At 49.6% G+C, this 61,264-nt stretch overlaps 4 protein-coding genes, 1 long non-coding RNA gene and 2 pseudogenes across 8 annotated transcripts; 4 read left to right on the forward strand and 3 right to left on the reverse strand.

The window, feature by feature from the left end:
* The first annotated feature begins 20,865 nt into the window (after nt 1-20,865).
* LOC106987596 (olfactory receptor 10V1-like) lies at nt 20,866-21,828 on the forward strand. The gene has a single exon (XM_015085889.1). The coding sequence runs from the start codon at nt 20,866-20,868 to the stop codon at nt 21,826-21,828; it is 963 nt and encodes a 320-aa protein (XP_014941375.1).
* A 9,560-nt stretch (nt 21,829-31,388) lies between these two features.
* Nucleotides 31,389-35,084, reverse strand: LOC128313770 (sodium- and chloride-dependent creatine transporter 1-like). Its single transcript, XM_053213941.1, has 9 exons — nt 34,796-35,084; nt 33,803-33,937; nt 33,613-33,716; nt 33,400-33,524; nt 32,689-32,801; nt 32,413-32,577; nt 32,234-32,336; nt 32,041-32,141; nt 31,389-31,952 (listed from the first exon to the last, which is right to left on the reverse strand). Exons 1-9 carry the CDS (start codon nt 35,081-35,083, stop codon nt 31,509-31,511), a joined length of 1,578 nt encoding a protein of 525 aa, XP_053069916.1. The 5' UTR covers nt 35,084; the 3' UTR covers nt 31,389-31,508.
* A 642-nt stretch (nt 35,085-35,726) lies between these two features.
* LOC113598145 (cancer/testis antigen 1-like) lies at nt 35,727-37,007 on the forward strand. The gene is made up of 3 exons (XM_027055351.2): nt 35,727-36,022; nt 36,364-36,492; nt 36,708-37,007. Exons 1-3 carry the CDS (start codon nt 35,727-35,729, stop codon nt 36,844-36,846), a joined length of 564 nt encoding a protein of 187 aa, XP_026911152.2. The 3' UTR covers nt 36,847-37,007.
* A 1,994-nt stretch (nt 37,008-39,001) lies between these two features.
* Nucleotides 39,002-41,351, reverse strand: LOC128313765 (integrin-linked protein kinase-like; annotated as a pseudogene).
* Nucleotides 39,358-49,391, reverse strand: LOC113592420 (olfactory receptor 3A3-like; annotated as a pseudogene).
* On the forward strand, nt 48,250-51,519 carry LOC128313768 (uncharacterized). Of its 3 annotated transcripts, XR_008294819.1 has the most exons (5): nt 48,250-48,629; nt 48,919-49,169; nt 49,629-49,702; nt 49,839-50,019; nt 50,563-51,519. XR_008294819.1 is itself a non-coding variant. In XM_053213939.1 (4 exons), exons 2-4 carry the CDS (start codon nt 49,048-49,050, stop codon nt 50,878-50,880), a joined length of 621 nt encoding a protein of 206 aa, XP_053069914.1. In that variant the 5' UTR covers nt 48,268-48,629; nt 48,919-49,047; the 3' UTR covers nt 50,881-51,519. The 3 variants fall into 3 exon arrangements, 2 of the variants coding, with proteins under 2 accessions (XP_053069914.1, XP_053069915.1); XM_053213939.1 differs by lacking the exon at nt 49,629-49,702 and having other exon boundaries at nt 48,268-48,629; XM_053213940.1 differs by lacking the exon at nt 49,629-49,702 and having other exon boundaries at nt 48,268-49,169.
* Nucleotides 51,520-54,717: 3,198 nt separating this feature from the next.
* On the forward strand, nt 54,718-55,703 carry LOC128313766 (uncharacterized). Of its 2 annotated transcripts, none has more exons than XR_008294815.1 (3): nt 54,718-54,739; nt 55,027-55,155; nt 55,371-55,703. It is a non-coding gene; the product is annotated as an uncharacterized LOC128313766 (long non-coding RNA). The 2 variants fall into 2 exon arrangements; XR_008294816.1 differs by having other exon boundaries at nt 54,719-54,739; nt 55,030-55,155.
* The last annotated feature ends 5,561 nt before the right edge of the window (nt 55,704-61,264 follow it).

The raw sequence follows: 61,264 nt of genomic DNA on the forward strand, positions 1-61,264 counted from the left end.
GCAGGCACTGGGAAGAATATTGCTTTACAATATGTCTCATACCTATCCCTTCTTCCCTATTCTCATGGTTTTAGAGTCTGAGAATTCATTACCTCACAGAAATGCTCACTATTAGCAACCTCATGGACACAGTCCCTGCCCTCAAGGAGGTCTATAGTCTGATGGGAGTGACAGAAAAGAAAACAGACAATGACAACATAATGTGACATGTAGTATATTAGGGGAAGTTCAAGGCCTTACCAAAGCACCCAGGAAGGGTACCTAACCAATTCTGACCAGGGAAAAAGTTATACCTTAGCTGGGTGTGAGGAATGAGTAGAAATTAGCCTGTCAGTTCCTTTTACAGCCAGAAAGGAGGAGGACAGAGAGAAGAAACAAAGGTGAATACATCAATCTCCACTCATCATCATTGGAGTGAGAAAATCCAACCATCCCATTCTCAAATGAGGAAGGTTAGACAGAGGGAAACATCAAAATGGAAAAAGGGCTAACTGAATTCATGACTAACCCACCTCACTCACCACATACATGCACGTGGTTAGAGCAGCACTTTTCAAAGTAGGCTCTGTGGGCCAGCAGCATGAGCATCCTCTGGGACTTGGAAAAGATGCAGATTCTCAGTTCCCACCCCAGCCCTACTATGTTAAAAACTCTGGGGGTGGAGCCCAGTAGTTTGTGTTTCAATGAGCCCTGCAGATGGTTCTGATGCCTCCAAAGTTTGAGAACCAATGGCTTTCAATACAACTTACTCATTTCCTGGTGGCTTTCAACTTTTGTCCCCAAGGAAGAATGAGAGAAGAAAGAAACATAAGTTTTCAGATTTTTAATAACTGTAAGATCTCAATGTCAGAATGAGAGAAAAAAATTGTTCATCCCAGTCCTAGAGAAATCAGCCTGTTCTCTCACCCTCTCCTATACCCCTACGGTCTTCCAAAAGCCAGGTTTCATCAAGGAAAGGAGCAGCGTCTCTGTTGTGTGACTCTAGCTCTTCGTATTCCTCACCTTCACTTCCCACATGAAGGGGCTCGTGTCTTGATGGCACTGAATTCTACAAACACTGAGAAGTTTTGCAGGCAGTTTCCATCTTTGCCCCTGGGATCCAGAATACCACCCGAACAAAGCAGGAGCTCCCAGGGAAGGTGGGGAAGTGAATTAACTTTCCTTTCAGGCAGTCTAGGATGAATTGTCATATTCATTTGCTGTGCTCCAGTCACAAAGCAGACAAATAAGAGTCTAGTTCTGGTTGGGACCTCAAAGGCCAGGCCCAATGTTCTGTTTACTACATCAGTGGACTTCAAACATCTTTGCTGATTTCCCTTCAAAAAATTTTGTGAAACTATGTCACATGCACACACTTTTAAACTAGCATTTGAAATTTTTCATAAGTTTAAATAGTTGTGAAGATATGATTTCTGGCATACTGTAAATATTCATAACTTAAAACCACCCCTGCCTGAACATTCCTCGGGAAAGCCTTATCTATGCTCAGCAGTGTGGACACCTGGCTGTGAGGAGCATACACTAAGACCACAAAATCTTTCAGAAACCACCAATGGGGCTCGTTCTATAGCAAGCTCCTGGTGAAGAGTGCCCTGATGCCCCTGGTGTTCTGTGTGCATGTCCTAGGGCAGAGGACAAGCCAGTCATTCTGGAAGGGCCAATTCTAACCTCATGCAGCTGCACTGGTGTGAGTGGACTGAGCCTTTTTTTTTCCCAGGGACTCCATGTGGAGGGTTAAGGAAAGTAGCCTCTTTGCACTCAAAATATCCTATCCCATCAAGACTTTGGCAACATCATCATCATCTCCAAGGAGAAAGACCCCACTGATAGAGGGTGTGCATTTCCAAAAGTGGGATTCCAGGCCTGATTTCAACAATACTTTGCACAATTATGATGTATTCACTTACCTAAAGCATTGATTTCTAGTTTAGCTGGGGGATAGAAAGAACTATTGTCTCTGCCCAGTGAGTGCTTTCCTTCAGAGGCCAACAGTCAATGAGTAGTGATTTGAGGAGCTCAATAGACTAAGAATCCAAGAGCTATAGGGAGCCTGGGTGGCTCAGTCAGTTAAGCATCTGACTTCAGCTCTGGTCATTATCTCATGACTCTTGAGTTTGACCCCTGTGTTGGGCTCTGTGCTAACAGCTCAGAGCCTGGAGCCTGCTTTGGATTCTGTGTCTCCCTCTCTCTCTGCCCTTCCCTCACTCACACTCTTTTTCTCTCTCAAAAAAAATTTTTTTAAAAGAATCCAAGTCAATAAATTACTTCCTGGTAGCTTTTTCAGGGACTGGATGCTTGATAGGTAATCCCCTTGTGCTTCTGAAAAGCAGGAAGTTTAGTAGAAAATGAACATGTGGGCAGACATAAGTACTTTCTCTTTCCCAGGGTTGTAGGCTAAATTTCACTCTTTTTTATGTAACTATCAACCTTTCCTAACTAGTTGTTCCTCAGATTCCAAGGTCCAATTGAGGCAGGTGCAAAGGACATCCCCATAGGCACAAGCTTGCCAGGGACTTTGGAGTACTCTGAATCTGAATTACCCTACAGCCTTCAGTTGCTACCCCATTGCTTACAGTTCAGGGATGCAGTTAAGTCAAGATAGGTAATAAGAAAGTCCAGTCCTCTTGCTACAGACACACAAAGGCCAACCATACTTGGTACACTTCTAGCTAGACTCACACTCTAGGAAGAGAAATACATGTCCCAGAGTCACATGGTTCCCAATATGGCTCAGGAAAGTAAGCCAGACTTTCCAATCTGCTGTCAGGTTGGGGAGAGGAGACCTAATTTGAAGGTTACCTTTGCTGGCCTTATCAAGCAGAGAGAGGCAGGAAATACAAAAGTATCTTGGCAAGAGAACCTCAGAGGAAACAATTAGAGATGTATGCCAACCACATTAATAAAGTTGTAAATAGCCTCTATGGGAAGTTATAATTGTAAACGTGGTCTGAGTGGAGCAAACAGACTGACTCTTTGAGCCAAAGAATGACAACAAAATAATAAGTTCATTCTGCAACCCCAAAGCCCAACACAAGGGACTTCTGCACTCCTGGTCCAAAGCTGCATTTCAGGAATGGGTGATTCTTGTACAGACCCTAGAATTATTAGGCTGACAGACATCATTTAACTATGCAGCTCTTCTGTTCCAGTGTAAGGCAAGCTTGTGCCTTATTATTATAGAATAATAAGGGTCCAAACACCAACACTTGAAGTTGACAAGAATAGAGCATTCATCTACTTAGCATGGAAACTGAGGACTAGGCTTGACCACCAGAATCCCAAGCTCAACTCCACCCTTCCTGGCTGTGTGATTGGGAGTGCGCTGTATGATATTTAATCCCCCTCAGCTTTAGAATTTTCCTCTTTGATGTGGAGCAAATAATAGTAGTTACCTCACTTCATTGTTTGGGAGAATAACTGAGAGAAGACATGTGTAACTAGTCTGTAAGTGGAGGTGTCCCTTCAGGAAAAAGACCAACCTCCTCCCATCCCAGAAGTGGGGTATCACCCCTAGGGGTCCCAGCAGGGCGTTCACATCAGAACACAATGGACTGACACATAAAGCATCAGTGGTCTGGGCCAATGCAACTCATCTGTTTTTCCCCCAGTACAGAGGTGGAGACAGGCCTCAGACATGTTCCCAAGGGGTAGAGAGGTGGCTGAGTATGAGCCCAAACTGAACAGCCCTTGTGCACAGGAGTCAGAAATGACACCATGGCTACTGGGGACCAGATGGGATGATGTACAAGAGCCAAGTCATAACACAAAGGGCCAAGGAACCCTCCTTTCCAACCTGGAAAGCCTCTCTTCAGTTGAGTTCTTGAACATGTTTAGTTTTCTTGGGTGCATGGTGGAAATAGAGCTGGGTCAACAAAAAGAATCTTTCCACTGAAGTTGAGACAAGATGCTGGAAATCAGGTGATAGTGTAAAGCCAGTAGTCAAGGATACTGGCACTCAAAAGGTTTTTGATTAATTATATTTCAGTAGATTACCTAAAATTAAATGGAAATTATCAACTCTAAGTACAAAGTGGCATTGCTAAATATCCATGTAGGCTTGGGAAGATTTCTTCATGGAAACTTGAACATAAAATTGCTGAGGAATTCTTGAGAAATACATTTGTAAGTATTCACATAGTAATTATCATGTAAATGTTGATTTTTGTTTTAAAATTATGATTTTACTATACTGAGAAGATGAGGAAGAGGAAGATGTGTATGTGCAGGGTGGTTGCAAGGGGGAGTAGTGAAACAGAGTTATATTATTAACTTGCAGCATAGTAAATTGGTAGATAATGTGAAAGCTGAAAGTCAAGGAGCAGCAATATAATAATATAGTAATATATAATACAATAATAGCGATATTTAGTTGTTGTGCCTGAGAAAAGGAAAATGAGGGGAAGTGGTACTGGAGGCTGTGGAATTATTTGACTTATGATATTACACCTGTGTATAACTTAGATTTTTTTAACTAAAATAAAAACTAAAACAAAAGGGGAATCCCACAGAACAAGTCATAAGTACATTACAGGACTAAAGAATTAAACTGAGGACCAAGACCATACCACTGCAGGACAAATAAGCAAAAACTAATATCCCTTTTTCAGGGGAGCCTAATGACTTCCCTGTGTAAACTTGCCCACTCAGGCCCACCTCACAGGCATCCCTGACCCTCTTTGCTTTCATAGCATGAATCACCTGATAACACTGAATCACTTACTTATTGCTATTTTCCTTCTCTTTCTTCCCCACTAGGATGCCAGCTGTGCAAGAGCAGGCATCTCTTCCGGTTTGGTTCACTGTTAGGTCCTAAACACCAAAAACAGTGACTGGCATAGAGTAGGCACTCAATAAGCATTTGTTGAATTAATATATTAACAAACTATAACACTTGAGTCTCCTGGGTGGCCCAGTCAGTTAAGCATCCAACTTCGACTCAAGTCAAAATAAATCTTGCAGTCCATGAGTTCGAGCCCTGCATTGGGCTCTGTGCTGACAGCTCAGAGCCTGGAGCCTGCTTGGGATTCTGTATCTTCCTCGCTCTCTGCCCCTCCCCCACGCATGCTCTGTCTCTCTCTCAAAAATAAATAACGTTAAAAAAATTTTTTTGAATACTAACCCTTTATCTGATATGTCGTTTGCAAATATCTTCTCCTATTCCATTGGCCGCCTTTTAGTTTTGCTGATTGTTTCCTTTGATGTGCAGAAGCTTTTTATTTGGATGAGGTGCCAATAGTTCATTTTTGCTTTTGTTTCCCTTGCCTCTGGAGACGTGTTGAGTAAGAAGTTGCTGTGGCCAAGGTCAAAGAGGTTTTTGCCTGCTTTTTCCTCGAGGATTTTGATGGCTTCCTGTCTAACTTTGAGGTCTTTCAACCATTTTGAGTTTATTTTTGTGTCTAGTGTAAGAAAGTGGTCCAGGTTCATTCTTCTGCATGTCGCTGTCCAGTTTTCCCAGCACCACTTGCTGAAGAGGATTTTTATTCCATTGATATTCTTTCCTGCTTTGTCAAAGATGAGTTGGCCATATGTTTGTAATCTGTAAAGAACTTATCAAACTCAACACCCAAAAAACAAATAATCCAGTGAAGAAATGGGCAAAATACATGAATAGACACTTCTCCAAAGAAGACATCCAGATGGCCAACTGACACATGAAAAGATGCTCAACATCACTCATCATCAGGGAAATACAAATCAAAACCACACCTGTCAGAATGGCTAACATTAACAACTCAGGCAACAACAGATGTTGGCGAGGATGCAGAGAAGGATCTCTTTTGCACTGCTGGTGGGAATGCAAACTGGTGCAGCCACTCTGGAAAACAGTATGAAGGTGCCTCAAAAAATTAAAAATAGAACTACCCTATGACCCAACAATCGCACTACTAGGTATTCATCCGAGGGATACAGGTGTGCTGTTTCGAAGGGGCACATGCACCTCAATGTTTATAGCAGCACTATCAACAATAGCCAAAGCATGGAAAGAGCCTAAATGTCCATCGATGGATGAATGGATAAAGAAGACGTGGTATATATATATACAATGGAGTATTACTCGGCAATCAAAAAGAATGAAATCTTGCCATTTGCAACTACGTGGATGGAACTGGAGGGTATTATGCTAAGCGAAACTAGTCAGTCAGAGAAAGACAAATATCATATGACTTCACTCATATGGGGACTTTAAGATACAAAACAGATGAACATAAGGGAAGAAAAGCAAAAACAATATAAAAAAACAGGGAGGGGGAAAAACATAAGAGACTCTTAAATATGGAGAACAAACAGAGGGTTACTGGAGGGGTTGTGGGAGGGGGGATGGGCTAAATGAGTAAGGAGCATTAAGAAATCTACTCCTGAAATCATTGTTGCACTATATGCTAACTAACATGGACGTAAATTTTTAAAATTAATTAAATAAAAAAATGTTTAAATACCCATCATGCCATGGGTATTAAGATTGTAAGTTCAGGTGCACAATTTTAAATGCCCTCCTTAAAAATTGTACCAATTACATTCTCTTTGATGGTGGTAGCCATTTCCACACATCGTGGCCAGCCCTGACTGTTATCATGTTTTAAATCTCTGACTATTGTTTATTGATGAATTTCAGAAGAAGCTAACAAACTGAACTTTAATTTTTCACGTAAATTGTGAGTATTTACGGGTGGTCCTGCTTGGGAGTAAAGAAAGAAACATAAATTCTGAAATTGTACTGGAAAACAATTGCTTGCTACAATCAAAATGAAATAGTTCATTTCACAAACAAAAAAAAAATTTAACTATAAAATTCTACTGAAGTACATCATCAAAGAAGACCTAAGTATATAGCATTCTATACCATTTTTAGTATAAAAGATACAATGCTATAGATAGTGGCTCTTGCTATTTTAATGAGTAAACTCATTCCAATCTCGATTTAAAATATCAACATAATGATACTAATGTCAAATGCAAAAATTTACATGGACAATAGGCAGGAATATATGGCCAAAGATATGCAATTAGGTGGAATAAGTCCTAGGAAATATGAATTAAATAATAACTAAATACAACACAAATACTTTGGTACTGAAGAGGAAATAGGAGAGTTGATCAATGAAACAGAATTTTAAAAATCCATATGAAAATTTAGTATATGATAAAGGAGAAATTCAACAGACAATAAAGGCAACACTCAAATGAAATTTTAGACAATTGTCTTTCCACTTTACACACACACACACACACACATACATATGCACACATACAAAGATGGACCCCTATTTCATGCCTTATATCAAAGTAAATCCCAGGTGGATCAAAGAGTAAATATATAAAAATGACACACTAAAGCTACTAGAAACATAAACAGGTGGATATTTTATCTTCTGAGAGTGTTGAAAATGTGTGTGAGTTCAGAAACCAGAGGAGAACAATAATAAATTGGCTATATAAAATTTGAAATGTATGTGTATACACTTGAAACTAATGTAACATTATATGTCAACTATACTTCAGATAGTTAGATAAATAAATAAATAAATTCAGTTAAAATAAAATCTTAGATTTGAATATTTTAAAGCTGCATATATTTTTATAGTTAAAACATTCTGTGTTTAAGAAATGTATAAGATAAAAAGATTTCCTATACACAAAAAAAGTTATGTATAGCAAAAGACAAATGGGAAAATATATCAATTTGAAGGAGCTAATTTTGTTAACATACATTTTTTATTGTATGTATTCCAGTATAGTTAACATAGAGTGTTATATTACTTTCAGGTGTACAATATAGTGATTCAACACTTCCATACAACACCCACTGCTCATCACAACAAGTGCACTCCTTAATCCCCATCACCTATCTCACCCTTCCCCTCACCCACCTCCCCTCTGGTAACCATCACTCTTCTCCATAGTTGAGAGTCTAGTTTTTGGTTTGCCTCTCTCTCTTTTCTTTCCCCTTTGCTCATTTTTTTTCTTAAATTCCACCTATGAGTGAAATCATATGGTATTTTTCTTTCTCTGATTTATTTATTTTCCTGACATTATACTAGCTAGCTCCATCCACATTGTTGCAAATGGCAAAATTTCATTGTTTTTTGTGGATGAATAATATTCCATTGTATATATATACCACATCTTCTTTATCCACTTATCTATCGATGGACACTTGGGATGCTTCCATAACTTGGCTTTTGTAAATAATGCTGCAATAAATATAAGGGTGCATGTATCTTTTTTAAATTAATGTTTTCGTATTTTTCATGTAAATACCCAGTAGTGGAATTACTGGATCATATTGTAAATCTATTTTTAATTTTTTGAGGAATCTCCATACTGTTTTCCACAGTGGCTGCACCAGTTTTCATTTCCACCAATGGTGCAAGAGGGTTCCTTTTTCTCTGCATCCTTGCCAACATGTTGTTTCTTGTGTTTTTTATTTTAGCCATGCTGACAGGTGTGGAGATGGTATCGCATTGTGGTTTTGATTTGCATTTCCCTGATGATGAATGATGTTGAGCATCGTTTCATGTGTCAGTTGGACATCAGGATGTCTTCTTTGGAAAAGTGTCTGTTTATGTCTTTTGCCCATTTCTTCACTGGATTATTTGTTTTTTGGGTGTTGAGTTGTGTAAATTCTTTATAGATTTTGGATACTAACCTTTTATCAGATATGTCATTTGCAAATATCTTCTCCCATTCAGTACTTCGTCTTTTATGTTAACACAGATTTTTAAAGACAAAGCCAACAACCCAATATAAAAATAGGCCATGAATATGAACAAGGAGGTCTTAAGAAAAATACAAAGGTAGGGGCATCTGGGTGGCTCAGTCATTTAAGCGTTCGACTTCAGCTCAGGTCATGATCCCCGAGCCCCGCATTGGGTTCTATGCTGACAGCTCAGAGCCTGGAGCCTGCTTCAGATGCTGTCTCCCTTTCTCTCTGCCCCTCCCTCACTCGTGCTGTCTCCCTCAAAAATAAATAAATGTTAAAAAAATAAAAATGTAAAGGTATATAAACAGAGGAGAATATGCTCAGCATCACTAATAACTTTTTAAAGACAAATTAAACAAAGATATTTTTTGCCCATCAGATTGGCAAAAATTTAAATAATTTGCATCAGTTTGAGTGAGGATATGAGGCTAAAGGTACTGTCATATGCTGTTGATGATGGTGTATATTGGAGCAGCATTTTTGATTTAAAATGTGCACACCAAGCTTAACCGTGGGGACACAGGGAGGGTCCACGTGGGCAGGGGAACAAGTACTTGAAGGAAAGAAAAAGACAGGAAGCTCTGTCTGCATCTCAGGTGAGGGGCTTGTGTTGGTCTTGCCCTGTGTACTGCAGAGAAAACAAGTCAAGATTGTGGAATGGCCTGAGCTGCAGGGAACCTGAAGATGCTCTAGCTTCTCTCTCAAACCCACGGTCAACGTCTGTCTTGTTTGGAAATTCTTTCCTGGAGAAAGATGTTCATATATGGAAGACACCATTCTTTAATCTCAAGGCCATCTTACTGATGAACATAAGGGAAGGGAAGCAAAAAGAAGATCAAAACAGAGAGGGAAACAAACCACAAGAGACTCTTAAGTACAGAGAACAAACTGAGGGTTGCTGGAGGGGTATTGGTGGGTGCATGGGTTAGATGGGTGATGGGCATTAAGGAGGGCTCTTGTTGGGATGAGCACTGGATGTTATATGTAAATGGTGAATCACAAAATTCTACTCCTGAAATCAATACTATACTATATGTTAACTAACTTGGATTTAAATTTTAAAAATTAATTTAAAAAGATCTCAAGGCCATCTTAGGACCTTTCGTTCAGTAACTGAATATTGCACCTGATTGCAGAAACTCCTAGAGACACTAGGGGCACAGTTCCTGCTAGGTGGAGACAGAAGAACAATCAATAAATGCTCATTTTAGAATTGAGAGCTCATGGTCTAGAGAAGGATCATGGAAAAAGTAAGTGGAAGAAAGATATATGTTTCCTGGTCAACCTTAAGTGGGTAATTTCCTTATTCCTGAGCTGCTTTTCCATGCCATGACCCTCTCTTCTTGTTTCTCCTGACAGTGACCTAGGATGTGACCTGGCCTGAAGGTGTGGTGGAAACGAGGCAGCTCTCACCACTAGATGATACCATACTGGAAGGTGCCAACAAGGACTCAGACAGACCAAGGTGTCTGTTGACTGATGTGTCTTAGGGTCAATGTCATTCACATGAGCTTGTTGCTTCACCTGAGCTGGCCGACATCTGGATTCCAAACCTCTCCTCCTACCATTCTCATTGCCTGTTCTTCCTTCTGACCTGCTGGTGGAGATTTGAGACAGAGCCCTGAGGATGTTTTACAGCAAGAAGGTTTTGAAGTTATCCCACACCTAGACTGTCACCTGTAAATTTGGCAGCTTTTGGTAGCCGTGTTTGCCGCCATTCAGATAAGAGATCCAGAAGAAACTTGTCTTTAGAGAGAAAAGAAGAATGAAGCAGATCCACAAGGATGAAAAGTGGAGAGAGGGAGTTCTGATGATGTTCGAGCCTCTGGTTTCAGTTTGCTCCTGAGGCCCAGCCACAGTCCTGTCCTGGATTTCTGGGAGACAACTGCCCAACCCCTAACTTGATATTCTTATAATAAATTCCCACGGCTTCCTGGGCTAGTTGTAGTTGGTTTCTGCTAGCTTTGACAAGTGAAATCCTAACTGGTGCATCAGTTTGTTCATCTTTCAGAAGGAGATCCACGTCTACCGGAATTGGGAATTAAGGGGGCTCCATCAGACACTATGTTCCAATTGTTCAGGCAGGGTGAAGAAAGATGGCAGAAGTTTAGACTCTGTGTGGTTCTATTTTGCCAGCTAAGAGATCTGGTTGAATGTGAAGAGTAGTGAGGGAGGTTAGGCTGGAGGCCAAGACAATGGCAGCACAGTTTCTTTTATGACGTTGATGTGGCGACCAGAAGGCAGATTGGGCACATGTCCCCTCAGAAAGCCACTCCATGGTGGTGCCCAGCTCTTTCCCTGACATTGCCAAATGCAATCACTATTAGTATTAGGTTGGAATAAAGATTCCCATAAGCTTCTTCTCAGAAAGTTGGGCTTACAGAAGTTCTGTTGGGGCCAGATTTGTCCCCTTCCTCCAGCTGCCACATATCCCAACCTTACCTCCAGGCCTGGCCCTTCTCAGTTAGTGGATGTGATCCCCCAAGGTGCTGTGCTGACTCTGCCTTTAAAATGCTCTTGTGCACTCTACACAAGAACTACTGAAAGTGAGATTCACAAAACAGTGATGGTCCATGCAGTAAGTTCAATAATGTCCCTCCAAAATTCATGTCCACTTAGAATCTATGGCCTAAGAAACATAGTCTGCAAGTTGATGATGGTCTGCAAACTGTTCCTGGCCTGTGAAAAGGACAGAAAGCAAGTATATATGCAAACAAGGTGAGTTTATGTGTGTTGAATATAATAATAAAAAATATGGGCTTGTATTTCATATGTCTTTTTTGGTTAATTTCACTAATAAATTCTACTATATTTTACAAAAGTATCAATCCATTTTGGATTGGAAATAGTATTTTAAAAGAAAGAAAAAGAAAGGTCCTTCACAAAAGGAAGAAAGAAAGAAAGAAAGAAAGAAAGAAAGAAAGAAAGAAAGAAAGAAAGAAAAACACTACTTTAGGGGTGCCTGGGTGGCTCAGTTGGTTAAGCGTCCGACTTCAGCTCAGGTCGTGATCTTGCAGTTTGTGAGTTCGAGCCCCACATCCAGCTCTGCGGTGGTGGTGCAGAGCCTGCTTGGGATTCTCTCTCTCTCTCTCTCTCTCTCTCTCTCTCTCTCTCTCTTTCTGTGTGTGTGTGTGTGTATATGTGTGTCTGTCTCTCTCTGTGCCCCTTCCCCACTTGCTCTCTCTGTCTCTGTGTGTGTGTGTGTCTCTCAAAATAAAATAAAATAAAATAAGCACTACTCTAAACAACAGCTAATAAAAGGCTGCTGCTATTTGCTGCTGAACCCTCTCCCCCTTATGATGTGTATTTCATTTGTCATTTCAGGAGATATCTGGAATGAGGATTCCATGCCCTCAAGGTACTATTTTACTCAAAACTTATCATTGTTTTTGTATTTGTTGTGTCAAAGCTAAAACATCTTTATTAACTATTCTGATACAGAAGTAATACAATTTCTAGATTCTGGGAAGGTGGCAGCAGTGGCAATAACATCATTTTTTAAATTTCACATCCCTCTTCTACCCCCCCAAAAAATGAGACAAAGAGAGAGAATAAGATAGCAAAGTCTAAAGTCCGAGACAAGTCTACAACAAAACTAGATGACAAAGGACCCCCATGAATTCTAAAATGTGTACTAGCTGAAACCTACTGCTTCAAATGTACTGTTTCAAATGTACCTACTCTCAGATAATTCCAACTATGGAATTCTTTGTGGTCACCTAAATACAAGGTGAGAAAATAAAGAGAACCTATCAATCTGTGGCTAACCTTTGCAAAACAAGAAGAGACTGTTTAGGAGAAAATAATCAGCCACATCGTTTTGTCACACTCTTTTTTTTTTATTTTATAATAGTATCTTTTATTTAAATATCCTAAAAATATTTTATGAATTTTATACATAGGAATTACCCCTTCTACCTTTGAGATGCAACGTTTGTGTAAACCATTTATCCTGACCTTAACTTTTTCCTCCTTTTTGTGTCTAACTGTAACTATAACTGCTGTACAATAAGTCTTGATTATCTGGGCTGTGATAAGTGAGCTCTAGGACAAAAAATTAAAATTTTATTTACTTAGACTACAGAGAAGTTTGTTATGTTGCAAACTTGGTCGACGAGGGAAAGATGACATTTTTAATAAATTGTAATATATATCTATTGGATATTCATACAGAATAAAATTAGTGTCTGTACCTTGAACCACGGGAATCTGCCCCAAAACCCAAGAGCACATTTTATACACTGTATGTTAGCCAATTTGACAATAAATTATATAAAAAATAAATTAAAAATTCCTAAAAAAAATACACCAAAAGTGAACCCAGATAGACTTTAGATACACATATTAAAAGCAAAAGAAGAATCTTCTTAAGATAAAAACTTAGGGGAATATCATCAAGTTCTTTTGGTGGACAAAAATTTCTTTTTTTTAATTTTATTTTTTAAAATTTACATCCAAATTAGTTAGCATATAGTACAACAATGATTTCAGGAGTAGATTCCTTAATGCTCCTTACCCATTTAGCCCATCCCCCCTCCCACAACCCCTCCAGTAACCCTCTGTTTGTTCTCCATATTTATGAGTCTCTTATGTTTTTCCCCCTCCCTGTTTTTTTATATTATTTTTGCTTCTCTTCCCTTATGTTCATCTGTTTTGTATCTTAAAGTCCCCATATGAGTGAAGTCATATGATGTTTGTCTTTCTCTGATTGACTAGTTTCGCTTAGCATAATACCCTCCAGTTCCATCCACGTAGTTGCAAATGGCAAGATTTCATTCTTTTTGATTGCCGAGTAATACTCCATTGTATATATATATACCACATCTTCTTTATCCATTCATCCATCGATGGACATTTAGGCTCTTTCCATGCTTTGGCTATTGTTGATAGTGCTGCTATAAACATTGGGGTGCATGTGTCCCTTCGAAACAGCACACCTGTATCCCTTGGATAAATACCTAGTAGTGCGATTGTTGGGTAGTAGGGTAGTTCTAATTTCAGTTTTTTGAGGCACCTCCATACTGTTTTCCAGAGTGGCTGCACCAGTTTGCATTCCCATGTTTTGTCACATCCTAACGGAATACATGCATCAGTTCCATGAAGAAGAGCTCTAGTGCCCCAGGTGTGAGGGCACAGGGTGTGGCTTCCTCATGATCTGCAGGCAGGCATGGGACCCACGGACAGTATGGTGAAGAAGGGGACTGGAGTTCACTCTGGGGACCAGAAGCTAAGAAACCAAAAGAATTCTCAGGCACCCCGTGAGGACTGCATTCCTGCCCACTTGGTACCACAATTTCTAAGAAAATTAAACACAAATATTAGCACTTAAGTTGAGAATTTGGAGAAGTAAAGAAAGGCCAGAGTTCTGAATCAGCTGAGAGATACTACAAAAGTTCCATCAGGTGGGGAAGCAAAACACAATCTTTATACTGGTAAAAGCTGGCTGGTGGGTACAGCCTGTCTATAGGGACTGACTGGGCTTGCTAATTCCCTATACTTCCCTCCCAGTCTAGACTTGAAACAATGCACTGGGGGAAGGTTTGGGGTCTGAAGAGCAGATTCGCATTTCCAGTATCACTGCCTCCCACTCAGCTGGGTGGAAAGAGAGGAGAAAAAGACCAAATTTCCCACACTCAGAACCTTTGTCAAATTAACCACTCAAGGAAGAAGTGTAGACCTATGGATGCCCGCCAACAGCATATTTCACTGCATCTGCATGTGGCATCTCCTTCCTTGAGGAAACCACAGGAGAAAAGAGTTATCCTCCGCAACTCACACACACATGACATTTCACAGATTTTTTTAAATCTCTTTACCCATTGGGCGTAACTATTAATGAAGTCTATGTTGTACCCACAGCCAAAAGTTTACGCCTTACTTTATTTTCTCATTCAAATTATTTCTAGTCACCATTGTGTAATATCTTGTAATATCAGAGGTTTTACAAGATCAAATGGCAACCATAAGATACTCTAATAATAAAAGCCCAACATACAAGATATCCCAGACATAAACCCATAATGAATTTTCTGGGAAGACAAGACAATTCAAAATTGTCCTTGCAGGTTTAAATTTAAAGACATTACAGAAAAGCCCAAAATAAAAGCATTTCAAACTTATGAGCTAAAGTTGAAACAACTGAAGTCCCAAACCATGCTCTCCAACCTCCCTTCTGCTCACACTCTGAGGTTCTGGATGATTAATGGGGAGTTCTGCAGTCTGGGCCATGATTCACAGGAATGGGTTCTGTTCATTCAGGGTGTCAGAAATTAGATTATTTCAGTGCTAACTCACCCAGGATGTTCCTATTACACAGTCTAAACAGTTAATAGGATCACACAAATATCCACTCTTGGCCCTGTACCTACCAAATTTGGAAGTCAAGCCAATGTCCAGGTCCAGCAGAATGATGCTGTCAGAATTCAGTGCTGTGTTGCCCCAAATCCTATCAGATTCTGTGATGTCTAACTGGAGGGAAATGCAGGAATTGTGGGTAATTTTGAGTGGTGGGGTAGCTGAGCTATCACTGCTTTAGAACATCTAGGAATCTGCAGAGGTAGCAACTCCAGTACTTACGTGTCATTTGAAGTGCCTTTCCTTCAAAGTGTTCAATTCAGGTTTAAACTTACTTTCCATTCCTCCCTGGGTAATCATGGTACTAAAGCAAGCATGCACACTACCTGGTGAAAGAGCAGGTACTGTCAGCCCTGAGCCGAAGTGCTGTGTCCGCTGACCCTGCCAAAGATTTGTTGTGGCCTTGACCTCTGTCTCCAGGCCAAGTTGCTCTCTCAGGCTTCCGTTGGTTTCCACTGAGCCAGCTTAGCTCAGAAAGGCTCAGTGATTTTGCTTACCAGGTCCCTCTCTTGCCCTTTACAACACATGCAGGGCAAGATCATGTCAAGGAGGTGTTCGCAAAGCCTCATACATGGCTTTTATCTCCATTAGAAAGAAGAAGAGCTTTTGTATTAGAAACTGTGGCCATAGGGGTGCCTGGGTGGCTCAGTCGGTTGAGTGTCTGACTCTTGATTTTAGTTTAGGTCATGATCCTGGGGTCGTGAGATTGAGCCCCACATCAGGCTGCACACTGGGCATGTAGCCTGCTTGAGATTCTCTGTCTCTCCCTCTGCCCCTCTGCCCCTCTGCCCCTCTCCCCAACACATGCTCGCTCGCTCGCTCTCTCTCTCTCAAATAAAAAAAAAAAAAAAAAAAAGGAACTGTGGCCAAGAAGAGAGACGAACCAGAGAGGAGGAAGAGGAAGGTAGAGGGGCTGGAAAAGCATCACACACCCATCTTGGAGTGTTGGGAGCCCCTCTGAGAGGAGGATCACAGGCAGAAACCATTGGGATGATGGAGGGAGGTTGATTCTAAGCACAAATAAGGCTTTATGGGGGTCCTGTTTCCTGTTTCATGCTGTGGCAAAATGCTTCTCCTTACTGCTGCCCAGAACCCAGCCCTGTGCTCCCTCCAAGGAATGGAAGATTCTGAGACATGGCAATGGCTTTGGCCTGGGCCCTGGTATTCCTAAAAGGGCAGTGATGGTAAGGAGACTTTCTGAGCAAGTCAGTAGGCAATGGAAGTGAACAAAAGGAAGAGCTGTGGTCAGCAGCCCAGAGCAGCTGCAGCATGTAGAGTGCTTAATGAATGCAGGTGAAGCATTCGGGGGACCCCAGAAGTAGGCTGGGCCGTGCTTTGCCAAGATGCAAACCATGGAACAGGTCGGACATTGGGATATATGTAGCCTGGGACTGGGGAGATGAAGGTATTAGACAGAAAGTCAAGTCAGCTGAGTAGTAGTGTTCTCAAGAGCTCACCACTTTTATTCCCCACCTGATTCAGGTAAGCTACTCTGAACACTCAGGGTTTTCACATTAAAAATAGAGGGCCTGATAACCCAGATTGTGCCCCTTTGTAGTCATTACAAAGACTCATGGATTCTCAGCATTGTGGATTGGGGGACTTAAAAAGCCACCAATTTATGTTTCATTGCCCAATTTATGTTCCTTCATAGCAAGGCTTGTTCGCTTGATTCAAATCCAGCCAAGCATGTACACTTTCTGCCTCTAAAATCAGCCCAAGGCCCATTCACATACTGTTGATCGTACATTGAGGGCTGCACTTTCAGCAGATCTGAGTTAACCTCATCAAGACCTACACGGTACTTTTTTTGCAAAGAAAACATAGGTCACTGGGTTTGGGTTTGGGTGTAGGTTCAGCTCTATGACCTGGAGAAGGCAGTCCCCTTGGTGGGGAATCACGGGGACAGCCTCCTTCCTGACCTCTCCTCTAGGACTTGCAGAGTCCTGCCTTAATGACTATTTAACTCAAGTGACAGAATGTGGCAACTCCTCTAAAGACACTCCCTTCTTAACAGCCATCAGGCAATACTTCTGAGGGCTTGCTCCCTGTGGTCCAGACACACAAGAAAGCCACCTTCTGGGCTCTAGGAACTGTGCTGCCAGGTCCAGGCCACTTGTCCCTGCCATTTCTCCCCTGAAGAAGCTCTGTTCCTCCTTCTCAAGCCTCCTCACCAACAGCAAGCGATAGCAGAAGAATGTCTGACAGGGCTTCTCCAGGATTTCCGCTCCATGCACTGACCTGCCCTTCCCAGGTAACACCAAGGCTGTTCACAGGGCATGGGAGAGCGGCAGGAAGGACACACTAGCTGTAGAGCACAGCAGCTGCTTCCCACTCCATGTGCGGTTGTGCTTTGTACCATGAAGTGTGATAAGAAACAGGTGGAGACCACTTTGATGCAGAAGTAATAAAACACTAATTAATTTATCATTTATTTTATGTTTTATTTAGTTTTGTTTACAGATTATTTAGTTTTGTTTACAGATTATATTTGTTATCATGTGTTATTATTATTTAATTACAATTAATTACATTATAGTGCATCCATACTGTAAAAGGCAGCAGTTAAAAAGAATGAAGTAAAGCAATGTGCATTCACTGAAAACTTGTCCCAGACATGTTATTAGGTGAAAACATTAAGGGCAGTAGGTTTATATACTATTATCCCACTTAGAATTTTTTTTTTGAGAGAAGAGAGAGAGCAAGCGGGGAATAGGGGCAGAGGGAGAGAGAGAATCTTAACTCAGCACAGAGCCCCATGTGGGGCTTGATCCCATGATCCCACTATCTGAGCCCAAATCAAGAGTCAGACGCTCAACTGACTGAGCCACCCAAGTGTCCCCCATTTAAGTTTTTTTTAATGTTTATTTATTTATTTTGAGAGAGCAAGTGCATGCACATGCGTGTGAGTGAAGGCGAGGCAGAGAGAGAAGGAGAGGGAGAGAGAGAGAGAGAGAGAGAGAGAGAGAGAGAGAGAGAGAGAGAGAATTGCAAGCAGGCTCCAAGCTGTCAGTGCAGAGCCCAACATGGGGCTAGAACCCATGAACCATGAGATCATGACCTGAACTGAAATCAAGAGTCCAACACCCAAGTCACTGAGCCACCCAGGTGCTCCCCCATTTAAGCTTTTTAATGTGTGAGTGTGGTGAATGTTTATGTATATATGTGTGTGAATGTGTGAATATGTGTATATGTGTGTGTGCATGTGTGTGTTAATGTATGCATGCACATATGTATGTGCATTGTGTGTCTGTATGTGTGTGCCTGCATGTATGTGTTTGTGTTTATGTGTGAGTGTGTAGGTGAGTGTGTATGTGTATACATGTGTGTCTATGTTTGTTTTGTGTATGTGTGTGTACATGTGTATGAGTGCACATGTGTGTGAAGTGTCTGTTTATACACATAGGACGAAGCAGGAAAGGAAATGAGCCTCACTGCTAAGAGTGGCTCTCTCTGGGAAAGTGGGAGTAGGACTGAAGGAACAGAAATTATTACACTGACTTCCACTTCTCACTTTTTAAATGTTAGGATTATGTATGACTTTTACTTTCATTTGTGTGTTTTTCAGTATTTTCAAGGTTTAAGGCCCAAATAAAGCAACCCAATATTTCTGCAGCACTGCCTTGGGGGAAAAGAGTGGAAATGATTTGGTGTGACAAAGCTAAAGCCAAGGGTCCTAGCCCAAGGAAGATTAACATGAACCAGGAAATGCACTCTCACCCACAGTTATCAAGGGACAGATGGGCTCCAGGGAGGCTGAGAGCAGGGAGGCAGCAGAGCAAGGAAGCCAGGCTGGACTGTGTGCTTTGCCAGGGCAGGGGACTGCGGGTGGGAACTTACTGTCATTTCTAGTCAGGGTTGATGGTGGGGGTAGGAGCGGGGCATGGGTCATCCAGGGAAAAAGACTTCATGACCATGTACTCTGAAGTGCAGAGTGGTCAAGTTGCCCTTTAGGGACCCATCCAACTCTAAGACTCCACATGCCATTTAGGTCAATAAAAACCAAAATAATAGTGTAACATGCAAGTGGCTGCCATACTGGAATCAACCATTGTCTAAGCCAAGCAAAGCTCTCATCGGAATGGTTTTTCGGGTTTCACTGAACCCACTTTGAATCTCAGTGGCCCCAGTAGACATGGTACATACCTAAGTGACCATCTGTCCTTTAGGTGACAACTCCACTCCCTGGGGACCCTTAACTCCCACTGATTCTAGATTTGTTATATCTCTAGAATCTTTAGAAATCTTGTTCTGTCTTCTGCTGTGATGGAAGGAGGCACAGGAAGAAATCTAAGGCTAAACACAAGGTTTCTTACTTGTATTTGACTCCTGCCAAGTGAAGAAAGAAGCAAACATGTTCCCCAAAGTCCAGGAGGCTGCTGGGTCTTATCCCCTCTCTCCTGCACTCTGGACGCAGACCAGCCAAAGCTATTGTCTTCCCCCCACCCCCGCCAGGCACTCAAACTCCCATTGTCCTGAGAGTTGTCATTCTCACCACAACTCTCTCTTAGCTCTTTCTGTTTCACTGCCACCCTGTACAGGACCCACACTTTGCCCTCTGTTCCTCTCACTCTACACCCTCCCTGGGTGATCATAGCCTCAGCCATCCCCAATACTTCACTGAACCCTTCCTTCAAGCCTATGTTAATCACCTACTCAGTGCCTAACCCTGTATTAACTGTGAAGAATGCAGAAATGACCAACAAGCATTTATTCAAGAAATATGTATTGATACTCCCAATATGTGTGACCAACTGTTTTAGAGGCTGAATAAGACACCATGGAGCTTACTACCATGGAGCTCATAGGTTGCTGGGTTAGACAGAGAGATCATAAAAAAATCACAGAAGTCAGTGATAAATAACATAGTTGTGGAAGCCCAGAGTGGGAACCTAAGTGAAGTACTAACTCAGTCCAAGGGTCAAGGGAGGTATGTGGAAGGAGGTGACACATAAGCCAGGGCCTCCCTGGGACCAAGGACCACTGAAAGAGAAGAGGCAACAACTACTGCTTGTTCCACTCCTTCCTCTCCTGGTATTCCCAGGAATCCTGTGACTTTGGGGGAGGTAGTAAAGGAGGGGCAATACAGCCTATGCACACAGTCAAAAGTGTATTTTTTTTAATTAAATTTTTTTTTAACATTTATTTATTTTTGAGAGACAGAGACAGAGCCCAAGTGGGGGACGGGCAGAGAGAGAGTGAGACACAAAATCCAAAGCAGGCCCCAGGCTCTGAGCTGTCAGCACAGAGTCTGACACAGGGCTTGAACCCACACACCGTGAGATCACTACCTGAGCTGAAGTCGGATGCCTAACCAACTGAGACACCCATGCACCCCCAAAACTGTCTTTAAAATCAACTCTCCGGACCTTACATCCTACAAGAATTCCCTACACAATCAATGACCCTGCAGGGCCCGCCTCTGTTTAAACCTATTTAATAACATCAAGCTCAGCCCCTTCATCCCACTCAAAGACAACTGTTCAAAATGTAAAAGAAAGACTATCTTTAAGGTCTATGAAAAACAAGTCCATATATAGACTTTACTCATTCCAGTTCATTTTTTATAACTCAACAGGTGAACTAAAGTGACCTCACAGTGAACAGTTCATTCTCAGTGAGCAGAGGGCAGAATTCAAAAAAAGGTAACAGAATGAAGACAAGGGCCAAGCCCAGCAAAGGGAGGTGGAGGTCCTGCAGAGCCAGCTACACTCCCATCTCTAGAAAGAGCCCTAGGGTCTCCCACAACTTGGAGAATTGCTAGAAAACTGCCTTTTTCAAGCCAGGAATTCTACAAAGGAGAATGTAACATGGCCCAGTTTCAGAAAAACCACACCTTAAGCTCTGAGTTTATTATCTTGGGTTTTGGGGACCTGGGTGAACTGCAAATCTTCTTTTTTGGACTCTTTCTAATCATGCATCTTGTCACCCTAGCAGGGCACACAACTATTGTGCTCATCACCCTCGTTGACTCCTGCCTCCAGACCCCCATGTATTTCTTCCTTCGCAATCTGTCCACCATTGAAATTTGCTATATATTGGTGATTGTCCCTAACATGCTGGCCAATTTCCTGTCCAGGAGCCAGCGGATGTCCTTCCTGGGCTGTGCCTTGCAAATGCACCTCTTCATCGCCCTCGGTGGCGCAGAGTGTTTCCTCCTGGCCATGATGGCCTATGATCGTTTTGTGGCCATCTGCAACCCCCTGCGCTACACAATCATCATCACCCGGGCCGTCTGTCTGCAGATGCTGACTCTGGCATGCATCAGCGGCTTTGCACTCTCACTCGCCCTTACTACACTGATATTCCTACTGCCCTTTTGTCAGTCCCATGAGATCAATCATTTTTTCTGTGACATCCCTGCTGTGCTATTTCTGGCCTGCTCAGACACAAGAGCCAATGAGGTTGCAGTCTTCTTCGTCTGCATGCTCATCCTGTTGATTCCCTTCTTGCTGATTCTGCTCTCCTATGCATTCATTATTGCTGCCATCCTCAGAATCCACTCAGCTGAGGGAAGGAGCAAAGCCTTCTCCACCTGTGCTGGGCACCTGCTGGTCTCTGTTCTGCACTATGGCTGTGCAATATTCATCTACATTCGCCCCAAGTCATGCTACACCCCAGAACAGGACAAAGTTGTGTCCTTAATCTACACCAATGTAACTCCGATGCTCTACCCTATGATCTATAGCCTGAGGAACAAGGAAGTTAAGGGTGCCCTCAGGAGACTTCTGAAGAGCTATAACCAGATGAAGCACCAACCCAATGCAAGGTGAAGGGAAAGATGGGGTCTGCCAGAACTAACTTGGACCCCTTTCAAGAATCCAGATGGTCATCCCACAGCACACCTTGTGGCTCCACTCCTCTCTCTGAGGGCTGCTTCATGGTTCTGTGCACCTGGACCTTACTGCCCCCTTTCTTGTGTTCAGAGAGATAGAATGAATCCTAAGGCTTTCCAAAATGTGGAAGTTCTGGGGTATTTGTGGATGTTTCACTGTTCCTTCATGGACAATTGCATCTATCATCTGGAGCACTGTAAGAGACAAAGACACTGATGGAAAGAAGGTCATGACCTGACCCAAACAAAACATTAAAGCAACCACTTCTCTGGCCAAAGAGCTAGCAGTAACAAAAACACAAGGAGCTCCCAACTCCAAACTACGTAAAGTAAAACAGTAGAAAGGCAGAGCCAACCCTGAAGTTGAATCCCACATCAGAAAATAACCTGGAGATCACCTGGATCAGCAGCACCACCGGAGGCCTGTAATGTGCCCCATCTTCATGACATTTTGCACCCTCACTAAGGCATTTTACAATCTGCCCCCCTTCTGGCCTCTGGGCCAGCTGACTCCTTCTCACCCTTCAATGCCACTTATTCCTGGCAGCCTGTGCACACTGCCTCTCCTCTAACCCAACCTGCCAGGCTTAGGTAGGTGCCCCTCCTCTTTGGCCCCGCATGCTTACTCATCACGTAGTACTGAAGTGGTTTGTCTGTTTCCCTGACCAGTCTTAGACTCCTTGAAGGCAAGAATTATGATTAATTTCTGTCACTCCAAAACCTGGTACATCATAGGTGTTCAACAAGAAGTAATTGAACTGTGAACCCCCATGAGCTTTGGTATAGGAATATCTTCAGACCCCAGATGCTAACAGAATTAAAGCCTTCAATATTTTGCTGAGCTGAGGCCTCTGTGATTCAGGGACTCAGGTCAGGTGTAATAATCCCCAAAAAAGTGTTTACTGGTGCTACTTCCACACCACACGCTGAGATAAATGCCATAGATCCCTGTGTTCCCCTCCATCACAACACTTAGGAATAATTCTTGAATGAATGAATGAATGAATGAGCACCTTGTATGTACCAGGCACTGGGCATGGGACTTGGGGTACAGAAAAGCATAAGACATTGTCTATGCCCTCAAGGAGCTCACAAATTAGCCTGTGGGATTAGGCACCAAAACAACTTGTTTTAATGCAGTGGTTACAAACCATTCATAGGAAGAAGTGACTAGTCCCACCATGAAATCTATGAACACCCACATGCTGTTAAAAAGGTCAGGAAGGAGGGGGCCTAGGACCCTGATGACCCTTCATTGGACAACTAAACCAACATCATCACCACCTCCCTCTAGACTTCATGTTCAGTCAACAATACATTTCCTTATACTTTAAGCCCATAAAGCATTCTTAACTGATGCACAGAAAAGCATCATGAGCATCAGTTATTTCCACCCTTGCCTGCTCTCCTCAGTTAACAGCTCTGACCACTTTGCTTATCATGCCTAGGTGATTACCCCATCTTCTACCACAAAAAGACCCTCAGAGCCACCAGAGGGGCACTCCTCAATGAGAGCAACAGAACTTGAAGGGCAGGAACCATGTGGATCATGTTTCTAGTGCCTGGACCAACTTGCTCTTTGGTCAGTGTGACTGGAAGTCACTGAGGGAAGATGTTGACAACACAGAAGAATCCACTAAAGGCTCTTCCCAGGAGCTTACAGACCAGCAAATTCCTGGGGATAGATAGTCCAGGGCTATCAGTGTTATGCTGAGAGAGGAGTCCATGTTGCTATCAAATGAAGCGATACTATTCCACACCTCCTGAGATTGTGGTGAGGATTGCAAGGGACAGGCATGAAAAGCGATGCTTAGACCAGCCCGTGGGCTACAGAGTGCCAAATTCATGGTAGCAAGGATTAGCCACATCTTAAGCAGTACTGGGCCCCTCCACATTACCACAATGCTAAATGAAACCCATGTGGCTCCTGAGAGGGGGAGAGACTGTGGCTGATGTCACCCGCTCCAATCCCACCTGGGCCCTGGACCTCAGGGACCTGCAATGCCCTTATAAAAAGCTGTGTGGTCACCCCTTTATTTGGACAAGTTTGGGTGGGTGCTTCTTCTTCTATCACTTCAAGAAACATTAACTCCCACATCTCTCTCCCCAAAAATCTTTCCCTACTCTCAAAATAAACTAGTGAAATGTTGACAAGTGTTAGAGCTGGGTGAAGGGAAGGTGGGGGTTTTTTTAATACTATTCTCTCTCCTGTGTGTAATGTGTAACTTCCATAATAAAGAGTTTTAAAAGGTAAAGGAACTGATGAGTCTCCATTGCCCAAGCAGTCCCCTTGCTTTGAATGCTCTCTCACATCTTTGCCATGTATCTAACCTCCATTCTTCCTTGAAGGCACAGCTCAAATACCATTTAGTCCACGACCCATTTTGATTACTGCCTTGGTCCTGTTTCCATTGAAGGCAAGTGTAATGATAATGTCGCTGACAGCAGTACAGCCTCATGTTCCCGTCCACCATGGCCTTGTTATGTGTGAAAGAAAGAAGTGACTGCGCCAACCCAGGCAGCTGTGCGCATGCACACAATACACACACACACACACACACACACACTCACACGCACACGCACATGCAGCCTGGGGGCAGAGGGGCAAAGACAGGAAGTCCCACCACTCCAGGCAGCACACAGTATCCTAGGGAGGAGGGACACATCTGAGACCACAGGGTGTGGGGCAGGGAGTGGTCAGGGGCGAAATGACCCTACACACCTCAGTGGTCTGGGGGGTGGTGGTGTTCCCAGAGGGAAGGAGCCATGGAATCTGTATGGTGAGAGACAATGCACACTTGGCCTAAGGTGGCCTGGGAAGGGTGGCTATGATACACTTACAGGGATTGATGGGGGTGCATAAGATGAGAGCATGAGTGGCTGTGGGAACACCTGTCATCAAGACAGGAAAAGGAGACAGAAGACTTTGGAGAGCAGGGGAAATATAGTGAGGCTGGTTGGAGGCTAGTTGGGTTACAGGCACCTACAGGAGTTTATGTGCCTAGTTTATGTGGCTATACTGACTTGAAGCCCAGGAATTCAAGAAAAATGTTGAGTATCTGGCAACTGGCAAAGAGATCAATGTTGATTTAATCACCACTTTCTTTGAATGTGTACGCCCTGGCCCTGCCACCTCTTACCCATAGTCATCACAGATTGTGCCTACTGTCTTTTTAAATATATTTACTACATTCCAAGCAAGTCTTCTATGATTCAGAAACATGAATGCTGTGACTGCTACACAGCAGAGGTGGCCAGGCCAGCACCGGCACTAGAGAGAAGAGGGCTGTGAAGTGCTGAGCCCTCCTGAGTATCTGGCTGTGCGTGCATGGTTTTTGTATTCACAGACATATGGGATTGTATATGGGAGTGCCTGGAAGAGGTAGAAAAGCAACATATTTCTTCATGTAATATTGATGAAATGCTGATGAACCAAGCTATCACTTGTGCCCTGGAGAATAACTTTCCAAGTAGGATGAGCATTATGTGTGCAATTTACAAAGGATGCTTTTTGGAATGGCTCAAAGTCTGTGTGCACTGGCCCCGAGGTGGTTAGCCTGGGCCTGAGATCTGGTGACTTCAGGGAATTCATCACAACCCTCCTAATTGCATCAAGAAAAGGTGCCAATTAGAAGCACTTTCAAAGGAAAGATTGGCCTCCAAAGAATTGAACAAAACTACTAAAACTTCAACAAAGTAGTTCACTTGGGAACTAATTAGAAGTTTTGCTGAACAACAATTACTGAGTAACTTTCTTAATTTGTGTTCTGCTTACCAAGGTAATCCATGCTCACTGTAGAAAATAAAGAAAATATGGGCAAGTTTGGAGAAGAAAATAACAATCAATTATTTCACGTACTAAAAACAACCACAATGAAAATGTTGGTGTCTTTCAGAATGAGATGAGATCATTCATATTTCATGCTTAGAACACAGACTAATCACCCAATAATTGTGGCTGTTATTATTATTCCATTGTTGGTAGGCTTAGAGAAGTCTTCCCCATTCAGAAAGCGAATAAAGCTCATCTAAACTTTCTTCTGCTATTTCTTATTTATCTTATTGTGTGTATAATACACAAATGCTTTCTCCTTATAAGCAATTGGTATAATACAGAAAAACACAGCGCAAGCGTGGGTGTGGTCACACACTTCCATTTACCAGCACTGTCTCACTTACATTCAAAGTATTTCTTGAATTCATCAACTTTTCCCCTTTTCCACTGCTGAAATACTAGTTCAAGCCATCATCATCTCTCTCCTGAAAGCTATTGACACTAAAGTTACTGGTTTCTGAATTCACCACAGTCCCCCTCAAATACAGTTTCCAGATTGATCTTGAAACATAAATTAGATAATTTTACTGCCTTTCTTGATGCCTTCCTATGCCTTCCATTGCACTTGAAGCTAAAATCCATATTCATTACTGTGGCCCACCTCTTTCTCATCTAGGAACTGTTCTCTCACTGAGCTCCAGCTATCCTGATTATTCATGCATTTATTCCACAAATATTAACCGAATGTCCACTATTGCTAGGCACTAGGCCTGCAGTGGTGAACAATCCAGGCAGAAATTTCCACCTCATGGAGCTTACAGTCCTGCAAAAGCAGCAGACAATACATACGGTGAATAAATAGTATGTTAGATGGCAATGATTACTAAGGGAAAAGGAGCATGGAAGAGAGACAGGAGATAGGGGTGGGGGTTCATTTTAGTGACAGTAGCCAGGAACATCCTTGTTGAGGAGTAGACACTTGAGCAAAGACTTGAAAGAAGTGAAGGAGCAAACCTCATGGAAATGTGGGTAAGATAATATGAACAGACCTATAATAAGAGATTGAACCAATAATAAAAAAAATACCCATCAAATAAAAATACGTGACCAGGTAGCCTCACTGGAGAATTCTACCAAACACTTAAAGAATAATGAACATTGATCCTCCTCAAACTCAAAAAACAGAAGAGGAGGGAACGGCTCTTAACTCATTCTATGAGGCTGACATTACCCTGATACCAAAGCTAAGTAGAGACACCACGAAACAAACAAACAAACAAACAAACAAACAAACAAACTACAAGTCAATATCCCTTATGAATACAGATGCAAAAACCCTCAGCACAATACTAGCAAACTGAATCCAGCAACATATTAAAAGAATTACACAGACAGAATCACCAAGTAAGATTTGTTCTAGGAATGCAAGGGTGGTTCCATATGTGAAATCTACCAGGGAATCAATAAAACAAAGGGGAAAAAATCCCAATCATCTTAATTGGCGTAGACAAAGTTTTTGACAAAATCTAACAACGTTTCATAATGAAGACATTTACAAAAAAAAAAAAAAAACAACCCTAAGAATATAAGGGAACTTCCAAGACATGATAAAGGGGATTTATGAAAAACCCACAGCTAACATCATACTCAGTGGTGAAAGACTGAAAGCTTTTACTCTAAGATCAGGTACAAGAAAGGATGCCGACTTTCAACAGTGATTTTCAATGTTGTACTACAAGTTCCATCCAGAGCAGTCAGGCAAGAAAAAGAGGTAAAAGGCATCAAAAAAGTAAAACTATCTCTATTTGCAGAGGGCCCGATCTTATATATAGAAAGCCTCAAGGAATCCACAAAAAACTGCTAGAGCTAATAAATGAATTATGGAAAGTTTCAGGTTACAAGACCAACACGCAGAGATCAGTTGTTTTTCGGTACACCAGCAATGAACAATCTGAAGATGAAAAGAGGAAAATAATTCCCCCGACAATAGTATCAAAAGGGATAAAATACTTAGAAATAAATTTAACCAAGGAAGGGTAAGTGAGGATCATACGTGAAAACTATAAAACATTGCTGAAAGAAATTAAAGAAGACCTAAATAAATGAAAGACATCCCATTTAGGTTGTTGATTCATTTTGAGTCAATTTTTGCATATGGTGTCTGGCAGGGGTCCAACTTCATTCTTTTACATGTGGATACCCAGTTGTCCCAGCACCACTTGTTGAAGAGACTACTCTTTCCCCACTGAATGGTCTTGGCAGATGGCAGTACTACCCAAAGTGATCTAAAGATGCAAGGCAGTACCTATAAAAATTGCAACGGCTTGCTTTCTTTCTTTCTCAGAAAGAGAAATGTCGATCTTTGCATTCACGTGGAATTGCAAAGGGACATGATGAATCAAAACAATTTTGAAAAAAAGGAATAAGATGGGAGGACACACCCTTGCTGATTCCAAAACTTATTACAAAGCAACGGCAATCAAAGCAGTGTGGTATTGGCATATGGGGACACATATAGACCAAAGGAATAAAACTGAGAGTCCACATGGTGCCGGGAGGAGCATCAGAAGCTTCATCTATATGCTTGCACCTCCTACTCCAAACGCTCTGCTAAGGGCAAGACATGGCAGAGGCAGACACAGCTCATTTCCCCCTAAATAGAAAACCACCTAAGGATCTAAATTCATCCGGGAGCCCTTTGTCCATTTCCTTATTTTGTTCTGAGCATCGCATTCTACTCAAGGGGAATATCCCGCCCTTTCCACGGGAGATGCCACAAAGAAACGGGGAGAAATGAGTAGATGATAAGGTTGTTCAGATGGAGAAAAATACAGAATGGATATTCTGGGGTATGTGGCTAACAGAGACCTGAGGTAAGAAAATAAAATGGGGCTGTAAAGGCTGAAAAAGTGAGAAAAAGAGGAACAGAAAGAAGACGAAGATGATAAAGGAAATGACAAGGAGTCAAGGATGGCAATAATGGTTATTCTGTTGAAAAGGTTGGTTTTAATAGCGATTTTTTTGTCTCTAAGGCAGTTAACCCCCCATTACCAATCTCATAACTTTTAAAGTGAAAAAAAAAAGGAAATTCAAGACACCAGAGGATTTGCTTTTAATGTTTATGCTCTTCTTGTATACGCAACACCCTACTCTATGTGCCTTGACATAGTCTCGTCCTTTTGTGGCATTTTAAGCAGTTACTAAGCTTGCCTGGCACAGTGTGTGGAGGGGGGGGGTAGGGGGTGACACTGACTGGCCTGGAAAGGTACAGGAGGTTCTTGTTGGTCTTGGGATGGCAGGAGCTCTGGTTCAGGTGCATTTGATGTAGGCTCAATAAAGTAAACATTGTTCTGTTACAATCCTACAATTGACATTCATGAATTTTTTTTCTGTAAATATTCTTTTTCTTTTTTTAAGTCTTATTTATTTTGAGAGAGAGAGAGAGAGAGAAAGAGCGAGAGAGCGAGTGAGCAGAGGAGAGGCAGAGAGAGGGAGAGAGAATCCTAAGCAGGCTCTGTACTGTCAGCGCAGAGCCCAACTCAGGGCTCGATCTCACGAACCGTGAGATCACGACCTGAGCCGGAACCAAGTCAGACGCTTAACTCATCGAACCACCCAGGTTCCCCTGTCATATTCTTTTCAAAGGGGAGTGTGGTGCAGGTATGGGCATATTGAGACACAACAATGGGCTTGAGAGAAAGTCTAGAAAATGTCTCCAACGCATATGGGCAATAATTACATAGTGAAGTTGATGTTGAAGATCAGTAGGGAAAGGATGACTTGTTTAACGACGAAGGTGAATAACTGATTGTCAGAAAGCCGTTGTACCACCCCCACAACCCTCCCAGCTGGCCGCCATTGTACCTCAGCCCTGTCCCTTCCAGGGGTTGTGTTTCAGACCTGGAAGCATTTGATGGAGGATTGATAGCAAGGCAGGCCGGGGAAGAGGTATATGAATGGACTTCCAAGAATGGGTCCACATCGTGAGGAAACATTCATTCCTTGTGCATGTTCACCAAGGTGTACCCAGTACAGAGGGGGCTTTTGGTAATCAGGTAGATAAGACGACCCCTTCTGTGCATGGCAGTCAGCTTCTTTCCCCAGGGACCCCGGTTCTCTTTTTTAACACTTATTTATTTTTGAGAGACAGTGTGCGAGCGGGAGAGGGTCAGAAAGAGGGAGACAGAGGATCTGAAGCCAACTCCATGCAGTGAGCACAGAGCCCGACGTGCAGCTTGGACCCACGAGCCGCACTGTGAGATCATGACCCGAGCTGAAATCAAGAGATGGCCGCTTAACCGACTGAGCCAACCGGGCACTCCCTCCCCCCGTTGCCCCGATTCCGACTCAGTGGGCTCATGATAAAAGGAGCCATGGGGACAGAAATGGCCGTTATTCACGGGCTGAACAACATGGCCTTCACCTCGGCAAGACTGATCTGGGTATTATTACTGCTCCATGCCCCATCTACCAAAAACAGAGGCCCATATATGGTGTCATTCTTGAGAGAGATCACCCAGGCGATCTGCTGAAATGTTGACTACATCGGACCCCCTCCCTCATGCAGGGGGCAACAAGTTTTCCTTCCTGGAATAGTCTGTCTACATATGTACCTGCCCTCCCTGCTGACATGGTTTTGCCGGTAATGCTGTCCCTGGACATACCAAAGTCTCATTCACCGTCACAGTCTCCACAAAAAGGCTGCACTAAACTGACTTTGCAGCATTTCCCTGGCCATTTGGGGCTCCTTGTGCTCTTGCACCAACAAGCCAGAGGGGTTATTGCATTGGCTGGGGAGAGGTATCCTGGTGATCCAGAGGAGAGAGAGCCGCTGCCCTACATTGGGGTTGGGGAGAAGTGTGCCGGAGACCCACAGAATTTGGGGGGCGGGGGCATCTCCTGGTACCGCTACGTGGGAAGGTAAAGTTCAGCGGAAGATGGCAGTGAGTCCTTATGGCCCAGCAAGGGCTCAGCCCGCTTGGGAAAGAAGGCTTGGGTCACCCCATCCTCATGAGCTGGGATGTTGGCCGAGGGCAAAGGGAACGGGGAGGGAAAGGACAGCAGATAAAAGAAACAAAAAGTGCCAATGCGAGCCTCACGTCTAATGTAGAAGTGAGGACTGTAACCCTTAGGCCTGTTTGATTTCTTTGTCACTTTGCCCATCTTTTCATTTGGATCAGCTAATTTCCTCCTTGCCCCATGTTCCCTCTACTATTTTATTCCAGCTAAATTGGTGGAGGTGAACTTAATAATTTAGCCCACGGATTACAGGCTATCCACACGATTTTACGGATGGAGTAAAGATGCAATTAGCACCATCCAGAGATGGACAGGCTTTGAGTCTCTGCAGCCGTGGAGAGCGAGCATGCGCTCACGTTTTGAAGGACAGTGGCAACACGGCAGGAGGAGACCGTGGCTGCTATCATGCTTGCGGGAAAACTGACATACCGGGTTGATGTATACAAAGCACTTGAGAGAGAGCCTGGAACACAGGAAGCGTGAGCTACTGTGACGTCTTACGAGACGAGTGTTTTTGGTGCCAAGTAGCCATGGGGAAGATCTGTGCTGGATTCTGCAGCTTGACTCCACGTCCTCTATTCCAACCTTCCTCTAGTGAGCCACCTTTCCCTGCACGAGTGTTCTTACAGGTGTCTCTGTACCCTGATAGAAGAGAAACTGGGGCAGGGATGCCCGACACAGGCAAGGGGCAGCTGGCTGCCACCTGGGCGTGTCCCCTCAGGACTGAAGTCGGCTGCGCAGGAGTTTGGAGTTTTCCCACCACCTGCCGCGGGTGGGGGTCCGGGGCCCCTCCCACAGGCACTGACCACACCCCACACTCTGTCCTAGGGAAACGGGGCAGGGGCTAGGGACAGACCTCTCTCTCCTCCCCCTGCCATGACCTCGGGACCTGGAGGCTCAGCGTTCCTTCCATCCACCCCCCTGTGGGCCGGCCCAGAGACTTCTGGCCCAGAGACTCCTAGCGTGATGCTACATCCTAGTAGTGGGTGGGAGAAGGGGCACTTGGGAGGAAACGCCTTGATCCGGTGGGTGAGAGGGAGGGAGGGAGGGAGGGAAGGAGGGAGTCGTGCAGGGAAGAGGGGGTGCAGGGGACCGACCTCAGCCACGGTCCCCTTGGCCCTGAGGAGGCAGCCCAGGAGGTGGAGGGGCACACACAGCATGGAGGAGAGCGCGAAGCCCCAGCCCATGACCTCGCCCCACCACGGGTACACGTAGGTGTTGTTGTAGACGAGCGGCTTGTAGTACACCACGTTGAAGATAAAGATGCCCTGCGGGTGAGAACCCCCCCGCCACGCGCTCAGCCAGCGGCGGGCCCTCGGCACCCCTCCCCCGGCTCGGGCCTCCCCCGGCCCTTACCATGCAGACCAGCGGGGTGAAGAAGGACCAGCACCATTTCATCCAGGGGCAGGGGCGGTACCCGATCATGCAGGCGACGTTGTCCATGAAGCGGTCGGCTCCTGGGGCGAGCGAGGCGGGAGGGCTGGAGCCCGACACCCCACCACCCCTGCTCCGGCCCGCACCCCCAGCTCGCCCCGGGGCCCGGACCTACCGTACACCCAGGCGACCACCACGCACTCCCAGAAGGCCTGCCACAGCAGGGTCGTGCCGCTGGCCGAGTAGTAGTCAAACAGCTGGAAGACGTACATCCCGCCCTGGGGACGGAGCCGGGTCAGGGAAGGTGGCAGGCAGCGGGAGGCCTGGGGCGGCCCCCACCCCGCCCCCACTCACATCAGTCACCATGGAGAGGTCGATGACAAAGCAGAGGGCGCAGCAGAGGGCCACGGAGATCTCCCTTTGGAAACGGAAGTAGTAGGAGGCCGGGAGGAGGTCGAGCAGGCCGGTGATGAAGCCTTCCACACCTACAAACCGTGGCCGGGCACTCAGGCCACGCCCCTGCGGCCACCTGCCAGCCGTCCCCCCTGGCCCCGGGGCCTCCCCCACCCTCCCGGCACCCTCCGTCCTGTCCCCCCCCCCGCTCCGCCCCCCCCCCCCCCCCCCGCAAACCTGGCTGTCCAGGCCGAGCAGCACCAGCATGAAGAAAAACACGGCAGCCCAGAGGGGGGCCACAGGCATCAGCGTGACGGCCCGGGGGTAGGCGATGAAGGCCAGGCCGGGCCCTGAAGGGGGAAGCGGCAGGGTCTTGACACCTGTGTCTCGCGCCCGTGTTCCGTTCCGTCCGGCCTCGTCACTGCACGCCGCCCTCCCCTTCTCCCCTTCCCTGAGCTGCCAAACTGAGGCATGGCATGATGCCGGGGCGTGCGGTGGCTGGGGGCCTTTCCCCTCCCCTTGAGTCAAGGTGTTGCGGGGGAGGGGGCGGGGCTGAGCCCGCGAGAGCGGGGTGTCTGGCTTAGGCCCCAGGTCTTGCCGGCCGGCTGCCCTTGTGGTCACCGGTCACCGTTCACCCCGGAAAGCCCCTCCTCTCCCTCTGCAACACTCGGCCGAATGTGAGGGGCTCAGCCCAGGGCCCCGGGGAGGGATGCACGGACGGAAGGACCAGATCTCGAGGCCCCCCCGTGGCCCGGCCCGCGAGGCTCCGGCTCGGGGCCGACGGGAACAGCTGTGCCTCGCAGCTGCTCGGCAGGCCTCCCTCGGCCCCGAGTGACGGGACAAGCAAAGTGAATCTGTCTCTCGTTTCCCAGAACGTCTGTGTGCACGTGTGTTCGCGGATGGGGTCTGTTAGGACGGAAGGCCGGGCGGAGGGGTCGGGGTCCTCACCTGATTCCGCCACCTTGGAGATGTGCACGCCCTGCTCTGTGGCCATGAAGCCCAGGATGGAGAAGACCACGAAGCCAGCGAAAATGCTGGTCCCGCTGTTGATGAGGGCCAGGATGATGGCGTCCCTGGGGGCAGAGGGGCCGCGGGGACTGGTCAGGCCACCTGCTGCCCGCGGACGCGCGTCGGGGGCGGGGGGCGGCCTGCGGCACCTACTTGTAGCAGTTGTTGTTGAAGCGGTTGTAGCTGCCCAGCGCCGTGAGGGCGCCCAGGCCGATGGCGTAAGAAAAGAAAATCTGGGTCCCGGCATCTATCCACACCTGGAGATAGACCAGGGCGGGGAGGAGGTGAAGGGCCCTGCCGGCCTGGCCCGCCCCTTGTCCCGTCCAGCCCACCACCCCCTCACCTGAGGGGACCCCAGCTTCGACCAGTCAGGCTTGAGATAGTAGATGATGCCATCCAGGGCGCCGGGCAGCAGCACTCCCCGCACCAACAGCACGACGAGGACCACGCAGGGGAAGGTAGCCGTAAAGTACACGATCTGGGGCGGGGGGGGGGGGAGGGGACGGGGGGGACCTGCTCAGAAGGGGCCCTGCGGCCCTGCCTCCCCACTTAGGGGCTCCAAGCCTCAGCAGGGGGGCAGGCGGACCACACTCCCCCCACTGTGGTACGGTCCGCTCCGAGGTCAAGCGGGAGGCCAGCCTGCAGCACCCCCTTCTACTCCTCAGAGCCTGGGCTCCTCCCGAAGGAAGCGGGGTGCTCAGCTGGCCATCGGCCGTCCCCGCAAGGACAGGTCAGCTGTAGAGAGGGAGGGCGGAGGCAGGACCTTCCCCGGGTGGGGAGCAGGACATCGGCCTGGAGGCAGGTCCCATGCCTCCTGTGGTTCTCTGCACAGAGGCAGGGTCCTGGGCAGGACGGGAGTGGACTGGGCCGGCCGGAGACAGAGGCGACAGCGAGGTGACCGCGAAGACCTCTGCCTCCGTCCCACCCTCAGCAGAGCAGGACAGGTAGGCAAGGGAGGGCCACGGGCCGGGTCCCCCCAGGCTGGCCGCAAAGCAGAGAGTGAGGAAGTAGTGAGTGAGGAAGAGAGGGAAACTGGGGCGGGGTTGCCCGACACAGGCAAGTTCAGCTGGCGGTCGCCTGGGCCTGTCCCCTCAGGACGGGAGGCGGCTGGGCTGGAGTTTGGAGGTTGCGGAGGACTACCCGGGCACGCGTGGGAAATCCACCGGGCTGGGTTCAAGGACCTGCCCCCGCCTCAGGCCCTGGCCCGGTCACCTCGCGTGGCGGGGTGCCCCGGCCCCCCCCCCCCCCCGGCGGAGACACCCCTTCTCCCCACCGGCCATGCTGCCCCCACCCCTGCCATCATCACCCACCCCGACCCGCCCGCCTCCAGCTGTACCTTTCCTGTTGACTTGACCCCCTTGCAGACACAGAAGTAGGCCAGCACCCAGCAGGCCGGCAGACACAGGGTCACCTCCCAGTTGAGGGCCCCTGGCACGTCCAGCCCCCCACCCCCGAGAGCCGCAAGACTTTGTTCCTGGGGGAGGGACAGCCCGTCAGGGCTGCCGCAGCAGAGGGCAAAGCGACCGGGGAGCTGTCGCCGGGGCGGTGCTCCCCCGTGCCGCTGCCCTCGGGTCCAGCTGGGCCCCCCTGGGCCCCCGGGCCCCCGGCCCAAGCCCGCAGCCATTGCGGTGTGGGAGGCGGGAGTCCGGCAGCCCGTGAGCCCCCGGCCGGAGGCCGGTCGCGCCCTCGGCGGTGTACCCTCCCCCAGGCTGGCAGGCACTGGGGGACTGACGGCGCCCGGGACCGAGAAATGGTGAGGGAGCCAGGCCCGTCCCTTCCAGCTCCCCTAGGGGCCGCGCCGGGCGTGCTCCCTGAGGACAGGCAGGGCCTGGGAGTGGCCCCTGCTCGGCATCCCGCGTCGGCCCCCCCCACCCCCCGCCCCCGGGGACGGGTCCCGGCACACGCAGACCCGAGCCGTACGGGGAGCCCACGGACAGGGACAGGCACGGTGCTGCCCAGAAGCGCCTGAGCGCGGCCCACGCCTCGATGCCCGGGACCCGGGCGGGCGGCGGTCAGCCGGCTGCTCGCACGTGCGCCCGGCTGGCGCCTGCGCAGACACACGCTTGGGGGGAGGGGCGGGCCGGGCCGGAAACAGTCACGTGCCAGTGGCCTACAGGAGGGGATTCTGGGCATTAGCCTCGGGCCGGTTTGTGCACGTGCGCGGGGAGCGCAGGTGACGTCACCCGCTTCCCGAGGGAGCCTCGTTAGTTCGTTCGTTCGTTCGTTCGTTCCCTCGGCGGTTCAGCTGAAGTCCAGGCCGGGGAACCATGGAGGCCACAGATGGAGGCGCAGGCGGTGGGGCCGGCGGTCCCGAGGGTCAGCGTGGCCCGGGAGACCCCGGTGTCCCAGATGGCCCCGGAGGCCACGAGGGCCCCGGCGGCGGCGGAGGTGGTGAGGGAAAGGAGTGTGCCGCGGCCGGTGCGGCCCCGCGGGTCGCGCAGGCGCCATGTGCTCCCGTCCCGGGCGCAGCTGCCGTGCCAGGGCTTGGCAGACACCCTTTGCCGGGACCCGGTGGGCACGGCGGGCCCACAGCCGGAGGGCCGGGGAGCCAGCCGCTGCAGTTGTATCCTCTTGGCCGAGTGGCGGGTGGCCGGGGCGATGGGCCCAGAGGAGGCGACGGGGCGGGGAGCGGAGGGGAGGGGGTTCAGCCTGGGGGTCCAGGGCAAGGAGGGGAGGGGGGGACCGGGGCACCAGAGGGACCGGCCCGGGGGGCGGATGGGCCAGGGGTGGCCGGGAGGGGTGGCGGGGAGAGGCGGCCTGATGGACCAGGAAGGAGGGGAGCGGACCTGAGAGGATGGAGAGGGGGGAGAGTGGCCGTGGGGAAAGCAGGCCTCGGAGTGGTCAGGACGCCTGAGGCAGCGACGCGATCGGTTTTCGATGATGCCTTAACCGAATGGCTACCAGCTACGTCACCATGCCTTTCCCGTCACCCACGGAGGCACAGGTGGCCCACCAGTGTCTGGCGACACAGGGCCAGCCCCAGGTCGGGGCAGTTCGGAAGGAGTTCACGGTATTCGGCAACGTCCTAATTATGTTAGTTCCAAACGGGTCCCTCGTGGGGGGTGGTGTCAGGTCGCTAGGGCCTATCTCCTGAGGGCCGTTCTAATAGTGAATTGGAGACACCAAAGGTTAGGTCCAAAGAGGTAGGTGTGGCACCCTGAGCCTGCGGCCACCTGAGGTGGGGGGCAGAGAGATAGGGGCAAGAGTGATGACATTTCATTTGGATTTTCTTTTTCCCTCACTTTTAGCCAACTGACTGCCGAAGACCCTGGCCAACTCCAGGTTTCCATCGCCTCCTGTCTTGACCAGCTTTCCCTGTTGGTTTGGACCATGCAGCGCTTCCTGCCCCCGTTTTTCAGATTGCCGGAGCCAGGCAAAAGGGGCTAATTGTAACCTAGCGTCCCTTCCTTCCCTAGGGCGTCCATTCCGATGCTGGTTGCCGCTTTATTACGGGGGTCTAATTGTTTGTATTGGACTTTGGGCCTTGTTTTTCCCTATTGCTGGAGGAGGGGCGTTCTTACAGCAGAAAATAAAACTATTTTTCCGCATCTGAGTGTATTTTCAGCTACTGTGTCAGAGCAAGGGGAGAGGGCAGAGAGAGAGAGAGAGAGAGAGAGAGAACCCAAGCAGTTCCTGCGCTGTGAGTGCAGAGCCCGACGCAGTGCTTGAACCCACCAACCGTGAGATCATGACCTGAGCCGAAACCGACTCAGGTGCTTAACTGACTGAGCCACCCAGGCGGCCCTCGTTGATTAATTTTTCAATTGGAATAGTCATATTTTACTTATTGATTGGTGAATGCTCTTTATATACAAGAGATACCAAATCTTGGCCAAAGTAATTGAAAATACTTTCCTTCCTCATTGCTTCACTGAATTCTTGTTTATAGTTCTTTTCCGTACTGGAGGGTTTTTAACTTTTTCTTGTATTTAAATATGAAGTTTATTGTCAAATTGGTTTCCATACAACACCCAGGGCTCATCCCGACAGGGGCCCTCCTCAATACCCATCACCCACCCTCCCCCCCATCAACCCTCAGTTTGTTCTCAGTTTTTAAGAATCTCTTATGTTTTGGCTCCCTCCCTCTCTAACCTCTTTTTTTTTTTTAATGTATGCAAGTGGTACATTTTTGTCATTATGATTTTTGTAGTTTATGTCCAAGGGAAAGCCATCCCCACTGTAAAATTATAAAATTTGTCCCTCATGCCATCTTCTAGTACTTTGAGATGTTAACACACAAGGAATTTATTGTGGTGTGAAAGATGACATTGGTCTAATTTTGTCCCCTTCCCCCCAAGGTTCCTCAGGTGTCTCAATGTCATTTATTGACTAATCCATATGTCTCCGCTGAATTGAAATGTCGTCTTCACCAGGGTCTAAACCTGCATCTTCATTTCTTCTTGCACATTTGTTTCTCCAGCAAATTTGGGCTAGGTGATCTGGGATGGCCTCTCTGAGGAAACGGCCTGAAGGATACAGTAGAGAAAGTTGGGATTGGTGTGGGAGAAGGGACAGACAGAGACAGAGGAAGACAGACAGACCGGCCGACAGAGAGATTTGATTGGCTCAGCTTGGATTGCCCTTCGAAGGGCGCAGGGAGAAACATGAGGACAAGAACGAGATGAGAGAGAGAGAGAGGTTAGGGCATCAGTGGATTAGAGGACTGTTGCACTGGGGATACTGGAGCATTTGGGGTTTTCTTCTTTCGTTAAGAAAAACCTATTATAAATAATACTACTATGAATATTTTGTTTAAAAAGATTGTACAGGGGCACCTGGGTGGCTCAGTTGGTGAAGCGTCTGACTCTTGATTTTGGCTCAGGTCATGATCTCACAGTTCTTGGCATCGAGCCCTGCATAGGGCCCTGTGCTGAGCATGGAGCCATCTTGAGATTCTCTCTCTCTCTCTCTCTCTCTCTCTCTCTTTCTTTCTGCTTCCCCAACCCCCGCTCACGTGCATGTGTGCGCGCTCTCTCAAAAGAAATAAAAGAAATTGAAATATATTTCTAGATATGTTTAAATACACACAACCCTAGTTTCAGTGGTGATGGAGTTTTCAGGTTATTGAGTTCACGATCTTGTAGGAACTGTACATTCCCCCATGACCTACTGATCCAGGTTTCTGTAATTACGGCATATTACCTGGTTAGCGGCTGAGGGAGCATTATTCTACTATGTAGGAGAGCGAAGGATATGGGGAGAAAGGCCCAGATGGGTGGCTGCAAAGTTGATGTCCAAAGTCGAGCACAAGTCCCATGTCCTCATGGGAGGGTAAGGTTTCTCAGCCAGGACACAAGCAGTGTTCTAAGGGACCAAGCCAGAGCTGTGCCTGGAGAAAGAGATGTAAAATGAAGAGCCAGAAGCCAGAGTCAAACCCAACTTGAAAGAGTACGTAAAGAGCAATGGTGAAATTATTTGGGTTACTCGAGTCAGAAGAAAAAGAAAGCCGGTCTTGACCTTATTCTTAAGTCAAACAGTAAACAAAGCAGGATGCAAAATCCAGAAGCAAACAGCCACAACCACAAATAAACCAACACCAGTGTCTAATTACACAAAGGTGTTAAGCTCTGTTAGGGAAGAAAACATCATAAACAAAATGGAAAGACAAGTTAGGAAGACATTAGTAACCCAAAGGGCAAACTAAAGTGAGTATCTTCAAAACACAAGTGACCCTTAGCAAATAAATCCATAAAAGACACAAACAGCCCAGTAGAAGATTGTACAAATGACAGGACCATGGGATTCCTGGAATAAGGATTATAAACAGCCAATTTGGTACAGGGTATTGTTTACCAGTGGGAGCGTCTACATAGCGTGAATGGAAGCCTGCACTCTTGGATCCCCCACGGAACGTTTCCATGAGGACCTGCGCTCAAATAAGGACAGCCAGAAGGAAAGTAACAAGCACAAAGCAGTTTATTAAGGACAGTGCACTCTCCAGGTGGCAGAGCGGACAGGCCCAGAGGTGTCTGGGGTTTGGGGTGTCTTTTCTCTGTATGTTTGCATAGGTTCCGGATGGGTCACACCTAGGGGGGTCTCCCACTGAGGGTGCTTCCCATCATGTGAGCAACTCCTCCTACCGGTTGGGAGGGGGAGTTTTTCTGTCCCCGCCCACAAGGTTCTGGCCAGAAGAGTCCATGGCCATCTTCCCTTGGGCGGGGAGAGTTGAAAACAAAACGATGTAAATCTATTATAATGAAGCTGTAGGTTACCCTGAGGCCAAGGTTGAAGAGGAGAGCCCCTGTTCTGCACCTGTGGCCCTTGGTCTGTCAACCTGGGGGTGTTGGAAGCCATAGGACCAGGATGTTAACAGCCACAAAGTCAGGACATTGTGCCCTCAGGCTTCTAACGTGTCGCCTATTTAACACCGCCTTTGCCTCTGGCTCATGTCTAACCAACTGCCTACTTGATCGGTATGATCCTATGTATGCAAACAAGCAAAAGAAAAACCGTTATAAATGCAGATGAATGTATCCTAGGAAAAAGTCTGGGAGGACACACGTAAAACTGGTCATAATGGCTACCGCAGACACTGAGTTTATGGGAAATTTTTACTCTCTAACAACACACCTTTGTGTAAGGCATGAATGATTTTATAATACGCATACATTATAGTGGAAAAAAATTTAAATATCTAAGCGTTCGGAGCTGTAAGTGCACTATGATTCCAGTTTTGCTTTGCTACTTTAAATGTGTATGCACGTACATTTGGTTTTTTAAAAATTTTTTTAAGTATATTCATTTTGTTTGAAAGACAGAGACAGAGAGACAGAGCACAGCAGGGGTGGGGCGGAGAGAGAGGGGGACACAGAATCCAAAGCAAGGCTCCAGGCTCTGAGCGGTCAGCACCAGAGCCCGACGCGGGACCCGAACTCACGAACCGCAAGATCAGGACCTGAGCCGAAGTCGGACGCTCAACCGGCCGAGCCACCCAGGCGCCCGTGCACATACATTTGTAGTGCAAGAAGAAACCTGAAATAAACCATCAAAATGTTTACAGTGAGGTTCTCTCGCGGTGGTGAGGTTATAGAGGGCATTTTTTTCTTTTTTGGTCACTTTGTAAGTTTCTGTAACTGCACAACCTATGCAATGACCATGTTTTACTTCCATAAATAGAAAGCAGTGTTTTAGAATAAGGGGGGGAGGGGGAAGAGCAACAGAAATATTTGATCGTTGCTGAAAATGGGGGGAAACCTGGCACCCAAAATAGGATTCACCAAATGGATCACGTGCATGAAATTTCAAACTCCTGTGTGATTGGATTCACCCCCAAAGCACTGGCACGTGCCAGCCCCACCCTGGAGAAGATCTTCATGAGCTTACACACATGGGGGGAAATGCCTGGTGGGATGGTAGGCCGAAGGCCTTCCAGTGCCACCTTCATTCCAATCTCCGTGTTGGAGAGGTCAGCAAAGGGTACCTCCCGTGTCACCAGTTCCCACAGAAGCACTGCAAAACTCCCCGTGTCTGCTCAGCGTCTGTTTGTATCTTCAGGCTTCTTCTGCAGAGCTTCAGGGGCCACCCAGGCAGGTGCATACCTGCGCCCAGGGCATTGGAAGGAGAACCTGACGTCGGCCGTGCTGGTTCGGGCAGTCATGTCCTCATCAATCATTACACTACGGCTGCTGAGTGCGTGTCGTGGGATGAGGGGCTCTAGAGTGTGTACGAGGGCCATGCCCCTTGCCATGTCCAATGCAAACGTCACAGCCTGGCTCTGGTCCACAGCAAAATTGGTGCCTTCGTGTAATACATTGTACAGGGAGGGATCCATATGGCATCCAGTGTGCGACGAGGGTGGGGTGTGGAGCAGGTGGAGACTGACAGGCACCTAGCACTGGGAGCACATTCGGATGTGAGGAACTCCTGAGCCGGGGACACTCCTCGTTGATTTGATGTGACCAGTGCCTAGGAGGCACTTTCTTTCCCGAGGGCCTTGAACAAAGCCCTCTTCACCTCCTTGTTTCGCATGCTGTAGATGACGGGGTTGAGCATGGGGGTGAGGACCACGTACAGCACAGGGAGCACCCGGTCCCGCAAGCCAGAGCACGCAGAGCTGGGGAGGATGTAGCAGAGGACTGGAGCGATGTAGAAAATGCAGACCACGGTGGTGTGAGCACCACAGGTGGAAAAGGCTTTTCTTCGGCCCTCAGCGGAGTGAATCCTGAGAATCGCAGCCACAACACGTACACAGGAGATCGCAACCGGGGCACGGGGTGCAAGAGCCACCACGAAACTGAAGACGAACAGGGCAAGTTCGCTGGCCCACGTGCTTGAGCAAGAGAGTCTGGTCAGTGGAGGGAGGCCACAGGAGAAGTGGGTGATGAGGCGAGGCCCGCAGAACCTCAGTGGAGCTGCAAAGACGGTGTGGGCGAACGCATCGGCCAAGGCAAGCAGGCGGGAGGTGGAAGCCATTCCTGCCCGGGTCCGTCCGACGGCCCATGAGGACTAGGTGGTGCGGTGGCCGGCCGATGGCTGCATAGCGGTCACAGGCCATGGCTGTGAGCAGGAAGCACTCCCAGGGAGCCAGGAAGTGGAGAAAGAAGATCTGGGGAAGACAAGCACGATAGGGCACGGTCCGCACTGCTGCCAGCAGGTGTTCCAGCACCTGAGGCCCCGTGCTGGAGATATAGGCAGTGTCCAGCAGTGAGAGGTTGACTAAGAAGTCGTGCATGGGAGCGTGGAGTCGGGAGTCCATCACAGTAAGGCTGGCAATTCCCAGCCACGCTGTGGACCAGCAGAAAGATCACAAAGAGCAAGGGCCTCAACTCCTCTGCGTCGGCCAGCCCTTCCAGAAGGAACAGCGACACTCGGGTCTCATTCCTCAGCTGCCCGGAACCATGAGCAGAAACCTGCACCTGTAGAGTCCAACTCAGAGTCAGATGAGGATCCAAGTGTGGAGTTCCAATTTGCACAAGGCAGCAGGGGTGAGGGAAGGTCCAGAGACAACAACAACAACAAGAAAAAGAGACAGGTTTCAAGCTTAAGAAAATAAGACTCAGAATTGGGGGAGTGAGGCTAGGTTCAGGAGGCCAGCGGTAAGGTAGAGGCCAGTAGAATGGAATCGGTAACCCCACACCAAGACAAGGTGCACAGACCTTGAAGCCACGGTGCATGCACCTCCTGTAAGGATATCAAAGTCAGTCCCTCAGAAGCTTCTACCTGAATAAGGACCCTAGACCTCGTAATTACCTGCAGTGGTCCCCTTATTTCACCCTCACCAACCCAGCAGAGCCCCAACTCAGGAGCAGTGATAGGACACTAGTCAGGTCCCTCCTCCTCCCGCTCTGAACCTTTCAGTGCCTCCCATCTCATTCAGCATCAAAGCCAAAGTCCCCCGGCGACCTACCAGGCCCTCTGTGATACGCTCTCCCTCCTCTCCTCTCCTCTCCTCTCCTCTCCTCTCCTCTCCTCTCCTCTCTGACCATCGGGCAAGAAGTCTGTCAGCTCCGTGCCCCATATCACATCTTCGGACTGGCCCACAGCAGCAAACGCCCTTGCCTATTCCCTGCCTCGGTGGAAGAGAGCCCTGCCCTCCTATCCAAGGCTAGCTTGTCCGATTTCCCCAGCTGCTCTCTTCATTGTGCCAGCCCTGCTCGGCAACCCTTTTACATGGGAATGTGCTAAATGCCACTCGACTGTTCACTCTCAGATGGCTTATTTTATGTTATCTCGATTTTACCTCCATGAAAAAAGGAAGCAAAATAAAGACTTTTTCAGACATATAAAAGCTGAGATTAACTCGTTGTCAGCGGAAAACCTGCACTACAACAAATGTTAAAGGCTGTTCTCCACAAGCAAGGATGATAGCACGTGGGAACTTGGACCTACATGAAGTAATGAAGAGGGTTCCAGAATTGGAAAGTATGTGGGTAAATGTAAACATTTTTTCTCCCTTCAAAATGTCTCTCAATCGTCGCAAACCATCTAAAGCAAAAATATTGACAACACGGCGTGGGGTGTGTAACTGCTATAGAAATAAAAGGTATGACAACAATAGCACAAAGGACACCAGTGGGTGGTTGGAAGGGTACTGCTGTAATGTTCTTACGTTACGTGCGAAGTGATTTGAAATTACTTGAAGGTGGTCTATAATGAGGTAAAACACATATTAGGATCCCTAGAACCCTAGGTTTAATATGTACACTTCTCTGGCGGAGATAAAGTGAATTTCTAGAAATTACTCAATCTGAAAGGAGTCGCGAAAAGACAGAGAGGGGAACACAGAACACATGGGGCAAACAGAAAATAAATAGCAGGATGGTAGATTGAAACTCAACGATACCCCTCGTTACATTTATTCTAAATGGTCTAAATGTGGCAACTAAAACACGGAGATTGCCAGACTGGATAAAAAGGCAAAGCAAAACTATATGCTACGCATAAGAAATGCGCTCTGTGAAGACACAGATACGGTAAAAGTAAAAAGATGGGCAGAGATACACCATGCAAGTCTTCTAATAAGAAAGTTTGAGTAGCTATATTAAGAGCAGGCAGAACAGACTTCAGGACAAGGAATACGATGGGGTGGAGGACGTTTGCTAACGATAGAGGGGTCACTTTGTGAAGAAGACATAAAATCAAAACCTAAATACATAGTAGGAAAGAAATAATGAAGCTAAGAGGAGATATGAATAAAACGTTAAATGGACAAACAATAGAGGAAAATCCATGAAGCGGAAAGCCTTTTTTCCCTTTCTTTCTTTTCTGTTTTAATGTTTATTTTTGACACAGAGGGAGACAGGGCGCGAGTGGGGGAGGAGCAAAGAGAGAGGGGGGACACAGAATCCGCAACAGGCTCCAGGCTCCAGGCTCTGAGCCGGCAGCACAGAGTCCGATGCGGGGCTCGAACCGACGGACGGACCGTGAGATCATGACCTGAGCCGAAGTCAGACCCTTAACCGACTGAGCCACTCAGGCGCCCTCTCCCCCACTTTTTAAAGGTTTTATTCATTTTTGAGAGAGTGCATGTGGGGGAGGGGCAGGGAGAGGGGGACAGAGGATCTGAAGTGAACTGCGCTGACAGCAGCGAGCCCCATGTGGGGCCTGAACTCACCAACTGCCAGATCGTGACCTGAGCCAAAGTCGGACGCTCAACCGACTGAGCCACCCAGGTGCCCCTGAAAGCTTCTTTAAAAAAACAAAACAAAACAAAACAAAAAACATACCAGGGGCGCCTGGGTGGCTCAGTCGGTTGAGCGGCCGACTTCGGCTCAGGTCATGATCTCGCGGTCCGTGAGTTCGAGCCCCGCGTCGGGCTCTGTGCTGACAGCTCAGAGCCTGGAGCCTGTTTCAGATTCTGTGTCTCCCTCTCTCTGACCCTCCCCCGTTCATTCATGCTCTGTCTCTCTCTGTCTCAAAAATAGACACACGTTAAAAAAAAGTTTTTCTAAAAATACCAATAAAGCTGATTTTGAAAAATAAAGTGTAACCAGGGAATGTTAGGAACAATATTTGTGGGTAAGTTTCCCAATTTAGATGAAATGGACAAATTCCTTGAATGACACAAATTACCAAAACTGACTCAAGAAGAAATAGAAGACCCGAATAGCCCTACATCTATGAAAGCAATGGAGCCGAAAACTCCAGGCCCCCGTGGCTTTACTAGTGGCTACCACCAAATACTTAAAGGAGAACTATCACCAATCCTACACAAATGCTTTCAGGAAGCAAAGGAGGAGAAACATTTCCCAAATCATCTTATGAGGCCAGCATTACACAACCCCAAAACCAGATGAAGACATGGCAAGAAAAGAAAACCACAGAGCAATATCCTTCAGGAAGTCACACACACAAAAGAACTTGATTCGATATTAGCAAATTCAACCCAGCAACATACAAAGAGGATGATACCATCATGGCCAAGTGGGGTTTATCCCAAGAATTGGTTTTCATTAAAAACAAAAAAGTCAATCAGTGTCATCTGTCATATTAAGAAAATAAAGGAGAAAAAACATGTGATCATTTCAACAGACACAGAAAAAAAGCATCAGACAATATCCAACAACCACTCATGACAAAAACTCTCGGAAAACTAGGACTAGAGGGAAACGTTCTTAATCTGATAAAGGGAACCTACCAAAATCCTACAGCTAACATGATACTTAATGGTGAAAGATAGAATCACCGCCCCCGCTCCCTCGCCCGCAAAGTTTGAGAAACAAGGTATGGATGTTCACCACTTCCATTCAACACTGTCCTGGAAATCCTAGGCAGTGCACTAGGCAAGAAAGAGGAATAAAAGTAGTGACACAGATTGCAAAAAAAGAAACGGGATTATCTTTATTCAGAGATGACATGCTTGTTTACATAGAAACCCCTAAGTGATGTACAAAAAAAAAAGAAGAGTGACATTTAAAAAAATCACTACCATTTATAATAGCATCCCCAAACATGAAGTATTTGGGGACACATGTTATAACATATGTGCAAAACCTTTACGGTGAACACTAAAAACTATTGATAAGTGAAAGAAAGCTTACAAAAATGGAGAAACGCATCCTATGTGTGGAGCGGAAGATCCTGTATTCTTTTTTCTTTTAGCATTTATTTATTTATTTTGGAAGAGACAGAGAGAGCATGAGCAGGGGAGGGGCAGAGAGAGAGAGAGGGAGCGAGAGAGGGAGGGAGGGAGAGGGAGAGAGAGAGAGAGAGAGAGAGAGAGAGAGAGAGAGAGAATATCCCAAGCAGGCTCGGAGCTGTCAGTGCACACCCCGACTCTGGGCCCGGTCTCACAAACCGTGAGATCATGACCTGAGCCGAAATCAAGAGTCAGACGCTTAATCGACTGAGCCACCCAGGTGCCCCAAGGCCCTGTATTCTTAAGATGTACACTCCCACCACACCATTCTAGAAATTCATTGCAAACCCAGTAAAAATCGTGATAACGCAGAAATGGACAAACTGATTCCAAAGTGTATATCCAAATGCAAAGAACCTGGAATAGGCAGCTCCAACTTGCAAAAGAGGAATAAAGTCGGAAGACATAAGGATGACTAAAAGAGGATACAGACAGAATGGAAAGTTCACATGTCACTGGTGGGACTGTAAATTGGTATGATCACATCGGAAAACACTGCTTCCGTTCCTTATACAGTCACACTTACGCTTACCATGTGACCCAGAAATCCCACTTCTGCTATTTACACAAGGGAATTAAAAATATATGTGTGTGCAAAGACTTGTACGTGAATCTTCGTATCAACTTGATTAACAATAACCGCAGTTTGGAAACAAGCCAAACGTCCAATAGCAGGTGAGTGGTTAAGCCTAAGTTACGGTACATCCACGCAATGGAATACCGGTCAGCAACAAAGAAGGATGGACATACTGTGTGATTCCTGGAAATTCCAGAAAAGGCAAAATCTAAGCTGAATTTGCTATGTGGGGGCAGACTGTAGAGGAAGACATTGTCTGCACGGAGGCACAAGGGCGACTGTGAGAGCGATGGGAATGTTCTGTATCTCGGCTTTGGCTGTGGACACCTTTGTCGTAACTCATGAAACCGTACGCTTAAATGTGTGCAACTTCCCATACGTGCATTTTGCCTCAAATAAGCTGAGCAAAAACAAAAAAAGAGAAGGGACAAACAAAAACTGAATAGCAAAATGGCAGACTTAAATCCGACCATATCGGTAATCGTATTAAACGTGAATTTGCCAAACAGTCCAATTTAAAAGCAGACATCGTTAGAAGGGTGCTTTTTTTAAGTGACCAAACTACACGCTGTCTACGTGAGCCACATGCAAGATACAAAGACACCCATAGGTTAGAAGTAAGAGGATGGAAAAGGACTTACGAATAAATAGTGAGCAAAGAAGCCTGATGTGGTTATATCGATATTAGAGAAATCAGACTTCGAGGAAAACTGTGTTACCAAAGATGAAGGGATGCGTTTCATACTAGTAACAGCAGCAATGAATCCATCTGGAAGAGAAAATGATCATAAGTATGTCTGTGCCTAATGACACACCTTCAAAATACACGGGGCGCCTGGGTGACTCAGTCGGTAAGCGTCTGACTTCGGCTCAGGTCATGTTGTCACCGTTGGTGGGTTCCAGCCCAGCGTCGGGCTCTCTGCCCGTCGGCACCGAGCCTGCTTTGGATCCTCTGTCCCCCTCTGTCTCTGCCCCTCCCCCGCTGGCTCTCTCTCTCTCCCCCTCTCTCAAAATAAATAAACTTAACACACACGCGCGCACACACGCACGCACACACCCACGCGTGCGCACGATGCAAGAATTTTTGAGATTAATAGGTGAAAGGGACAAGTCCAAAATCACGGTTGGAGATTTTAACATCCTCTCTCAGCAAGCGAGAGAGAGAGAGACAACACACTCTGTTAAAAGAAATAGAGCAGGGACTGGCAAACTACCGCCTCCTGGCCAAATCCAGCCCGGGGCCGCTTTTATGTGAAAAGTTTGTTGTCCCCCGACATAGAACATACGATCAGTGGTATCACCTACCTTGACCGATGTCTTTAGAACACTAAACAGGAGATCTGAATTTCACATGTGTGTCCACTACACATTCTTTTCAAGTACAAGTATGTTCGCCAAGATAAAGCATTTTCTGAGCCACGGACCAATTCTCAACACATTTCAACGTCAAGGATTGAAATTTAACCCGGTACGTCTCTGACCAGCCTTGCCTTGTTCTTGATTCTAGAGGGAAAGCTTTCAACCTCTCACTGTTGCGTATGATGTCAGCTGTGGGTTTGGTCGTATGTGGGCTTTGTGGTATTGAGCTATACAACTTCTCTGCCCCCATTCGTGGAGGGTTTTTATCATGGAAATGTTCTATTTTGTCAAACGCGTTTTCTGCACCTAGGGAGATGATCATATGGTTTTTATCTTTCATTCTAACGATGCGGTGCTTCGTTTATAGACGTGCACGTGTTGAAAGATCCTTGTTTTCCGGCTGCAGGTTCCTCCTGCCCGTGCCTGGAGATGAGAGCTGCCTGCCCCGTAGACCGTGACAAAGAACAGGGCAGACAGAGACAGTCCGAGGCTCAGGCTGAGGCGCTCTTTGGTGACACTGCTCGTTGAAATGCTTCCACCAGCCACAGGCCGCTCTAGACACTGGCCACCTTCTTGCTGTGACACCTGCCTCCAGGACAAGGCAGCTGTGCCTTTACTTTCCTCACTTGTCCTGAGGACCTATTTGGAGACGCTCAGGTACAGATTCGTAACTACAGAGTCACGGTGTTCTCCGCAGCTCAGTCTCTCTCTGCTGACAGTGCTAATTCTCCCTCAGGCAAGGCTCTGTTCCTCCTCTCTCCGTTTTAGAGACTCACCTCGTGCACCGGGGCGTCGCCCATTCCCCTCCTCAGCCACTCGGGTGCCTTGTACGTGGCCCCACTGTTGTGCTAAATAAGAGAGTCTTGGAGGGGAAGGCAAAGGGTAATGTACTTCATGTCCCCTCCCCACCTCAGGGAGACCTCTTGCCCTTTTTGTTTTCCTCAAGGACCCTTGTCAGGACTTCGGGGAAGCAAGCAGCAGCGTAATAAACTGGAAAAACACTTTGGGGAAGGATGATACAAGTGAGAGCCAACCACAAGGAGCTCTGAGAATTGTGGGTTCGGAACCTCAGGGAATGAGGCCTCTGATGACACGGGAGTACAGAATGGGCAGTGGGGCCGACCTAGCCAGCTGTCCCAGCGCTCTTCTCCACAGATCTGAATCAAGGCCGAGAAGCCACAAAGTCCTACTCTGCAGGTATTATACATGACTATGTACATGCTAGTATAAAACTAAAACAAAAATTCTAACATGTTGACAGTAGTTAATGTCCTCAATAACAGGACATAATTTTTTTCTCCCATCGCCTAACTTGTCTTCTTCAATTGCCTTCTAGTAATTGAGTATCTGAATGTCAGAATCTCTCCCCCTACCTGAGAACAAAGGCGAGAATAGGAGAAGGCGTAGATGCTAAAAATAAACCCAGACATAGAATAGTAGCAGTTACCATTTGATCACCAAAAAAAAAAAAAAAATGTGGATCTGAAGCACCCAAGGGCCAGTATAGGCAAAAGATGCGGCCTCAGTAACAAAACGGCAGCTGCTGCAGGAATCACTGTCATATGGGGGGACACAGAGTTGGGTCCAGCCACCTTTTCACTGCTGCGGCTTTGTGAAAAAGGGGGGCATGATGATCTGCATGGTCCGTATCACTAGGGAAAGCTGGCCAAGACAGGAGGTGATGGACATGTGGAGCTGGCCAGGGTCATCGGCAGTCAAGCGGCTACAAGGTAGGAAACAATAAGTCAAGTTAGAGGGCCGGTGGGGCACATTCCCCGCTCCGCCCCTTCACACAGCAACGATCCCAGAGCACCACACTCCTTCCTTCGACTCACTCCTTTCCTGTTTCCCTTGTCTCCATTACAGCTCCTCCGGAATTGACCTTGTCCCTGGTCGCCTGCCACCACCCTCTCCCTGGACCGTTCTAGAACTAACACAGTCAGGATGCTGCCGTTCACATGGAGCTCCTCCCGAACTGGCTCCTGGAGCTCCTCGTTTGGAGTCAGGAACCTGTGGGCAATCTCCGCATCCATGGCCGAGGGGAAAGGTATAGTGAGGGTGCTGGTGGAGACTGGGTTAAGGCACCATCCACAGTACTAATTTTGCCTGTGCCTCAGGCCTCCTCTTCAGTGAGGCCTGCCTTCCCCACCCCAGGCTGACCCTCAGGCTGTCCACAACCTCCCACCCTATACAGCCAGGCCACCCCAGATAGCATTGTCCCTACCGCTTCAGTCCCATCAGGCGGTCCACCCCACTCCCCATCCTCTGTCAGCACAGGCCAAACCCTAGCCAATACCCTCCAGGTGCCCGGAGCTCCCTCCTGCTCCCCTTTCAACTCCACTTCCCCAAGTCTCCCCCCACACCCCACCCCGCCGTGCGCCAAACCACCTCCAGCCCATCCCCCTGCCGTCCAGCCCGCTGGGACTCCTTGAATAGGATACAACTGAAGCAGTCGGTTACCAGGACCTCTAGCGCCAGGCGCGGCATCTCCACCAGGACCTGGTGTGTAGGGTGCCCGCTCCATTTGGAGAGCGCCACCAGAGGCGGCACCTACCTCTCCCACAATGCTGGTTCTTTCCGGATCGCTCAGGCCTCCGGGGTTGCTGGGATGGCCAGGGTCACAGGCACCACCCGAACCACCAGGGACTCTGGGGCCGCTGACACCGCGAGGTCCACCTGGCACACACTGGCCACCACCTGCTGCGCCCACCACCACGCCCACGGCACCCGTGCCTTCGTCTGCTGCCCTCACGGGGCCTCCACCAGCCACCTGAGACCCAACTTTGAATCCTCCCACCCTCTCAAGGCATCACTGAAGGACAAAGCGCTCTCTCACAATGCTTCACCCCTTTACTCCACAATGCAATTCCGCATGCCCAGAGCAACTGTCCACACGGACCGCTGGTAATGCCTCCTGACCTGTGATTGGTTCCCACCAAGCAGTCCCTTCTGTAGCCAATCAGTTCTCACCTATGAAGCTCCACCCCTTAGAGTGCCACGACACCCTAGGGCGTCTGCCCAAATGGGCACCCGCGTGGATGCGTCTGCCTGAACCAGCCGTGCCACGAGCCTTCGACGGCCCGCCAGCTGCGATATCCAGGAAGCCTCTGCCTGACACTACTCCCCACACGGTGGTGCGGCTCATGGTCCCCACTGTCCATGCCCAAACAGACTGCCATGGCCCAACTCCTAAAGCCTCTGAGCACGTGACTGAGCTGCGGAGAACGCCGTGACTCTGTAGTTACGAATCTGTACCTGAGCGTCTCTAAATAGGTCCTCAGGACAAGTGAGGAAAGTAAAGGCACAGCTGCCTTGTCCTGGAGGCAGGTGTCACAGCAAGAAGGTGGCCAGTGTCTAGAGCGGCCTGTGGCTAGTGGAAGCATTTCAACGAGCAGTGTCACCAAAGAGCGCCTCAGCCTGAGCCTCGGACTGTCTCTGTCTGCCCTGTTCTTTGTCACGGTCTACGGGGCAGGCAGCTCTCATCTCCAGGCACGGGCAGGAGGAACCTGCAGCCGGAAAACAAGGATCTTTCAACACGTGCACGTCTATAAACCCCGCCCTCGGCCGCCTCTCCAGCAGCTGCTGCCTCTCCAGCGGCTGCTCCCTCACCAATCGTCGCCAGCCTGGGGGGACCCGGCCCGTGGTGACGTGTGACCCCACTGCACCCACGCAAACCAGTCCTACCTCAGCTCCACCCCCTCCCCACACCCCTAGCCCCTCCCCAGACCTCGTGGGAGGCCGCCAGACACCACGGCCTGTTGTCCAGAGGGCCCTGCCTCTTCCTTGGGCTCAGTGTCCCCAGCACGTGGGGCTCCACGACCTCGCAGCGGTTCGTGGAGGGAGATGGGCCACAGCCCAGACGGACACGGCCCCGCACCCCGTCCCCTTCCCCGGTACAGGTGGACACACCAAAGCGGCCTTTGGAGGGGGCGACTGAGCACAGGTGCGGATCAGATCGGCCGTCTGGGAAGGTCACGAAGGGGCTCCCGTCGGGGGGGCAAGCCTGCCAGTAGGAGGCAAGGAGGGAAGGGATGGCGACTGGAGCTAAAGTAGTTAGTGGCCACGGAGAACAGGGATGCGGTCGCATAGGAAACACCACAGTGCAAAAGGGAAATCACTAAAATCCCAACTTAGGAAGCTACTGTCTATGTGCACGGAAATCCTGCAACGGTAGCCTGAAGTGTAAACACCTCGTATCTCTGTGTGGTGGGATTGAGGGTGGTCCCCACTTCTTTTTTGTGTATTTCTCCCCCAAAAGGTTCACAGTGACTTTACGTGACCTTTAGTGTTTTCAATTCTTTGACATCCTTGTGTGCGTGATCTCTACGCCCCACGTGGTGCCGGCACTCACGACCCAGTGAGTGCTTCCACAAGTCAGGCTTGAGAGAGCAGATGATGCCATCCAGGGCGCCGGGCAGCAGCACTCCCCGCACCAACAGCACGACGAGGACCACGCAGGAGAAGGTAGCCGTGAAGTACACGATCTGGGGCAGGGGGAGGGGGGACGGGGGGCACCTGCTCAGAAGGGGCCCTGCGGCGCCGCCTCCCCACTAGGGGCCCCCAGCCTCAGCAGGGGGGCAGGCGGGCCACACTCCCCCCACTGTGGTACGGTCCGCTCCGAGGTCAAGCGGGAGGCCAGCCTGCAGCACCCCCTTCTACTCCTCAGAGCCTGGGCTCCTCCCGAAGGAAGCGGGGTGCTCAGCTGGCCATCGGCCGTCCCCGCAAGGACAGGTCAGCTGTAGAGAGGGAGGGCGGAGGCAGGACCTTCCCCGGGTGGGGAGCAGGACATCGGCCTGGAGGCAGGTCCCATGCCTCCTGTGGTTCTCTGCACAGAGGCAGGGTCCTGGGCAGGACGGGAGTGGACTGGGCCGGCCGGAGACAGAGGCGACAGCGAGGTGACCGCGAAGACCTCTGCCTCCGTCCCACCCTCAGCAGAGCAGGACAGGTAGGCAAGGGAGGGCCACGGGCCGGGTGCCCCCAGGCTGGCCGCAAAGCAGAGAGTGAGGAAGTAGTGAGTGAGGAAGAGAGGGAAACTGGGGCGGGGTTGCCCGACACAGGCAAGTTCAGCTGGCGGTCGCCTGGTCCTGTCCCCTCAGGACGGGAGGCGGCTGGGCTGGAGTTTGGAGGTTGCAGAGGACTACCCGGGCACGCGTGGGAAATCCACCGGGCTGGGTTCAAGGACCTGCCCCCGCCTCAGGCCCTGGCCCGGTCACCTCAGGTGGGGGGGTGCCCCGGCCCCCCCCCCCCCGGCAGAGACACCCCTTCTCCCCACCGGCCATGCTGCCCCCACCCCTGCCATCATCACCCACCCCGACCCGCCCGCCTCCAGCTGTACCTTTCCTGTTGACTTGACCCCCTTGCAGACACAGAAGTAGGCCAGCACCCAGCAGGCCGGCAGACACAGGGTCACCTCCCAGTTGAGGGCCCCTGGCACGTCCAGCCCCCCACCCCCGAGAGCCGCAAGACTTTGTTCCTGGGGGAGGGACAGCCCGTCAGGGCTGCCGCAGGGCAAAGCGACCGGGGAGCTGTCGCCGGGGCGGTGCTCCCCCGTGCCGCTGCCCTCGGGTCCAGCTGGGCCCCCCTGGGCCCCCGGGCCCCCGGCCCAAGCCCGCAGCCATTGCGGTGTGGGAGGCGGGAGCCCGGGAGCCCGGGAGCCCCCGGCCGGAGGCCGGTCGCGCCCTCGGCGGTGTACCCTCCCCCAGGCTGGCAGGCACTGGGGGACTGACGGCGCCCGGGACCGAGAAATGGTGAGGGAGCCAGGCCCGTCCCTTCCAGCTCCCCTAGGGGCCGCGCCAGGCATGCTCCCTGAGGACAGTCAGGGCCTGGGAGTGGCCCCTGCTCGGCATCCCGCGTCGGGCCCCCCCCCCCCCCCCGCCCCCGGGGACGGGTCCCGGCACACGCAGACCCGAGCCGTACGGGGAGCCCACGGACAGGGACAGGCACGGTGCTGCCCAGAAGCGCCTGAGCGCGGCCCACGCCTCGATGCCCGGGACCCGGGCGGGCGGCGGTCAGCCGGCTGCTCGCACGTGCGCCCGGCTGGCGCCTGCGCAGACACACGCTTGGGGGGAGGGGCGGGCTGGGCCGGAAACAGTCACGTGCCAGTGGCCTCACCAGAATGCTCTCGGGGACGAAGGAGCCCGACAGTGACGTCACGCGTCGAGGGGCGCAGCTTCCGGAACCAGCCTCCATCTCCTCGGGGTCAGCGTCGACCGGATCCAGGCTCTGGGCCAACACAGCGAGGCCGGCTCGGTGGGAACCAGCTCCGCGGGGTCTGTCTGCGCAGGCGCCCTGGCCATCCCCGACAGCCTTGCGCGCCGAGGGGCCGGGCTTCGCGAGGCCTGCCAGGGGTCTCAGCGGTCCGCCGACAGTGGGCGCAGCGTAGCGGTGGGCTCTGAGGAGGCCGGTGCGGCGGCCATGAGGGCCCCGGACGACGAAGTGGCCTCTCCGGCCCCGGACGACGGCGCGGAGGAAGTGGCGGTCACGCAGGCCCCTGACGATGACGGCGCGGACGGCGCCGAGGGTGGCGCGGGGGACGCGGGGGCAGGCCCACAGGCCTCCGACGGAGGCACGGACGGCCACGACCCCCAGCTTAGCCCCCGAGGTCCCGGTCGCCAGGGCAACTGCAGCCGCCACGATGGCGAGGGTGGCCCTGGCAGCAAGGGAGCAGTGGTCGAGGGGGCCTGCGCCCCTCCCCTGGCCGAACGGGCCCCGAGGGCCCTGGCCCCCGGTGGAGACGCAGGGGGCGTCTCCTCAGGACTGCTGGAGTTGTATCCTTTCCGTGGAGCCTGTCTGGGCAGGGGCCGTGGCGGGGTGGCTGGGGAGCAGGGCGGCAGCCCGGGGACGGGACGGACGGGGGCGGGGGTGGGCAGCCTGGCGGGACAGGGACGGCCGGTGCCCGCGGGCCCCCAGGGTGGGGGAAGCGGCTCAGGGTGGGCAGAGGTGGCGGGAGGGAGCGCGAGTGTCCCGGGGGTAGAAGGGGGCCTCTGAGTGGTCAGGAGGCTTCAGGCCATGGGAACTCCAGGAGCCCGTTGTGCCTTAACCGGGTGCCTCCCAGCAGGCTCACTGTGTCTTTCCGGTCGCCCCTGGAGGCAGAGATGGCCCGCAGGGCCCTGACTACACACGTCCAACGCCACCGAGGGTTGGCTCAGAAGGAGCTTTGCGTGAGGGGCAGCGCCCTGGCCGTGTGAGTCCTCCAGCAAGAGTACGCGCGGGACGGGTGGGCGGTGGCGGCGGGTGCCGTGGTCGCATCTCTGCCTTCCAGTGCCGTCGTGGAGGCCCCGACGCACGCGTTAGGTGGAAGGCGGGGGGGGGGGGGTTGTGTGGGGGAAGGGGCTGGTGCCCTGCACCTCCACAGCAGGTCTCCCCTTTAACCGGATTTCCCTCTTCCCTCACTTCTAGGAGATGGACTACTGAAGACCCCATCTGCTTCCGAGTTTCCGTCAACTCCTTCCTGGACCGGCTTCCCCTGGTGATACGAAACATTCGCGCTTTGGGGTCCCGGCCTCCGCGACGCCTAGGCCCGGGAAAGGGGGCCGAGGCCTAACCTGGTAGCCCTCACTGGGCAAGGCACGGGGCGTTGACACTTGGCGTCCTGGCCACTTTATTATCGGGGGTCTAACGTTCTGCAGGTCCGGGCCTCGGTGGCTCTTGGCCCACTTCAGTTCCTTCCCTGCGCCCGGAGGGACGGGCGCTTACGTGTTTGTTACTGCACAACATGAAACTGAGCTACTCTTTTGTGTCCGAGTTTCTTCTCAGTTCCTGCGCCTCCACGTTTTCTTACCTTTGTTCTGGTGGTGGAAGGGAGGTTCTGGGAATCGTAGTCCAGCAGCCCAAGCTTATCGAAGACGACTCAGGGAGAGGAAAATCAGGTCCTATATTCAGCGGTAAATACTGCTGACGTTTTGGAATACGTTCCTAGTTGTATTTACCCGTTAAACGGATAACAACGTATAATGTATGCATTCTCCAGTTTAGCGTTAACTTTTCTCGGGATCCTTTTTGTTTTGTTTTGTTTTTGTTTTTCCCCGTTGAACGTACTAGCTTTCCCACTCCTTAAAAACTCTTCAAAAACTGTTATCCACGAGACAGACAAATGTATTATTACATAATGTTGGGCAGTCGGGTCGTGTGAGTCAATGGGATTCTTGAACAGAAGTCTTTGCGCGAACAGTTACTTCCTTCAGATCGTTTCCAAGAGGTAGAATTCCCGCGTTCTATAGCTTCTCGGCACACAAGTGCTCTCCAGAAAAGGCGCCCCGCCGCCAGAAGTCTGGTCTCCCCGCATCACCAACCAGTAGGGTGGCTTCCTGCCGAAGTAGAAGACTCCTTTTGTACCAGGGAAATAAGCACGGAAACACTAGAATAGGAATTTTGGGGCTTACTGGCCTTGTTTCCGATGAGCAAGGGAGTGGTGCCACAAGTGGCTACGGGTTTGGGGGCGGGGTGGGGGGTGGTTAGCTCCCTCTGAGTAGCTTGTGTCTTGGAACCTCGCTAAACAGGAGTGCTAGCCTCACGAGGGTTCCCTCGGAGTTTCTACATGCATGGTCATGATCTCTGTAAGCAAACACGGTTTTGGTTCCTTCGTTTCCGGCCTTGCCGGGGCTACGGGGGCGGGGGGAGGGAACAGGCTGACACTGGACAGATGGGAAGCAAGAGCAGGAAGGCACATGGCAGAGAACCAAATCCTGGATCCAGCCATGCCTGAAGACAGAACTACCCGCCCCCCGCCCCCGCCACGATCGTTCAGTTACACACATCCAGAAACTCTCCCTTTGGTTAAACCAACATGAATCCTTTTTTTCTTCTTTCTTTCTTTTTTTCTTTCTTTCTTTCTTTCTTTCTTTCTTTCTTTCTTTCTTTCTTCTTTCTCTTTTGTTTGAATGCTTTTATTTAGTGTTTGAGAGCAAGACAGAGACAGCGTGAGCGGGGAAGGGGCAGAGAGACAGAGAGGGAGACACGGCCAGGGGCAGGTGCCAGAGGTGAGGCCGAGGCTGACCGTGCCACCAGCGAGCCAGGACGACCCAAGGACGGAAGGGGCGTGAGGTTGTCCACATCCCAGAGAAGGGGCACGTGGTGACAGACGGACACGGTGAGGTGCAGATAAATTAAATAAATAGGTGGTTGGGGGTATAAACAGGAAGAGGGGGCAGGGGCTGGCACGACCCGGGGGCACGAGGGTAGGACGGCGGGGATATTGCTGCTGCCGGGGTCAGGACCCTTGGTCCTGTCACCACCGCCCCCACGCAGGGCCCAAAGAAAGGCACTAATGAAGGGGGCCCGGGTGTGCGCAGGGCACGAGAGACCGGTGACCACCCCATCCCCGCCCCCGTGCCACCCGATCCAGGCCTCGGCCCCGAGGTCACCTCAGGCCTGGGACGCCCCCTCCTCGCCGGTTCCGCCACCCTTAGCTGTTGCCGGACACGAGGCTGATGGTCTGTTCCAGGTTTTGCCCCAGCTTAGGCTTCCGACAGGAGGCGTCTCGGTCCAGAGCGGTGAGGACCTGGGGGAGGAGGGCCCCCCCGGAGCCGGGCTGGCGAGGAGGGGCCGCTCCCTCCCTTGCCAAGCCGTCCTCCCCTGCCCGAGCTCTTTTGTCCCTCCTGCGTCCACGCACCCCGCTCTCTGCGGGTCCCCGGCACGTGGGAAGGGCTGCAGCCCCCCACCTCTGCACACGCTGCGACTTGGCCACCCCGAAGCCACCGCCTTCTGTGCTCGGCGGCCACAGTGCGGCCCTTCCCGGGATTGGTTTGGACCCGCTGTCCCCAAACGCCCCGTCCCCTCCTGGCCCACACCCCATCTCCCCATCCCCTCCTGACCCCCAAACCCGCACCCAATTCCCCATCCTCTCCTGATCCGGAATCTGGACCCAACCTCCAGGTCCCCCCCTGACCCCACCCCACACCCAATGTCGCCATCCCCTCCGGATCCCCATCTGCACCCCGCACCCGATCACCTTGTCCCATCCTGACCCCCACCCGACACCCGAAATTTCCCGGCCCCTCCTGACCCCACCCTGCACCCAACATCCACGTCCCCTGCTGACCCCCACCCGGCACCCCAAATCCCCATCCACTCCCGATCCGGAATCTGCACCCAACCTCCAGATCCCACCTGACCCCCACCCTGCACCCAATCTCGCCATCCCCTCCTGACTCCCACTGACACCCCGCACCCGATCACCTGGTCCCTTCCTTACCCCCACCCGACACCCGAATTTCCCGGTCCGTCCTGACCCCACCCCGCACCCAAGCCCCATCCCCTCCTGAACCCCAGCCCCCCACCTGATCTCCCCATCTGCTACTGACCTGGAATCTGCACCCAACCTCTGCGTCCCCTCCCGACCCCCACTCTTGCCAAGCCCCGGATCACTTCGTTCTCTCCTGTCCCCCACCGCCACCCTGCACCTGATTTCCCCGTCCCCTCCTGACTCTTACCCTGAACCCGATCTCCCTCTCACCCCCTGCCCCCCCAGCCACACCCCACCTCCCCATCCAATCCTGATCCCCACCCCTACCTGGCACCCGATCTCCATGACTCCTCCTCACACCCACCCCTCCACCCACCTTGCTGGACACTCGTGACTCCCACTGCACACCTGATATTCCTGTGTCCTCCTGACCCCCACCCTACCCCACATCCAACCTCCGCCATCCTCTTGACCCCCACTGCCCACTCAACCTCCACGCCCCACCTGGCCCCCACCCCACACCCCAAATCCCCATCCACTCCCGATCCGGAATCTGCACCCAACCTCCAGTTCCCACCTGACCCCCACTCTGCACCCAACCTCCCGTCCCCTCCTGACCCTCATCCCATACCCGACCTCCCTGTCCCGTCCTGACCCCTACTCCTCCCCTGACCTCCTCATCCACTCCTGACCCCGAACCCTACCGAGCACCCGATCTCCCTGACTCCTCCTGACCCCCACCCCCCACCCAACTTCCTGGTCCCCTCCCGACTGCCACCCCGCACCTGACATTCCTGTGTCCTCCTGACACACACCCCCACCCCGCACCTGAGTTCCTTATCCCCTCCAGACCTCCAGCCTGCACCCCTTGCCAAATCTTCCCGTCTCCTCCTGACCCCCACCCTGCACCCCGTACCCCATCTCCTCATCGCCTCCTGACTCCACCTCGCACCTGGTCTCCCCGTCCCCTCCGGAACCACACCTCACATCCCATCTCCCTGTCCCCTCCCAACTCCCACCCTGCACCTGACTTCCTCGACCCCTCCTGACCCTCACCCCACACCCGACCCTGTCTTTGCAGGTCTCCAGGATCTCGCTGTCAAACACAGTGAGCATTCTAGGGCCTCATCGCCCTTGACCATCAGCAGCACCCCGGGGAGAGGATCACTCTCTCTTCTCTCCTGACCACCTCCTTCCTGCCCCCAGTGTGTGTGTGTGTGTGTGTGTGGGTGGGTGGGTGGGTGTGGGTGTGGGTGTGGGTGTGTGCGGGTGTGTGTGTGGGTGGGTGGGTAGGTGTGTGTGCGGGCGCGCACGTCTGACTCCTGTTCCAGGAGGCCACCCTGCAGTCTTAGGGTCCCTCCCTCCCCTCCTCAGTCTCTGCCGCCGGCTCCCTCTCTGCTCTGCCACCTCGGAGTGTCCCAGGATCCCAGGGCTCGGTGCGTGGGCCACTTGTCCCCCTATACCGGCTCTCGGCTGCCCGTGGCGAGCTCGTGCAGGCTCGGGGCTCTCTGGGCCGTGTCCTGGGTCCCAGATTTGTATCTTCATCTCAGACATTGCCCACACTGCAGACTCCTGTATCCAGCTGCCAAGTGGACATCTCTATTCACATTTGAGTAAGATAACTCAAATTTAACACGCAAAAAATGAGGTCCGCTCTTGCACTCTTGTTATGTTTAACCATAACAATAATAGTACTGAGTGAAATAGCCTAAGAGAAGCTACAGAAACCTGTAAAGAAGACTTAAATATGCATTGGTCCACTGTTGTTAATAAATACTTGTTTTTTTTTAACTTGTTTAGAATATCAAAGTTTTGTTATAATTGGAAAATACCTTTCCTTGCCATTTCTTCATTTTATCTTTGCTCCTGGTCTTTCGGTATAGAGTGGCTTAAAATTTTTTTGTTTATGTGATCCATTGCTTCAGTATAATTTGCGGTTTGCATTTCCTATGAAAGGCCCTCCTCAGTATAAAATTACAAAAATATTCACTGAGAACATCTTCTAGTACTTTAAAACTTTAACATCCTGGGAGGTAATTTTCGTGAGAAAGAACATTGGTATGTAAGTTTGTTTTCTTTCCAAAAAGTTTTAGTCAAGGTGTCCCAAACCACTTAGCGAATAATCTGTATTTCTCCCTTGAGGTGAAATGCTGAAATCTTCAGCAAATTCTAAACCCCCCTTCAGTTTAATCTTGCACTTTTGTTGTTCCAGCTAATTTAGGTTGGGTGGTACAGGATGGCCTGTCTAGGGCAATGATCTGAAGGACATGGTCTGGAACATTGGGAGTGAAGGGAGGAAAGAGAGAGGAGGGGAGAGGAAAAGGAGGAGGAGGGGGAGGGGGAGAGTGAGTAGAAGAGAAGGGAGGGAGGAAGAGAGGAAAAAGGACAGAGGAGACATAGAGAAACTCTGCCAAGCAGAGGAAATTGGTTTCTTCTGGAATGCCAGGAGGCAAGCTCACAGAAGTGTCAGTCAGCCGGGTGACATTTCAGAGGGATTTGTGGTTCTCCAAGTCTTCCCAACAATGTCAGATATCCTTGCGACAACTGCGAGGAAGCCACTCTTTGGTGCTCTTGCATTAAGGACAGAGACGCGGGGAGGTTGGAGACCCAGCTACCATTGCAATGGCAATGTAACAACAACTCTCAGGACCTTTTCTGAGGTGGGTTTTCTTGACGTCTCCACACTTTGGCTGCCTGCGCTAAGGGACCCCACCAGCAAGGTCAGAGAGAGGCCGGAAGGTTCCTTCTGGGTCTGGACGCAATCATGTCAAGATTGGAGTAGTGGTTCCCAGGCTCTGGGTTACCCGAGACCATCAGACGTGACCGTGTACCACGTGGTCACCTTTAAAAATGGTTTCCCGGCAGCGTGTACCCAAACTCTACCTAGAGTTTGCCTTCGGAGAACACGTGGTCCAGCTTGCGCACTGGTGACAGTTGGGTTCTCTGCTTCCCTGTCCTGCGATGTGAATGGGAGTCTGTTGGCCTCCCCCAGCTTCACCCAGTAAGTCATTGCGGATCACCCAAATCACCCCGCATTTCCTGAGTCTGTTGCTTGAAACCCACTGACCGTTCTCATCTGTATGAGCTGGAGTACTTTGGTTCTAAGAGA

The sequence above is a fragment of the Acinonyx jubatus genome, unplaced genomic scaffold, assembly GCF_027475565.1.
Source record: "Acinonyx jubatus isolate Ajub_Pintada_27869175 unplaced genomic scaffold, VMU_Ajub_asm_v1.0 scaffold_29, whole genome shotgun sequence".
NCBI classification, from domain to species: domain Eukaryota; kingdom Metazoa; phylum Chordata; class Mammalia; order Carnivora; family Felidae; genus Acinonyx; species Acinonyx jubatus.

Excerpts from the sequence above, each read along its gene's own strand:
- LOC113598145 (XM_027055351.2), top strand. The coding sequence starts at position 35,727 with ATGGAGGCCACAGATGGAGGCGCAGGCGGTGGGGCCGGCGGTCCCGAG. Across the intron at positions 36,023-36,363 it reads GGGAGCCAGCCGCTGCAGTT|CTACGTCACCATGCCTTTCC; the intron begins GTATCCTCTTGG and ends AATGGCTACCAG. Across the intron at positions 36,493-36,707 it reads TTCGGCAACGTCCTAATTAT|CCAACTGACTGCCGAAGACC; the intron begins GTTAGTTCCAAA and ends CCTCACTTTTAG.
- LOC128313770 (XM_053213941.1), bottom strand. The coding sequence starts at position 35,083 with ATGGCTGCGGGCTTGGGCCGGGGGCCCGGGGGCCCAGGGGGGCCCAGC. Across the intron at positions 33,717-33,802 it reads CGAAGCTGGGGTCCCCTCAG|GTGTGGATAGATGCCGGGAC; the intron begins GTGAGGGGGTGG and ends GTCTATCTCCAG. Across the intron at positions 32,337-32,412 it reads ACCTCTCCATGGTGACTGAT|GGCGGGATGTACGTCTTCCA; the intron begins GTGAGTGGGGGC and ends CTCCGTCCCCAG.
- LOC128313768 (XM_053213940.1), top strand. The coding sequence starts at position 49,048 with ATGAGGCCTCTGATGACACGGGAGTACAGAATGGGCAGTGGGGCCGAC. Across the intron at positions 49,170-49,838 it reads CACAAAGTCCTACTCTGCAG|CTCCTCCGGAATTGACCTTG; the intron begins GTATTATACATG and ends TCTCCATTACAG. Across the intron at positions 50,020-50,562 it reads ATCCATGGCCGAGGGGAAAG|GCCTCCGGGGTTGCTGGGAT; the intron begins GTATAGTGAGGG and ends CGGATCGCTCAG.
- LOC106987596 (XM_015085889.1), top strand. The coding sequence starts at position 20,866 with ATGGCCCAGTTTCAGAAAAACCACACCTTAAGCTCTGAGTTTATTATC.